The sequence below is a fragment of the Buteo buteo genome, chromosome 30 (assembly GCF_964188355.1).
Source record: "Buteo buteo chromosome 30, bButBut1.hap1.1, whole genome shotgun sequence".
Taxonomy (NCBI): Eukaryota; Metazoa; Chordata; class Aves; order Accipitriformes; family Accipitridae; genus Buteo; species Buteo buteo.
This window is the reverse complement of record NC_134200.1, coordinates 3,368,537-3,440,153: the sequence shown is the minus strand read 5'-3', so window position 1 is coordinate 3,440,153 and position 71,617 is coordinate 3,368,537. Positions and strand designations below refer to the sequence as shown.

General features: G+C 46.4%; 2 protein-coding genes across 2 annotated transcripts; one reads left to right on the top strand and one right to left on the bottom strand.

Annotated features, from left to right (window-relative positions):
• Positions 1-10,297: 10,297 nt before the first annotated feature.
• Positions 10,298-12,723, top strand: LOC142025930 (olfactory receptor 14C36-like). Its single transcript, XM_075018663.1, has 2 exons — positions 10,298-10,550; positions 11,768-12,723. The coding sequence occupies exons 1-2, from the start codon at positions 10,298-10,300 to the stop codon at positions 12,721-12,723; spliced, it is 1,209 nt and encodes a 402-aa protein (XP_074874764.1).
• A 25,095-nt stretch (positions 12,724-37,818) lies between these two features.
• LOC142025825 (poly(A) polymerase gamma-like) lies at positions 37,819-55,360 on the bottom strand. Its single transcript, XM_075018505.1, has 21 exons — positions 55,324-55,360; positions 54,591-54,822; positions 54,448-54,514; positions 53,694-53,775; positions 53,494-53,603; positions 52,206-52,259; positions 51,024-51,135; positions 50,246-50,335; positions 49,476-49,614; positions 49,247-49,319; positions 49,041-49,161; positions 48,639-48,723; positions 48,177-48,230; positions 45,658-45,777; positions 45,209-45,318; positions 42,765-42,886; positions 42,503-42,672; positions 41,484-41,590; positions 41,169-41,407; positions 40,212-40,283; positions 37,819-38,017 (listed from the first exon to the last, which is right to left on the bottom strand). The coding sequence occupies exons 1-21, from the start codon at positions 55,358-55,360 to the stop codon at positions 37,979-37,981; spliced, it is 2,235 nt and encodes a 744-aa protein (XP_074874606.1). The 3' UTR covers positions 37,819-37,978.
• Positions 55,361-71,617: the final 16,257 nt, after the last annotated feature.

The window sequence follows — 71,617 nt, the reverse complement described above, 5'->3', positions numbered from 1 at the left end:
CTGCTTCATCAGGTGTGGTGAGTCAACTCTCTGTATATAGCTAAGGAGCCAAACACTCTGTTCAAGGGAGCAAAAATAACACTACATTTATTTAGCCCTGGGTTTTGTTCTTTCAAATTAGTTACAGGGATATTTATGAGGCAGGGTTGTTGACCACACAAATATAGGTTGTTCATAGTAATACATATAGTCTGGGAGAAACTGTAATTGCCCTGCTAAGTATAATTTATTCTGTGGTTCCGTTCAGCTAAATATTTAGTTTTATTTTTCCATTCTTCTTCGAGGGGCACTAGTAAACATTTGTTGGTTTGGGTTTTTTTTTCTTTCCCCCAGCATCTTCCACGGTGATTTCTTTGCTCTGTGATCCCCATTCTTTTAGTCTCCTTTCTAGCACACCAGTGTTGAGAACACAACTTTGCTCCAGCCCTCAAGAACGTTTTCAGTTACGTCAACCTCAGCCCCCGCACCACCTCTTTGCTTGTCAGCATGGCAAGTAGTATGAGCACTGCAATCAGCCCTGGCCTCAGCGTTAGCAGCGTGTCTCTAGCAGCTGCTACCACAGGGGCAGCTCCCTTGGTGTCTTCAGGTTTGCAATATTAACTGACAGAGGAGTTCTTTTTTTCTAAAAATAGAGCAAAGTGATCAATAGAAAGGAATGGTGTTGTAGATGCTTCTTGTTAGTAAGAGTTGTTTCTGTACTTCAGGGTTTTTCATTAAAAGGTAGTAGGGTATTAGTGAAAAAATTGTCTGTAGGGGTGTGCATATATATCTACACATGCACAGACAGATATAGATATATATAAGTGTGTGTGTATATACGCACAGCCCTACAGGTGTTTTTTCCCTTTAATATCCTACTGTTGTGGTTTAACCCCAGCCAGCAACTAAGCACCACGCAGCCGCTCCCTCACTTCCCCCCCCACCTAGTGGGATGGGGGAGAAAATCGGGAAAAGAAGTAAAACTCGTGGGTTGAGATAAGATAAGAATGCTTTAATGGAACAGAAAAGAAGGAACAAATAATCATAACACTAATGAAATGACAACAGTAATAATAAAAGGATTGGAATATACAAATGATGCACAGTGCAATTGCTCACTCCCTGCCGATCGAGGCCGAGTTAGTCCCCGAGCGGTGATTCCCCCCAGCCCCACTGCCCCAGCTTCTATACTAGATGTGACGTCACCTGCTATGGAATACCCCATTGACCACTTTGGGTCAGCTGCCCTGGCTGTGTCCCCTCTCAACTTCTTGTGCCCCTCCAGCCTTCTCGCTGGCTGGGCATCAGAAGCTGAAAAATCCTTGACTTGAGACTAAATATTACTTAGCAACAACTGAAAACATCAGTGTTATCAACATTCTTCTCACACCTAGCTCAAAAACATAGCACTGTACCAGCTACTAGGAAGACAATTAACTCTTTTGGTGGGTTGACCCTGGCTGGATGCCAGGTGCCCACCAAAGCCGTTCTATCACTCCCCCTCCTCAGCTGGACAGGGGAGAGAAAATTATAACAAAGGGCTCCTGGGTTGAGATAAGGACAGGAGAGATCGTTCACTAATCACCGTCACGGGCAAAACAGACTCAACTTGGGGAAAATTAACTCAATTTATTACCAATCAACCAGAGTAGGGTAATGAGAAATAAAACCAAATGTCAAAACACCTTCCCTCCACACCTCCCTTCTTCCCGGGCACAACTTCACTCCCAGATTCTCTACCTACCTCACCCAGCGGTGCAGGGGGATGGGGAATGGGGTTTACGGTCAGTTGATCACACGTTATCTCTGCCGCTTCATCCTCTTCAGGGGCAGCACTCATCACACTCTTCTGCTCCAGCGTGGTGTCCCTCCCACAGGAGACAGTTCTCCATTAACTTCTCCAAAACAGGTCCTTCCCACAGGCTGCAGTCCTCCACGAACTCCTCCAGCATGGGTCCCTTCCACAGCGTGCAGTCCTTCAGGAGCGCAGTGCTCCAGCGTGGGTCCCCCGCGGGGTCACAAGTCCTGCCAGAAAACCTGCTCCGTGGGCTCCGGTCTCCACGGATCCACAGGTCCTGCCAGGAACCTGCTCCAGTGCGGGCTTCCCACGGGGTCACAGCCTCCTTCGGGCATCCACCTGTTCCGGCATGGGGTCCTCCATGGGCCGCAGGTGGAGATCCGCTCCACCGTAGACCTCCATGGGCTGCAGGGGGACAGCCTGCCTCACCATGGTCTTCCCCGCGGGCTGCAGGGGAATCTCTGCTCCGGCACCTGGAGCATCTCCTCCCCCTCCTTCTGCACTGACCTTGGGGGTCTGCAGGGTTGTTTCTCTTACATGGTCTCACTCTGCTCTCCAGCTGCCATTTCTGTCTGCCCTGCAACTCTTTTTCCTTCTTAAATATGTTATCCTCGAGGTGCTACCACTATCGCTGATGGGTTCGGCCTTGGCCAACGGCGGGTCCCTCTTAGAGCCGGCTGGTATTGGCTGTGTCGGACACAGGGGAAGCTTCCAGCAGCTTCTCCAGAAGCCACCCCTGTAACCCTCCTGCTACCAAAACCTTGCCACACAAACCCAATACAACGCTATCCCAGCTGAAACCAGGACAAGGAAGTTCATGGAGAACTGTCTCCTGTGGGAGAGACCCCGCGCTGGAGCAGGGGAAGAGTGTGAGAAGTCCTGCCCCTGAGGAGGACGGAACGGCAGAGACAACGTGTGGTGAACTGACACCAACCCCCATTCCCCATCCCCCTGCGCTGCTGTAGGGGTGTAGTTAGAGAATTTGGGAGTGAAGCTGTGCCCGGGAAGAAGGGAGGGTGGGGCGAAGGTGATTCAAGATTTGTTCTTATTTCTCATTATCCTACTCTGATTTGATTGGTAAGAAATCAAATTTCCCCAAGTCGAGTCTGTTTTGCCCGTGATGGTAACTATGTGAGTGATCTCTCCCTGTCCTTATCTCGACCCACGAGCCTTTCATTGTATTTTCCCTCCCCTGTCCAGCTGAGTTGTGGAGTGATAGAGTGGCTTTGGTGGGCACCTGCCAGGGTCAACCCACCACAGTGGGTCTAGGTGATGCAGAGTCTGCTTGAAGGTGCTCCTGTAATCACTGTTGGCTGGGATTTAGTGCAGTTTGGGCTATCCAAAAGAGAGCATTTCATTCACTTTTGCTTCTCTCTGTGAACCGAGGGAGTTCGCTGCTTCAGCGTGTGACTTTTTGTGTGTATAAAGAGTGAATGTGGACAAAGAGAGTCCAAGCAAGGAGGTGTCTGGGTGGGTCTTGGCATCTGTGCTTGACCCAGTAACGTGTATTCCACTGGTGCATGGTCATCCACTGTGGGAAGTGGACTTCAGTGGAGGTAACATGGACTTAATATACACCTGAGGCATGTATTTTGTTTTTTGTTGAACTATTCCCATTTGGTTTTGCTTGTTGGCAATTAAGAAGCATCCTCCTGTGTCTGGGTGCAGCTCCTTCTCCAAGAAAAGCAGGTGGGAATTGGTGCCAAGGGGTTAAGACATGCAGCTGTGGATGTGAGTGGAAAAAGCTCTGATTTCATAGAATCCTTGAATGGTTTGGGTCGGAAGGGACCTTTCAAGGTCATCGAGTCCAACCCCCCTGCAATGAGCAGGGACACCTTCAACTACATCAGGTTGCTCAGAGCCCCATCCAACCTGACCTTGAATGTTTCCAAGCATGGGGCATCGACCACCTCTCTGGGCAACCTGTTTTGGTGTTTCATCACCCTCGTCATAAAAAATTTCTTATATATCCACTCTAAATCTACCCTCTTCTAGTTTAAAACCATTCCCCCTCGTCCTATCGCCAAGAGGCCCTCCTAAAAATTCTGTCCCCATGCAAGGCTGCTGTAAATCCCAGGTGGCTGATGAGAGAAGTGGGGGGGTTGGGGGGGGGGGTAGGACAAAGCTTGCCCATAGAGTGGCCTCTGTAAAGGGTCTTGACTTCCCTCTATGTTCATACTCAACTAGTAGATGCTCAGGATCAATAGCAATCACAGATTGCTGGTATCACTGAATCTGGAAGCAGAAAAATAAGGAAAAGTGGAAAAAGAAGAAATCCTTTCTTACTGTTACTTACTGTAGAAACCTTTTTGCTTTGACTACACTCCTGAAATCTCTCTGATGAACCACATAAGAATTGCGGAATGAAGGAAAATTACGCAGAGAGACGTGGCTCGTGAGGGAGTTTTGCATGTCAATGAGCCCTCTGGTGCCGAGTTCCCGAACTGCAGCTCTCGGCAGAAGATGGAACAAGGCTGCTGAAACCCCAAAGTCAGCAGCAAGCCTCCAAGTTTCCGAGGGTGTTTGCGAGCCCCATTGAGGACCACCAGTGGAGAGACCGTGGAGGGGATGAGCAGACGAGGTGACCATCCCTGTGGGCGGGTGAAGGAGAGCTCAGAAGCACTGGATCCAGGTAGAAAAATGAAGGTGGCAGTGGCTGTGAAAGCCCTTGGTGTGTTTTATCAAGCAGGACAGCCAAGGCCTGACCCCCATCCCCTAGGAATAGGGGCCTTTCATCATGGGTGTCTCAGGGCTCTTCCTGCGGGCAGTGAGATGTGAGGGTTTGCGATGCCGAGTGCGGGTCAGTGGTAGGACACCTCCCAGGCTCTACCAAGGGTGAGGAGGCAACAAAAGGCCGGGGCTTTAAGGAACTGGTGTCCCCTCATGGGCCTCAGTGGAAGAGACAGCTGCCGTTGCTCAGAGGACATGGACCTCAGTTCTGCTGGGGGTCCCAGCCCCACCAAAGCCCTTGGCCATCCTGACCACAGGCTGTCCTACACTGTCCTATGCCTGTGCCTGTTTTCCCTGAAGATTTTAACCACCACCCCTCCTTCCGACCACACTCTGACCCCATGATGTCCCAGGCTTTACTGATGACTCTCTGTGCTCACGGAAGGAGGAAAAGAGAGCAAGATCAGCTCATGGGGCATGACTGAGCACAGCCACCCTCAGCAGCGGGCGTTCACCACCTACCGAGGCGTGCACACAACATGGAAATGTCTCTTTCGTCCCTGACTTGCACAAGAAGGGTCTTCCTTCCTGCCGTCTTCCCAGGACAAACCTCCTGCTTCTCCTCCTCAACCCATAGACAACCACTCCTTTCCATTTCTGGCCTCAGATATGGTTTAAGGATTTGCTAAAGCCATCCACCTTCCCTTTGTTTCTCACTGAAATCCCTTGACACTCTCTCCCAACCCTACACACGGCCAACCACACACATGGCCAACCACTGCTGCTCAGGGCAGAGCTTAGAACCATAGAAGCATAGAATCGTTTAGGTTGGAAAAGACCTTCAAGATCATTGAGTCCAACCATCATCCATGCCCACTAAACCATGTTCTGGAGTACCTTGTCTCCGCACTTTTTGAATACCTCCGGTGATGGCGACTCAAACACTTCCCAGGGCAGCCTATTCCAATGTCTGACAACCCTCTCAGTAAAGAAGTTTTTCCTAATAGCCAACCTAAATCTCCCTTGCCACAGCTTGAGGCCATTTCCTCTCGTCCTATCCCCAGCCACCTGACAGAAGAGACCAGCACCCACCTCACTACAACCCCCCTCCAGGTAGCTGTAGAGAGCGATACGGTCTCCCCTCAGCCTCCTTTTCTCCAGACTAAACAGCCCCAGTTCCCTCAGCTGCTCCTCATAAGACTTGTGCTCCAGGCCCCTCACCAGCTCCGTTGCCCTTCTCTGGACACGCTCCAGCAACTCAGTGTCTTTCCTGTAGTGAGGGGCCCAAAACTGAACACGGGACTCGAGGTGCAGCCTCACCAGTGCCGAATACAGGGGAACCATCACCTCCCTGCTCCTGCTGGCCACACTATTGCTGATACAGGCCAGGATGCCGTTGGCCTTCTTGGCCACCTGGGCACACTGCTGGCTCATATTCAGCCGGCTGTCGACCAGCACGCCCAGGTCTTTCTCTGCCGCGCAGTTTTCCAGCCACTCTTCCCCAAGCCTGTAGCGCTGCATGGGATTGCTGTGAGCGAAGTGCAGGACCTGGCACTTGGCCTTGTTGAACTTCATACAATTGGGCTCAGCCCATCGATCCAGCCTGCCCACATCCCTCTGTAGAGCCTTCCTACCCTCGGGCAGATCGACCCTGCCTCCCAACTTGGTGTCATCTGCAAACTTGCTGAGGGTGCACTCGATCCCCTCGTCCAGATCATTGGTAAAGATATTAAACAGAACAGGGCCCAACACCGAGCCCTGGGGAACACCGCTTGTGACCCGCCGCCAACTGGATTTCACGCCGTTCACCACAGCCCTCTGGGCTCGTCCGTCCAGCCAGTTTTCCACCCAGCAAAGAGTACACTCGTCCAAGCCATGAGACGCCAGCTTCTCAAGGAGTATGCCATGAGAGACAGTGTCAAAGGCCTTGCTGAAGTCGAGGTAGATAACACCCACAGCCTTTCCCTCATGCACTAGGTGGGTCACCTGCTCATGGAAGGAGATCGGGTTGGTCAAGCAGGACCTGCCTTTCGTAAACCCATCAGGCTGGATCAGGCTGGGCCTGATCCCCTGCTTGTCCTGGACTTGCCATGTGAGTGCTCTCAAGACAAACCGTTCCATAATCTTCCCCGGTAGCAAGGTCAGGCTGACAGGCCTGTAGTTCCCCGGATCCTCCCTCCGACCCTTCTTGTAAATGGGCGTCAGACTGGCAAGCCTCCAGTCCTCTGGGCCCTCCCCTGTTGACCAGGATTGCTGAAGGATGATGGAGAGTGGCTTGGCAAGCACCTCCGCCAGTTCCCTCAGTACTCTTGGATGGAACTTCAGGTGGGCTTTGGCTTTCCAAGCCCATTCTCTGCGTTCTCGGAAAGTTATCAGTGATGCTCTCCAGAAACCGCCTGGATCGCATGTATCCTGCTGTGTTGTCCTTCCAGCAGATATCCGGGTGGTTCGTGTCCTCACGAGGACCAGGGCCTGTGAACACCAGGTTTCTGCCTGTTGCCTGAAGAAGGGCTCACCTGGTGCTTCCTGACCAGGTGCTCTGCAGCAGGCACCCTCTACAACATCAACAGTGCTGGCCTGCCTGCTAATCCTGACCCAGAAGCTCCTCGCTGGCTCATCACCCATCCCAAGGCAGAGCTCCATGCATTCCTGCTGACCTGCCCGATAAAGGACCACTGCCCCTCCTTGCCTTCCCAGCCGGTCCTTCTAAAGAGCTTTCATCCTGCCTGCGTCTGCTTGAGTCTTTCTCCCCTTGGCCACAGCAGCTGTCTGTGCCGCTGAGGTCTACGAGGAGACAGGTTGTTCTCATGGCACTGGGGCCTTATTGTCTCCTCGCAGCCCCTGGGAAGTCTGGGCACTGTCATAGCGTTGTCCTTCACTTGGCATTGCACATCCCACACCAAACTGCCTCCAGGAAGAGCCCTGAGCTCTGTGAGGGACAGGATCTCCCTTCCCAGAGGCTGCGGCTTTCCACTCATGACAAAATCTACATTCAGGGCTTGATTCCTTTGGCCACGTAGAGAGGCTGTTGCTGTCTGAGATGTCCTGGGGTAGCTTGGAAACATGACACGGGAACTTCAGGAGCCCTTCTGGAGCATTAGCTAGTCACCACCAGAAAAGTACCCCTGCATACCTCGTTTGAGGCAACTTCTCTCTCTCCGTTAGCTAGAGGGAAGACTAGACAACTCAGTCAGTCGTAGACATCTGCACTGAGCCTAATGTTGGGTGAGACCAGTCTCATCTATTGCTTCACCTAAACCAGTGTCACACGTCACATACTCTGGAGGGGATGAAAAGGGAACGTGGTTCGATGATCTCGGCACTCCTTTAGGAAGACACTGTAACAGATAGGTAAGATTTGGTCATCCAGACCCAAGGTATTTCAATGACACTGGTCACTCTGCTGCCCTGTATCAGGGGAGAAAACTCGACAGCAGAAACCTCAGCGTGTGACTCTCTGTGTGCCAAGAGTGAGGAGGGGCATGGACAGTCCTGGGCAGGGAGGGTTCTGAGGGGGGCACTGGGCTTTTGGCAAGACAGAAGATGATCTTTTTTAAGGGATTGGCCTTTCTGCTTCATAAAACAAAGGGTTTTCTCAGCATCAGAGCCACCTGCACAGTGCCTTTGCCTACCTGTAATCACAGCTTCCCATTATCTGCTCTAACGAGTCCCTGGGGAGGCTGCATCAGGAATGGCCCTCAGTGGGACCCATTAATGCCTTGGGTGTTTCTTCTGACTTTGACTTCTTGAGAGATTTCTTCTATCTCCTCTCAGGATCTCAAGTTCATGGACTCAGAGGACCAAATACACGTCACGGCTCATTAAAATTAACAAAGCCCTCAGGAGTCATGTCTCTTCCGTCATCTTCATCAAGTCTTTGAGACTTGTACTGCTAATTAAAGAGGTTTCAGGAGCGGAGTGAAAGGGAAAGATTTCAGTGACCACTTTGAAGATGTGATAGCAGCCTTCCCCAGTTGATCCTCATCCAGGGTCTCCTAAGGAGGTCTCGACCAGTAAGGAAAGCAGTCCCTTGAGGTCCGACACTGTAGGGACAACCGAGCTCCTCACCTCCCCAGCCTTGCCATTTCTCTCACTGGCCACCTGCGTCTTACCTCACTTTTCCTGACATCAGACTTCTCCACTGAAGTCTGCAACTGGAGGTGACAGCTCCTTTGTGCCAACTTCCCCCTGCTCTCCTTAGAGAACTGGCTGCACACAGTTTTCTGATAATTATAACAAACTCCAAAAACCCCCAAAGTAAAACAGGATATATGACAAAACACAACACACTTCTCAACTGTATGGTAAGTCCAAGCTGCCTCCAATGAGGTTCATCTTCCTTAGGGGATAACCGTACAAGAGTTATTTTAGATCAACAGACAGGACATGATAAATATAAACATAATTAAAGAGACAATTAGGCAGGCTACTGAAAGACGGGAAAGTTTTTTCCCTCTCCAAAGCTCAGAGCAGCAACTGGATGGGTGAGAGGCATACGAATGGTCACAAAGTAAGAGGAAGGGAAACCTCAAGAATAATGGAAAGGGCCTATGTCCAGTTAGTCTGCTGGAAAGGTGACTTCGGACATGGTCAATTTAGACAGGACAGGTGGAAATACCAGACAGATTACTGAGATTAAATGTACAGTGTAATACACAGAGTACTGCCAAGGCAAGTACAGGAGACAATCAATGTATCTTCCCCCATGGTTAATGCACATCCTGTAAATTCACATTTTTGGCATGATGGAAATCCCACTGACACTTTATGGAAACTTCTGAACATTTCAGCTGATGAAAAGGTGCTCCTTTTTTAAAAATTAAAAAGGTTTCCTAGGTTTTCAGGCAGAGTTCCTCTGTCTGACCATAAGCCCCCAGTGCCGCCTCTAGAGCTTTACCTGAGGTACGTGCCTGGGACTGCCAGCTGTCAGAGAGGACCTGCAGGAGACCAGAGCCCTTCAGGTGCTGCAGATGGAGCCTGAGCAGAGGGTCCCAGGGCATCTAAACTGCCATCTGGTGTCTGTGTCCCTATGACGGCATCCCACCCCAGCACATGAAATCCCCCCAAAGTCGAGTATATTAGTACAAACCAAAACACAACCAGGAGGACAAGAACGTCTGTGACATCCCTGCCCTGAATGGGAATTGCTTCTCCGCAGGTGGTGTGTGGTCCCTGCCAGCCCTGGCATCTCGTGTAGCTCTGTGGGCCTGGATGTGAACATTCCATAGAGTACCTGCCCTGGATTCTGTAAGGCAACGTGCGGCTGAACATGAGACAGCTGCCAATGTAATCAGTGGAGAGGTAGGAAATACAGCTGATGGAGAAGAGAGAGACTGAGCTCTCCCTATGGCCCAGGGGACAGTTGTTCAGCTGAATCACTCTGTGAGCTGCCCTGAACACCATGAGTTCAGCTGCCCTTAATTTGGGCATCAGCTGTCACTTCAGATGGCCAAAGGAACTTCCCAACAGCCTCCACGAGGATGCCCCCAGATGTTGCCCTGTCTCTATGAACTGCTCCACTGGCATTTGCAGTTAGGACCACCTCTGGCACCTCAGATGTCACCAGGTATTTGCGTCTCCCTCCCAGCCTCCCTCTCCATTGATTAGCATGGGAGCAGAGACAAGGAGCTCACATGCCGCTGCCTATTTTGTGCACACCTGAAGTGAGGCAAGAGGAGAGGAATCCCAGCTCCTGTGGGTTTGTGGCAGTCGTCACAGGAGGGAGCGGAGTCCCCTTCCAGCACCAGGACTGCACACCCTGAAGGAGATGCCTCGATTGACTCAGCTGTATCTGTTCCCGCAGAGGGGTAAAGGGGATCCTTCCCTGTCCCTGTCCAGGTGTCCTGCCTCATGGTGGAACAAAGGAAGGTGATTCTCATGGCCAACTCTTTTTCTGATAGAAGAAAGGACAGTGCTGGCAATAAGTGTCTCTCCCCAGCTGAGGGAGAGAACAGCAGTGATTTGTTCCGTCTCTTTCACAGCAGCTTCCCCTGGAGCCCCAGGGACCCCAGGAGGGAGCCCAGAGGGGGCAGAGAAAGTGCTGCCTTGGGCTGGTCCTGTGCTGCTGAGCTGTGCCGGGCTCCTGGGGCGGAGGGAGCTCATGGTAAGTGGGCAGTGGTGCAGAGAGACAGCTCTGCCCAGGAGCGGCTCCTCTGCAAAGCGCAGCAGGGCTGAGGGCACTGCCTGCAAGGTGCCAAGAGGAGAGGAGTGAGGCAGAGAGAGGTTAAGGAGTCCGGGGTGGGAGGATGCTAGGAGCTCACTGACGGCAAAATCTTCACAGCCCTCTACATGGTAAGTCTCTGAGCTGCAGCACAATGATAGTGAGTATCCTGGAGGGAGCTCCGAAGGCTGGTTCATCCCACTGCCTGCAGAATCTTTCAGGAGGACTCTGCAGTTTCCCTAGTAGAAAGGAGAAGGATGTGCTCCAGAGCAGGGCTTCCCTGCTGCACTCTCAGTAGGACAGGGCATGGCAGCTGCCTCCTCCTGGGGATGATTGCAGGGGTGAGAAGCCAGGTGTGCAGTGAGGGGTGCCCAGGGCTGTCCTTCCGAGCAGGGTCCCTGCGCTCCTGGGGGCTGTGTGCCGGGACAGGGACTCTGCTGCCTGCCAGGGTCAGCACTCAGCCTGCCCGGGGAGCTCCTCACAGCGCTGCAAAGAGAATCTGTGGGTGGAAGCAGCAACCCCAGGCAGGGCAGGGTCCTCCTGCTGTCAGGAGGGTGCTGCGTGGGTCAGGACTGCTCAGAGCTCCAGGTCGCTCCCAGGATATCTCTAGAGCTGATTTTTAAGAGGAGGGCCAAGACAGGGGCTAGCTGAAAAGGAAGGCACTTTCCAGTCTCTGCTGTTTCCTGCCCTGGTGGGTTGGGGACACAGTGGGTTGGTAATCGAGTTTGTACAGTGTTTGACGGAGACTCCTAGAGCATTAACCTGAAAGAGATCAGACAGTTTGCGAGACACCTCACAAATTCCCTTCCCACCTTTCTGCCTACAGACAGCACCAAAATCACCTTTGTGGTTTCTTCAGGGATGATTTGACCTGCTCGTCAGGACCTGCTAATAGATAACTTCCCTTGGCCAGTGGCCATCTGATCAGTCCCGGTTTCTGTTTACCTATTCCCCTATTACCCATTACTTTCTCCTCCTAAGCCGACAGCAGAGGCAACTGTTCCCAGTGGCACCCTCAGTGGTCACCAACCAGAGCTCAAGGGACATGCCAAAAGTCTTCCCGAAAAGGAGAGAGGTAGTTTGAGGGGTTTCTAAAAGAATGAAGTAGGTGTTGCTCACAGAAGGTGACTAAATTCCCACTTTTTTACCTCCTTGAACAGATCCCCGTGCCCAGAGGGAACAAATGTCCAACAGCAGCTCCATCACCCAGTTCCTCCTCCTGGCATTCGCAGACACATGGCAGCTGCAGCTCTTGCACTTTGGGCTCTTCCTGGGCATCTACCTGGCTGCCCTCATGGGCAACGGCCTCATCATCACCACCATAGCCTGCGACCACCACCTTCACACCCCCATGTACTTCTTCCTTCTCAACCTCTCCCTCCTCGACCTTGGCTGCATTTCCACCACTCTCCCCAAAGTCATGGCCAACTCTCTCTGGGACACCAGGGCCATCTCCTACTTGGGATGTGCTGCCCAGGCCTTTCTGCTTCTCTTTTTCATTTCAGCAGAGTATTTTCTTCTCACCATCATGGCCTATGACTGCTACATTGCCATCTGCAAACCCCTGCACTACGGGACTCTCCTGGGCAGCAGAGTTTGTGTCCACATGGCAGCAGCTGCCTGGGGCAGTGGTTGTTTCTATGCTTTGCTGCACACTGCCAATACATTTTCAGTCCCTCTCTGCCAGAGTCATGCTGTAGACCAGTTCTTCTGTGAAATCCCCCAGATCCTCAAGCTCGCCTGCTCAGATGCCTACCTCAGGGAATTTCAACTTCTCGTGTTTAGTGCTTTTGTCTTTTTGGGCTGTTTTGTCTTCATCGTGCTGTCCTATGTGCAGATCTTCAGGGCGGTGCTGATGATCCCCTCTGAGCAGGGACGGCACAAAGCCTTTTCCACCTGCCTCCCTCACCTGGCCGTGGTCTCCCTGTTCCTCAGCACTGCCATATTTGCCTGCCTGAAACCCCCCTCCCTCTCCTCCCCATCCCTGAATCTCTTGGTGGCAGTGCTGTACTCAGTTCTGCCGCCAGCGGTGAACCCCCTCATCTACAGCGTGGGGAACCAGGAGCTCAAGGATGCAGTGTGGAAATGGGTGATGGAATTTTTCCAGAAGCTGTAGTGTCCGTCTTCCTCAGCATATGACTCATAATGTAACTTATTACAGGCCCAGCCTTTCTTTATTAGTTTTAGTTGTTGTCATTGTTATTGGGTGAGTTTTTTTCTTCTCTCGCTTTTTGTTCTTGGGATAATGTTGTCCACAAAGACATGTGGACACCCCACTTTTACGTCATCACCTACCTCCCTCGTGTGACCCAGCGACTGTGAGAACAAGGAGCTATACTCCTTCTTTAATTAAACAAAATAAATGTACTTGCGGTGACTCTAGCAACTCTCTAGTTAGAGAAGAGGTTATAGCAGCATTCTCCAAGTGATAATGATCCCGAGTGTCTCCTCAGGAGGTCTGGACAGGTAGAAGAAGCAGTCCCTTGAGGTCTGACTGTGTATGGACAACCTTGCTCCTCACCTCCCCAATGCCACCATTTTTCTCATCAGCCCTCTGGGACTTACCTCACTTTTCCTTGCGTCAGAACTCTCCACTGAAGTCTGCAGCTGGATGTTACAGCTCCTTTGCACCATCTTCCACCTGCACTCCCTAGAGAACTCGCTGCCCACAGGCACAGAAGGGTTTTTCCTCTTTGCAAGCAGAGAACAGTAAAGCATGGTCAAGTTTCATAAACAATAAAACACACTCCGCAAGCATATGCTAAGTACAGCCGGCTCCTAAAGAGGTTGCCTTTCTACAAGGGATAATCTTATGAGAAATATTTTAGGTCGGTAGATACAAAAAGACAGATATAAACATAATTAAAGAGTTGTCTAAGGAGGCAATTAGACTGTTGAAGGACAGGTAAGCTTTTAGTGTCTGAAGCTCAAAACAGCAGCATAGGTGAGAGGTATCTAAATGAACAAAGATTAAAGGGAGGGAAAACCTGGAGAAGAGTGGAAGGAGCCTTTGCCCAGACCATCTGCTGAAAAGATGATGTTAGAAATGGTCATTCTGTCCTGGACAGGGGAAAATGTATGAAAGATTAGAGAAATTAAGCATGTGGTATAATAGGCAGAATGGTGGTAGTGAAGTTACAGGGGAAAATGGGTTTTTCTTTGGAATATCCCTTTTGAAAGGTCATTGGATTGGCAGAGGTCACTTGCGAGAGAGGAAAAGCAAATGTCGCACCCACCTTTGAAAAAGGCCCAAAGTGCAACCCAGGGAACCCCAGGCTGTACAACCTGATGTTGGTGAAGAGTATGCAATCAGAGTCCTCTTGAGTGGCATTTCTGGGCGCCTAAAGGGGAAGAACTGTCAACAGGGACTTACCAAGGGTAAATGACGCCTCGCCAAGCTGATAGCCTGCAGTTGTGCCTGAGGAGATAAAAAGTGGATGTCATGTTCCTCAGCTTCAGCAAAACTCTTAGCATGGTCTCCCTCATATTCTTCCACCCAACTTAGGACATTACGGTCTGGGAGAGTAGACAAAGGGATAGGTAAAACACCAGTTGGATGATCAGGCTGAGATGGGGTGTACTGGAACGTTGTGGGGCAGCAGAGGGGATTCTCCTGGGCCCTGTGCAGTTTAACACCTTTAGCTGCGACCTGGAGGAGGCAGCTCTCACCATGTTTGTCGATGGCACTGGATTGGGAAATCCATTCCTGTGCCTCGGGACGCCATTCACGGGCAACCTGACAGGCAGAAGGACTGTCCTGTCAGGAACTTAATGAAATAGTAGAAGGACAAAGGCCAGGTCCTGTGCCTAGGATAGACTAACACCTTGTGGTGGCAGGGACTGGGGACTGCCTGGCTGGGGAGCAGCTCTGTGGAAATGGCCCTGCTGGTTCTGGGGGACAGAAGGCAAAACGTGATCCAGCACTGTGACCTGGTGGCAAAGGAAGCCAGCAGTGTCCTCGACTGTATAAAAGAGGAGCCTCGCCAAAAGAGTGAGGGAAATGATGGTCTCCCCCTGCTCATCACTCATTACACCACCTGTACGCTGCTGATCCGTTTCTGGGCCCCCCGTTCAAGTGTACTGAGTCTGGCTGGGATGGGGTTAACTTCCTTCGCAGCAGCCCTGTAGGGCGCTATGTTTTGCATGTCTGCCTAAAACAGTATTGACAACACACCAGTGTTTTGGCTACTGCTGAAGAGTGTTTGCACAGCGTCTAGGCCTTCTCTACTTCTCACTCTGCTCCCTCCCAGTGAGTAGGCTGGGGGTGGGCAAGAAGCTCTCGGGGCGACACAGCCAGGACAGCTGACCCCGACTGACCAAAGGCATATTCCCTAACATATGATGTCATGCTCAGCAATAAAACCAGGGGCAGGGGAAAAAGGAGGTGGATTTTTTTGTCATTCAAGGTGCCTGTTGCAGGGAGAGCGGCTGGGTGTCAGTCTGCTTGTGGGAGGTGTCGAGTGATTGTCTTTGCATTGCTTGTTGGTTTTGGTTTAGGGAGGGTTTTTTACCTCTTTCCTTCGCCTATTGAACTGTTTTTATCTCAGCCCACAAGCTGCACAATACCTCCATGTGCATGGGAAGGGACCTGACTGGCTGAGGAGTGCCCTGAGGGGAAGGGCCTGGGAACCATGACAATGCCATATGAGCCAGTGGGCTTCACGTTTCAAAAGGAAAGTGGAGAAACTGGAGAGGGTCCCAAGGAGGTCTGTCAAAATGGGGCTAGGAGCCTAAAGCATGAGGTGTGAGGAGATTCTGAGGAAACCGGGCCTCTCTAGCCTGCTAAAGGAGACATGGGGCAACCTAATAAGAGCCTAAACCTACCTGGAAAGATCACAGAGCCAAGCTGTCTTCCGCAGTGGATTATGATTATGACAGAGGCAACAGCCACAAACTGCCTCTTGGGAGGTTTAGGCTGAGCCTTAGGAAAAATAAAATGGACTAGGAGGAGTGTTGCTGTGGTCTCCACCTTTGGAGCTCTTCAGGTTTCAGCTCCACAAAATCGCAGCCAGCCTGGAGCAGTCTCTTCCCCAGCAATCCTTCCATGAGCCTTTGCCTTGCCACCCTCCGTACAAGTAGAGATTAAGCTGGAAGTGAGGGTCTCTACATGATATGCTCATAGGACAATTCAGGGTGGAAGGGAGGTCTCGAGTCCAGCCGCCAGCTCAAAGCAGGGCCAGCTCTGAGGTCAGACCAGCTTGCTCAGTAAATGTCAGCATCCACAGAGAGAATTTACACACAAACCATGCATCTAAACTGCCATTACCAGAACGGAGAGAAAGCATTTGACCAGCTCCGTGAACACAGCTATCGGTGGGCCGTGCCTCCTGAAATTCCTGGGAACATCCACCTTCTTGTGCAGAGGAGTGCCATTCTTCTGCAAGTTTCCTGGCATATCTCCAGAGCATGCGGTGCTTTAGGCTGTAAACAGAATTGAAAGAAAGCCTCTGGCTTGGGTACTATCAACTTAATTGCTAAAAGAGAGGGAGGTGAAAGGAGCTCAGCACTTCCAGGTTCCTGCTGAGGTTTTAAGGCCCCTGAGAAAGGAGGTGAAGGTAATAGTTTTGAACTAGCATAGCCTTTAGATCATTTCCTATGTGATGGCTCTGCTCCCCCTTTTCAAACACTGGCACCCAGAAACCTCACCTGCTCTTCCTTCCTCTCCTCCCAAACCCTGATGGGAAGAAAGGAAGCAGCAAGGCCCCAGCCCTCCGTGAATCAGCAGGGGTCTGGCACTTGGAGGGCCACGGTGTCATTCCATGGTACCCTCCATAAAGAATCAAGCTGGGAATTGAGTCTGCATGTCTGAATCAACAAGGTCCATGGACAGGCATAAATTACATAAATTACATGGGGGATGTTTTCATTAGTTGGTCCTCTGGGAAGTTGGGTTTCCGGGGTGTCTTGGCTCGAGCCTGCTGCATTCACGTTTCCAGCAAGGGGCAAAGCTCCAGTTCAGGGATTAAAATCTCTTGCCCATCCTGCCTGGAGAGCCAGGACAGTTGCGGCATGCAATGGAACGTCAGAGCGCAGATGGAGGTATTGGGAACTGAAATGCTTTGGGCTCAAATGGAAGGTCAAATCCTGAGCTGACAGGACAACATTGGCCTCAGTTAGACATAAATTACTTGACATGACTGTGAGTTCAGACCCAGTTGGTAGAGTTCCTCACAGCCCTCAACGAGGAGGACAGAGAGCTGGGGAGAGGGGAACGCTCTTTGGTTTCCCAAATCCAAAGAAAGTGCTCAAACCATCCCTCCCTTGGCCTCTGGTGTCCCATTTCCTGAGAATCACATCTGCTGGGGCTTTGGTCAATAATCTTTAAATAATTCTTCAGATGTTTTTATGATTTCCCCAAGAGTATCATGATCTACCAAAAATAATCAGTATGTGCCATACAAGGCATGATACCCAATCCTCAATGACCTATTCAAAGCGGCTCAGATGAAAGGGTGTCTTGCAAAAGTCACCTTTTGTGTCCCCAAGGCAACAGAGGCTGGATCCCCTTCTCAGGACAGACTCCTTACCAGGAAGGCACAGCCTTGGGTGTTGCTTAACTGATTCTTCCTACCAATTCATTCGGCGTCTCTTTTGATGCCATTGGTGATTTGCTGTGACTACTCTTTCTGCACAGAAGATCTTAAAAAGACAATGATCTCATGAAAGATGGTCCAAAAGGCCCTCTTATGGCCAAGAAAGCTCACCATGAGCTCTGGAGAGATCCAGGAAGATTCTAAGAAGCACCAAGAACCAAGGAACTCAAGGACTCTTCTGAAGAGCTAGAAGGCAAGGATGAAGAGCAGAATATACCCCCCTTAATCCAGGAGGAACTAGTTAGTGACCTACTACGCCATCTGGACACTCACAAATCTATGGGACCAGATGGCCTCCATCCAAGAGTACTGAGGGAACTGGCGGAGGTGCTTGCCAAGCCACTCTCCATCATCCTTCAACAATCCTGGTCAACAGGGGAGGGCCCAGAGGACTGGAGGCTTGCCAGTCTGACGCCCATTTACAAGAAGGGTCGGAGGGAGGATCCGGGGAACTACAGGCCTGTCAGCCTGACCTCGCTACCGGGGAAGATTATGGAACGGTTTGTCTTGAGAGCACTCACATGGCAAGTCCAGGACAAGCAGGGGATCAGGCCCAGCCTGATCCAGCCTGATGGGTTTACGAAAGGCAGGTCCTGCTTGACCAACCCGATCTCCTTCCATGAGCAGGTGACCCACCTAGTGCATGAGGGAAAGGCTGTGGGTGTTATCTACCTCGACTTCAGCAAGGCCTTTGACACTGTCTCTCATGGCATACTCCTTGAGAAGCTGGCGTCTCATGGCTTGGACGAGTGTACTCTTTGCTGGGTGGAAAACTGGCTGGACGGACGAGCCCAGAGGGCTGTGGTGAACGGCGTGAAATCCAGTTGGCGGCGGGTCACAAGCGGTGTTCCCCAGGGCTCGGTGTTGGGCCCTGTTCTGTTTAATATCTTTACCAATGATCTGGACGAGGGGATCGAGTGCACCCTCAGCAAGTTTGCAGATGACACCAAGTTGGGAGGCAGGGTCGATCTGCCCGAGGGTAGGAAGGCTCTACAGAGGGATGTGGGCAGGCTGGATCGATGGGCTGAGCCCAATTGTATGAAGTTCAACAAGGCCAAGTGCCAGGTCCTGCACTTCGCTCACAGCAATCCCATGCAGCGCTACAGGCTTGGGGAAGAGTGGCTGGAAAACTGCGCGGCAGAGAAAGACCTGGGCGTGCTGGTCGACAGCCGGCTGAATATGAGCCAGCAGTGTGCCCAGGTGGCCAAGAAGGCCAACGGCATCCTGGCCTGTATCAGCAATAGTGTGGCCAGCAGGAGCAGGGAGGTGATGGTTCCCCTGTATTCGGCACTGGTGAGGCTGCACCTCGAGTCCCGTGTTCAGTTTTGGGCCCCTCACTACAGGAAAGACACTGAGTTGCTGGAGCGTGTCCAGAGAAGGGCAACGGAGCTGGTGAGGGGCCTGGAGCACAAGTCTTATGAGGAGCAGCTGAGGGAACTGGGGCTGTTTAGTCTGGAGAAAAGGAGGCTGAGGGGAGACCGTATCGCTCTCTACAGCTACCTGGAGGGGGGTTGTAGTGAGGTGGGTGCTGGTCTCTTCTGTCAGGTGGCTGGGGATAGGACGAGAGGAAATGGCCTCAAGCTGTGGCAAGGGAGATTTAGGCTGGCTATTAGGAAAAACTTCTTTACTGAGAGGGTTGTCAGACATTGGAATAGGCTGCCCTGGGAAGTGGTTGAGTCGCCATCACCGGAGGTATTCAAAAAGTGCGGAGACAAGGTACTCCAGAACATGGTTTAGTGGGCATGGATGATGGTTGGACTCAATGACCTTGAAGGTCTTTTCCAACCTAAACGATTCTATGCTTCTATGGTTCTAAGCTCTGCCCTGAGCAGCAGTGGTTGGCCATGTGTGTGGTTGGCCGTGTGTAGGGTTGGGAGAGAGTGTCAAGGGATTTCAGTGAGAAACAAAGGGAAGGTGGATGGCTTTAGCAAATCCTTAAACCATATCTGAGGCCAGAAATGGAAAGGAGTGGTTGTCTATGGGTTGAGGAGGAGAAGCAGGAGGTTTGTCCTGGGAAGACGGCAGGAAGGAAGACCCTTCTTGTGCAAGTCAGGGACGAAAGAGACATTTCCATGTTGTGTGCACGCCTCGGTAGGTGGTGAACGCCCGCTGCTGAGGGTGGCTGTGCTCAGTCATGCCCCATGAGCTGATCTTGCTCTCTTTTCCTCCTTCCGTGAGCACAGAGAGTCATCAGTAAAGCCTGGGACATCATGGGGTCAGAGTGTGGTCGGAAGGAGGGGTGGTGGTTAAAATCTTCAGGGAAAACAGGCACAGGCATAGGACAGTGTAGGACAGCCTGTGGTCAGGATGGCCAAGGGCTTTGGTGGGGCTGGGACCCCCAGCAGAACTGAGGTCCATGTCCTCTGAGCAACGGCAGCTGTCTCTTCCACTGAGGCCCATGAGGGGACACCAGTTCCTTAAAGCCCCGGCCTTTTGTTGCCTCCTCACCCTTGGTAGAGCCTGGGAGGTGTCCTACCACTGACCCGCACTCGGCATCGCAAACCCTCACATCTCACTGCCCGCAGGAAGAGCCCTGAGACACCCATGATGAAAGGCCCCTATTCCTAGGGGATGGGGGTCAGGCCTTGGCTGTCCTGCTTGATAAAACACACCAAGGGCTTTCACAGCCACTGCCACCTTCATTTTTCTACCTGGATCCAGTGCTTCTGAGCTCTCCTTCACCCGCCCACAGGGATGGTCACCTCGTCTGCTCATCCCCTCCACGGTCTCTCCACTGGTGGTCCTCAATGGGGCTCGCAAACACCCTCGGAAACTTGGAGGCTTGCTGCTGACTTTTGGGTTTCAGCAGCCTTGTTCCATCTTCTGCCGAGAGCTGCAGTTCGGGAACTCGGCACCAGAGGGCTCATTGACATGCAAAACTCCCTCACGAGCCACGTCTCTCTGCGTAATTTTCCTTCATTCCGCAATTCTTATGTGGTTCATCAGAGAGATTTCAGGAGTGTAGTCAAAGCAAAAAGGTTTCTACAGTAAGTAACAGTAAGAAAGGATTTCTTCTTTTTCCACTTTTCCGTATTTTTCTGCTTCCAGATTCAGTGATACCAGCAATCTGTGATTGCTATTGATCCTGAGCATCTCCTAGTTGAGTATGAACATAGAGGGAAGTCAAGACCCTTTACAGAGGCCACTCTATGGGCAAGCTTTGTCCTACCCCCCCCCCAACCCCACCACTTCTCTCATCAGCCACCTGGGATTTACAGCAGCCTTGCATGGGGACAGAATTTTTAGGAGGGCCTCTTGCGATAGGACGAGGGGGAATGGTTTTAAACTAAAAGAGGGTGTGACGGTCTGACAAATTCAATGTCTCAAACATCTGCTAAAGAGCTTTGCTGGAGAAAACGGCCTCTGTAAAAATGCTGGAGTTTTGCAAACAGGACAATGTGGCCGGAGGAGAGGGCCCCACGGAGGGTGGGAACGCACTTCTCCAAAGCCCCAACTCCTTATCTTAAGTGACCAGGAGAAGGAACACAATTTATGCCTTCCTGGAGGAAGAAGTTCCCATGGAAGGTGGGACTGTGCTTCTATCTTAAGCGATCATGCCAGCAGGAAAAGAGAGGCAACTCCATAATGACACACACACCCCCCAAAAAAATAACTCACTGACCAATTCCAGTGAACCCCAGGTGTGGGAACTGCGCATGTTGAGATCATCAACCAACACACTATGAAAGAAGAGAGAACGAGTCCTCAGTGCGTGCCCTCTGGAACTGGATCTCTACGCTGGCTGGACCAACGCTGGACCCAGGACTGGTGAAACCCTTCTCTTCTCTTTTCTCTTCTCTTCTCTTCTCTTCTCTTCTCTTCTCTTCTCTTCTCTTCTCTTCTCTTCTCTTCTCTTCTCTTCTCTTCTCTTCTCTTCTCTTCTCTCCTCTTCTCTCCTCTTCTCTCCTCTTCTCTCCTCTCCTCTTCTCTCCTCTTCTCTCCTCTTCTCTCTTTCTTTCTTTCTTTCTCTCATTCTCTCTCTCCCTCTTTTCCTTCTCTCTTTTCCACAGTCCCTACACCTCATCCTTTGAAACATAAACCGTTGACCAAGTCTGAGACCAGGAGTGGATCCAGCCGCCCCTGAGCTCCTCTTTGAGAAGGAGTCCAGAAAGCAAGGGGGTCTGCTCTGAACCTCGTGACTCAACGGGAGGGCTCTCCTTCTGACACACTTTCATGTTCCTTTTTCCATTTCATTTTTCTATACTTCCCTCCTCTTCTCAAACAGCGGCTTAATGACGTGTTGCAAGGTTCATATTAACAAGTTCACGTGTACTTGGACAAAGTTAGCTAGGCTGAATAAATGTTGATTGTTGTTTGAACTCCCCTGGTGTCGTTTCGCCTTAATTCTGACAAAGGAAATCCACAAACCTGAGTCGCTCCAACTTTGGGGTGCGACATCTTAATTGGCGTCACGGACAGGATTTCCCTTGTTCGAAGGGAGTGTCGTGGTTTAACCCCAGCCAGCAACTTAAGCACCACGCAGCCGCTCACTCACTCCCCTCCACCCAGTGGGATGGGGGAGAAAATCGGGAAAAGAAGTAAAACTCATGAGTTGAGATAGGAGTGGTTTGATAGAACAGAAAAGAAGGAACTAATAACGATAATGATAACACTAATAAAATGACAACAGCAATAATGAAAGGATTGGGATGTACAAATGATGCGCAGTGCAATCGCCCACCACCCCGCCGATCGATCGACACCCAGCTAGTCCCCGAGCGGCGATCCCCCGCCCCTGCTCCCCCCAGTTCCTATACTAGATGTGACTTCACATGGTATGGGATACCCTGTTGGCCAGTTTGGGTCAGCTGCCCTGGCTCCGTCCCCTCCCAACTTCTTGTGCCCCTCCCGCTTTCTCACTGGCTGGGGATGAGAAACTGAAAAATCCTTGACTTTAGACTAAACACTACTTAGCAACAACTGAAACCATCAGTGTTATCAACATTCTTCGCATACTGAACTCAAAACACAGCACTGTACCAGCTACTAGGAAGACAGTCAACTCTATCCCAGCTGAAACCAGGACAGGGAGTTTCTAATGGAATACCAGACCTCCACCCGGAGAACAGGCAGGGAGGAACTGGGAAGGATCTCTCAACAATAAGTCAGGAGGAATCCGAGCAGTGGCAGGCATGGTGACCCAGGAAATATCTGTGTCTGACTTTTCCCCTGTTTTAGAGAAGCTAATTGCCTATGAAGCTCACCCTTCCCCACAAGGAGCAGCCTGGGCACGAGACCACTGGCATGACCCAGAAGCCATTGTAGGCAGAATTGAGAAGCTAGCAAAAGAAGGCAGGTTTCACCCGGGAAAAGGGAAGGCTGTGGGGTGTGCCATGTTAGGGGCCGCACTCGTAGCAGCTCAGGAAGACAGACAGGAAACAATGAGAGCTGAGCAGGCAGATAAGGAGAAGATTCAGTCCCTGCAGGATTTAGTTAAAGTCCTGCAAGAGCAGTTAACTGCTGAGCCTAATACAACGCAGCAGCTTCATGCCGCCTTGTCTGATGCATTAGATCGGGAAAGAATATTGCAAACCGAGGCGGTCGAACAATCCGACCTGGACTTAAACCTGGAAGGTCTAGAGGTAGTTCAGGTGAAACAGCAAAAATCTTTATACCCAAATCAAGAGTTAGAATGTACCAGAAAAGTTTTTTACCCTGAGGATGAAGGGATAGCAATGAGGCCATTAATTAAAACAGAAACCATAGACAATGGCCAAATTGGCAGAGCACCACATGTGACCATTAAGATGATACCATATTCCGCCACTGAATTATCTGAAATTCAGGAAAAGTATAGCCAACTAGCAAAGGAGACCGAAACAGAATATGTGTGGAGGGTGTCATTAACCGGTGGCGACCAGATTTTATTGTCAGAAGATGAAGCCCAAGGATATTGGGGGCCTGGAGTGTTCCTAACTACCGATGATCCTAGGGAACCATGGTCTCTGATGCAGCGGGCAGCTTACTGGGCAGGGGGAATAGACCAAATGGAACGGGGAGAACCAACACGGATAGACACCCCTTCTATAAGTCAGTTAACCGAGAGCTTACAGAAAACTGCTTGTCTCCAATTAATGCATGATAGGCGATTAGTGCCACAACAGCCTTCTCCGATGTTGTTAAATGCCAATCCCGATAGAATGACTCTTCTAATCCGAGGTTTACCAGATTCTTTGAAATTATATGCTGTCCAGCTGCAGGATAGATTATGTGATGTGATAGCACCTAGAGGAGGCAGGCAGAATGCAGGAGGGGCTCTGACCTGGGGAGAAGTGGCACAGGAATTGATTAACTACGGCCGGAGAATGGGTCTCACAAGGGAAGAAAGCAGGGCTCAGCCTGCTCTCCGCCGAATAGAAGGACCTGGCCGACCTCCCCCATCTAAGACCGTAAACACCAAAAAGCTGTATGGGGGTCAGTGGAACTTGTTGTGGGCAGAAGGGATAGAAAAGGGAATTCCCTGGGATGTGATGGATTAGAATGTACAAACGGCTTGCCCACCTCTCTCCTGGAAAAGTTGGTCCTAGGGTAGAAAGACAAGAACAAGGAGCCTCCACATACTGAGTTAAACATTCGAGACTATAAGGGGGTGAATCCGCAGCTGCTGGCAGCTCCCACTCCCCAAACACCTACTGCCCCAGAGGAAGGTATGACTGTCCGCAGGATGGGAAACTAGACACACCGTCCCCAGTAAGTGAGCCGGGGGACGGCCAGTGGTTTTATTTAAGGAGGCTCACTGAAAATAAGACAGGAGACCTGTTGATTACTTTTCCCCTTGGTCCCTTTAAGACCCCAGTAACTTTTTTAGTTGATACGGGTGCTCAGATGTCAGCACTCCGGGTGGATGTTGCTAACCGCAATGGAATAATTGCAGATAAGAAGCAGATATGGGTCACAGACGTTTTCGGAAGCTCCCAACCACAGCCGACAGCTAAAGTTAAATGCTGGCTGCCAGGGCATTTGTCCCCTGTCAAGGTTACTATGATACTAGGTCCTCTACCCACCAATATTCTAGGACTCGACCTCTTAAAGTACCCATCATGGGTAGACTCTAAGGGAGGAGAATGGAATTTGGGTGTCCCGCAATCTCTGTGAGGCTTTTGCAGTCTGCACCAACTCTTCCCCCTTCAAAGATAGTCAATGTCAAACCTTATGCTTTGCCTTTGGGAGCAAGGGAAGGGATCACTTCAGTGATAACTGAGTTATGGGAACAGGGGATAGTTATTCCTATGCACTCACCCTATAATTCCCCAGTATGGCCAGTCCGCAAGGCAAATGGGAAGTGGCGATTGACAGTTGACTATCGACACCTGAACACCAATACTGGCCCATTAACAGCTGCAGTTCCCAATATAGCAGAATTAATTGCAACCATATAAGAACAGGGTCACCAGATTTTAGCAACCATTGACGTGAAAGACATGTTCTTTATGGTTCCCTTGCAAGAAGCAGATAGGGACCGCTTTGCCTTTACCTGGGAAGGTGTACAATATACATTTACATGGCTTCCCCAAGGCTATTGCCACTCGCCAACCATTGCTCACTATGTATTGGCCCAGGAACTCAATCAGATCACTCCTAAAGATGGAGTAAAAGTATATCAATATATTGATGATGTGCTAATTGGAGGACCAGACACCACTGCGGTGGGGCAAACCCAGAGAGAAATCGCTAGCCACTTAGAGAATTTAGGGCTCCAAATGCCTGCTGAAACAGTGCAACTCCCATCACCTGAAGTAAAATTTTTAGGTATCTGGTGGAAAGGAGGGACTGTGTGTATACCTCCCGAAACCTTGTCCACCCTCGAACAAGTGCAAATGCCTGAAAATAAGAAAGAATTACAGCATGCCCTAGGCTTGCTAGTGTTTTGGAGAAAACACATTGCCAATTTTTCTATCATAGCTCGCCCTTTATATGATTTAACCCGTAAAAGAACTGCTTGGGACAGTTGGACACCTGTCCATGAAGAGGCTCTGAAATTATTAATTCTTGAAGCAGAGATTTACCAGGCCTTAGGGCCGATACATCCAACAGACCCACTCCACATAGAATGGGGTTTTGCAATTCATGGGTTATCTATACGTACATGGCAGCATGGACCTGAAGGTCGTACTCGTCCTATAGGATTTTTCTCGCGTAGCTTTAAGGATGCTGAAAAATGGTATTCAGTTTGGGAGAAAGGAGTCTCTTTGTGGTTAACCTAGCCTTACAGGAAGCTGAGAGAATTATATGGCAGCAGCCCATTATCTTGTGAGGACCTTTTAAGATCCTGAAACCAATATTGGCTGGAACTCCTCCCCCCGCAGGAGTAGCTCAACGAGAAACAGTAAGGAAGTGGTATGCCCAGTTAGACCACTACTGTCACACTAGACAGATAGAGGAGGGAACACCCAAAACGCTCCAAATACAGGATCCCCCTTCTGATCACCCAGATACAGAACCCCCTCCATCGTACATCAAAGTGGCTCCTGATTTCAAACCCCATTTAAAAAACGTATGGTTCACTGATGCTTCCGCAAAAAGGGAAGGAAAGATGTGGAAGTATCGAGCAGTAGCATTACATATTGATTTAGGGGAGCGTATGATAACTGAGGGAGAGGGTAGCGCCCAAGTAGGGGAGTTAGTTGCTGTGTGGAGCGTAGTCGTTAAGGAAGCTGAGGCAACAGAACCAGTACACATTTATACTGACTCCTATGCAGTGTTTAAAGGATGCACTGAATGGTTACCATTTGGGGAACAAAACCAGTGGAAAGTAAACCAAGTGCCAGTGTGGCAACACGACAAATGGGAAGAAATACTGAATATCACCAAGCAGAGATCTTTCTTGGTAGGCTGGGTTGCTGCACACCAGACAGGAGATAACCCGGCTCACCTCCTAAATAACCAAGTAGATTCCTTAACACGTCTGGCCAGTCTTGCCATCTATAGTGAAGCAGAGAAATGGGAACACCTTCTGGAGTGGCTGCACGTGAAGCGTGGCCATTCAGGGAGTAAAGACCAGTACAAAGAGGCTGTTAGCAGAGGATGGGCCATTACACGAGAATTATGTAACTCTGTTTGTTATTTCTGCATGCGGTCAATGTCGAGTTCATTTGGAAAAATATAACCCTTTAAAAGAGCAACCCCTACATTTAAGGACAAACAAAGGTTTATGGCAAACATGGCAAATTGACTATATTGGCCCCTTTCAGGTATCAGAAGGAAAACGATATGTGTTAGTAGGAGTAGAGGTGGTGTCAGGACTAACACAAGCTGAAGCTGTATCCAGAGCAACAGGAGAAAATACAGTGAAAAGTCTTAAAGTATGGTTTAGCTGCTTACCTAAGCCTCAATCAATTCAATCTGATAATGGGAGCCATTTCACTGCTGGAGTGGTGCAAGAATGGGCTAAGGGTGAGGAAATCCAGTGGGTTTTTCACACCCCTTACTACCCTCAAGCTAATGGTATGGTGGAGAGAACGAACGGACTTCTAAAACGAGCTCTGAGGCCCCACGACCCAGGGTGGGCCTCGTGAGTACCAGAAGCAGTATACCGAATTAATAGCTGGTGGGGGGCAAATGGCTGCCCCCAACTCCTAGCGTTCTGTCCCACGCCTCCTTCTATTGTTCCAGGGGCAAAAGGTGGCAAAGACCCTGCACACTTGCTCCACTATGCTGGACAACCAGTATTAGTGGAACTACCCACTGTGGGGCAAGTGCCCTTAACCCTAAAGACACCTCTTAACCTCTATTACTGGGTGGCAACAGATGCTCATGGGAAAGAGCATCGTATCAATACCCGATGGATCGTCCCATCCTTCTAAGTGGACCTTCATGTTCTGAATTAAAGTTGCTCCGATGTTAAATGGCTGATAAGAATATGTTTTTCCTGTATCCCACTAACTGGATTCTAATAAGCGTATCAGTTAAGATGCACAATATAAACGTAACCCTCTGTTATAGTACTAAAACCATAGCTGCTTGATTGCTTGCTTATGTTTTTGTTACTCTGACTAGTGATGCTGTGTTGACTTCTCAGAATTCCTGAGTTGGGGGGAGGACACAGAGAGCTTGACAACAGATCGCATTGGAGTTCTTTCAGCGGCCCCTACGCCACGTAAGAGCAAGAGGTCACTATGAACTTATTAGCCTTTTTACACACAATGAGCACATTCTGCTGATCTACGGATGCTTTAATCAGAGCAATTCCAGTCAAGAGAGCTTGAAGTTTAAGGCTAGTTTATATGCATCTATAATAAGTAACACATCCTACACATGGCCTGTATGAGGTTGCTTTACAGAAGCTGCATGAGCGCCTTGGAGAGTGCACCTCAGCCTCTCAGATGGATCCCAACCACTAGCAGCACTGCTTGACATCTCCTCCAATCCTATCTCTCTAATGATTGTTTATTTTTTTATATATTTTGCAGGTTATCAGAAGCCCATGGCTAGGACTTATGTTTTCACTTGATGAGTGGGCCATTCCCTGTATTGTTTGTTTGATTTTGGTTGTGATATTCATATGGTATAACAGGGAAAGATGGTTTGGAACTCCTTCCTCCTTGCCTTTCTTAGCTTTGGTGCATCTGGACAAGGAGAAAGCACCTCCAGTTTAGCTTGGGAAGTGATACAAGGATTCATATGTGTCTGGAATAGAACGGATCAGGGGATCTGTATTCAGATTCCTACTTCTGCTGAGCAGGGGATTAGATTCAGTTTGATACCCATGAAGCTCAATATTGGAAAACATAATATGAGCAATGGCATTATAGGGTTAGTAGATGCTCCTTTTGAGTATCAATATCAGAGTGATTATACCTCCTCTGGCAGATGGTGGTGAGATGAAGCAGCCTTCTATGAGATCCCTTGGGACACGGGGTGGCCTGACTTAATAAACAGAACTTGTAAGCGATGGAGCTTGGAGGTCAGTCGCGAAATTGGTATTAGTCATAGCCCGCCATGTCCTCCAGGATTCGAGGAAGCCTATTCCAGACGATTCCCACCTTCTCCATCCTGGTGGAGAATAACAGGCTGCCCTTCCTATCACAATATACCTGGTAATCTAGTGCCCTCTTGGCCTGCTTCCCCGGAAACTACCCCTTTTGTATTACAATATAATGTGAGATGGGATTCAGCTTGGTGTGTTCACATACCTGACAGGAAGGGACAATATCCTTCAACGAATAGCGCCCACACTGCTTGGGGATGGTCAGTGAAACACATGTTAAAAAACCAACCTCTTCACTTACTAAAGAAAGAATTTGTGGGCACACCCAACCCCAATGATGCCCATTTGTTAAACTGTACCCACATTATAGATTGTACCAGAGGTGCTGGCAATCCCAGCGAAACGTGGATCAGTTTGGAAGTTAGAACCTTAATTCGAGATATGTGCACCTGTTGGGGATATCCTAATTTTGGATACCGAAACCAGGATAACCAATGTAATCAGATCACCAATAATGTTAATATCTGGCTAAAATGTGGAATTCCCATTAACCAAGACAGAAGGTGGGGGAGGATATCAAATACCCCGGGGAGACGCAGCTACTTGTCAAAAGGCTTTGTATGCTGCCCCTGAGGGGACCACCTGGGGGTGCTCAGATGGGAAAATGTACTCGCACTTGAATGTTATCAAACAGGCTGGATTGCGGTGTGGTTTGGGAATTCCTACTATGTGTCCCAGGCAAATCTTTGAATATACCACACCACCTATTCACAGGAAAAAATGAGAACTTGATGACCCAAGTAGCACCCAGAAGTGGATTCAAGGCATTTTAAAACCCAATTATTATACTTGGGGACAGAAGGTATCGTTAGAGCTAGAAGCATTCTTTGCACCATCTGGGTATTTTGTTCAGCACCAATGGGTGCTAGAAAACCTAACTTGGCAAGTACATGTGTTAAGTAATTGGACTTGATATGCCTTTGGGGAACGAAATCTCCAAGTGCAACAGGTATCAAAAATGACATTACAGAATCGTTTAGCCTTAGAAATGTTATTGTTAAAAGAACAAGGTGTGTGTGGTATGTCGAACTTGACTGAATCTGAATGTTGTATTACCATTCATAATGCCACGACCTCCATTGAAGAAGCCCGGGCAAAGAAGAAGGAGATTGCCGACCAGAAGAGATAACTCTTCCACGCAATGCAACCAGCTGACTGGTTTGATGGCTGGAATCCAAACTCATGGCTACATTCCATTTTAGGGTCCTTGGGACTGACAGGATGGGGAAAATGGCTTGTAAATATTGGACCTACGATATTAATTGGATTTATATGTTTAATAAAAGGCCTTGCCATAGTAAGATGTATGATTAGCCACTTACTATCCTCAGATGTCTCTCCCTCTTCTCCTACTGTCCGCTATATCAAAATCACCACAGACAAAGATGATATGAACGAGAATCAAAGTCCAGCGACTGTTTGAGCCACGGGGTGGTGTGACGGTCTGACAAATTCAATGTCTCAAACATCTGCTAAAGAGCTTTGCTGGAGAAAACGGCCTCTGTAAAAATGCTGGAGTTTTGCAAACAGGACAATGTGGCCGGAGGAGAGGGCCCCACGGAGGGTAGGAACGCACTTCTCCAAAGCCCCAACTCCTTGTCTTAAGTGACCAGGAGAAGGAACACAATTTATGCCTTCCTGGAGGAAGAAGTTCCCACGGAAGTTGGGACTGTGCTTCTGTGTTAAGTGGTCACGCCAGCAGGAAAAGAGAGGCAACTCCACAATGACACACCCCCCCCCCCCAAATAAAAAAAAGCTCACTGACCGATTCCAGTGAACCCCAGGTGTGGGAACTGCGCATGTTGAGATCATCAACCAACACACTATGAAAGAAGAGAGAACAAGTCCTCAGTGCGTGCCCTCTGGAACTGGATCTCTACGCTGGCTGGACCAACGCTGGACCCAGGACTGGTAAAACCCTTCTCTTCTCTTCTCTCTTTCTTTCTTTCTCTCATTCTCTCTCTCCCTCTTTTCCTTCTCTCTTTTCCACAGTCCCTACACCTCATCCTTTGAAACATAAACCGTTGACCAAGTCTGAGACCAGGAGTGGATCCAGCCGCCCCTGAGCTCCTCTTTGAGAAGGAGTCCAGAAAGCAAGGGGGTCTGCTCTGAACCTCGTGACTCAACGGGAGGGCTCTCCTTCTGACACACTTTCATGTTCCTTTTTCCATTTCATTTTTCTATACTTCCCTCCTCTTCTCAAACAGCGGCTTAATGACGTGTTGCAAGGTTCATATTAACAAGTTCACGTGTACTTGGACAAAGTTAGCTAGGCTGAATAAATGTTGATTGTTGTTTGAACTCCCCTGGTGTCGTTTTGCCTTAATTCTGACAAAGGAAATCCACAAACCTGAGTCGCTCCAACTTTGGGACACAACAGAGGGTAGATTTAGAGTGGATATATAAGAAATTTTTTATGACGAGGGTGATGAAACACCAAAACAGGTTGCCCAGAGAGGTGGTCGATGCCCCATGCTTGGAAACATTCAAGGTCAGGTTGGATGGGGCTCTGAGCAACCTGATGTAGTTGAAGGTGTCCCTGCTCATTGCAGGGGGGTTGGACTCGATGACCTTGAAAGGTCCCTTCCGACCCAAACCATTCAAGGATTCTATGAAATCAGAGCTTTTTCCACTCACATCCACAGCTGCATGTCTTAACCCCTCGGCACCAATTCCCACCTGCTTTTCTTGGAGAAGGAGCTGCACCCAGACACAGGAGGATGCTTCTTAATTGCCAACAAGCAAAACCAAATGGGAATAGTTCAACAAAAAACAAAATACATGCCTCAGGTGTATATTAAGTCCATGTTACCTCCACTGAAGTCCACTTCCCACAGTGGATGACCATGCACCAGTGGAATACACGTTACTGGGTCAAGCACAGATGCCAAGACCCACCCAGACACCTCCTTGCTTGGACTCTCTTTGTCCACATTCACTCTTTATACACACAAAAAGTCACACGCTGAAGCAGCGAACTCCCTCGGTTCACAGAGAGAAGCAAAAGTGAATGAAATGCTCTCTTTTGGATAGCCCAAACTGCACTAAATCCCAGCCAACAGTGATTACAGGAGCACCTTCAAGCAGACTCTGCATCACCTAGACCCACTGTGGTGGGTTGACCCTGGCAGGTGCCCACCAAAGCCGCTCTATCACTCCACAACTCAGCTGGACAGGGGAGGGAAAATACAATGAAAGGCTCGTGGGTCGAGATAAGGACAGGGAGAGATCACTCACATAGTTACCATCACGGGCAAAACAGACTCGACTTGGGGAAATTTGATTTCTTACCAATCAAATCAGAGTAGGATAATGAGAAATAAGAACAAATCTTGAATCACCTTCGCCCCACCCTCCCTTCTTCCCGGGCACAGCTTCACTCCCAAATTCTCTAACTACACCCCTACAGCAGCGCAGGGGGATGGGGAATGGGGGTTGGTGTCAGTTCACCACACGTTGTCTCTGCCGTTCCGTCCTCCTCAGGGGCAGGACTTCTCACACTCTTCCCCTGCTCCAGCGCGGGGTCTCTCCCACAGGAGACAGTTCTCCATGAACTTCCTTGTCCTGGTTTCAGCTGGGATAGCGTTGTATTGGGTTTGTGTGGCAAGGTTTTGGTAGCAGGAGGGTTACAGGGGTGGCTTCTGGAGAAGCTGCTGGAAGCTTCCCCTGTGTCCGACACAGCCAATACCAGCCGGCTCTAAGACGGACCCGCCGTTGGCCAAGGCCGAACCCATCAGCGATAGTGGTAGCACCTCGAGGATAACATATTTAAGAAGGAAAAAGAGTTGCAGGGCAGACAGAAATGGCAGCTGGAGAGCAGAGTGAGACCATGTAAGAGAAACAACCCTGCAGACCCCCAAGGTCAGTGCAGAAGGAGGGGGAGGAGATGCTCCAGGTGCCGGAGCAGAGATTCCCCTGCAGCCCGCGGGGAAGACCATGGTGAGGCAGGCTGTCCCCCTGCAGCCCATGGAGGTCTACGGTGGAGCGGATCTCCACCTGCGGCCCATGGAGGACCCCATGCCGGAACAGGTGGATGCCCGAAGGAGGCTGTGACCCCGTGGGAAGCCCGCACTGGAGCAGGTTCCTGGCAGGACCTGTGGATCCGTGGAGACCGGAGCCCACGGAGCAGGTTTTCTGGCAGGACTTGTGACCCCGCGGGGGACCCACGCTGGAGCACTGCGCTCCTGAAGGACTGCACGCTGTGGAAGGGACCCATGCTGGAGGAGTTCGTGGAGGACTGCAGCCTGTGGGAAGGACCTGTTTTGGAGAAGTTAATGGAGAACTGTCTCCTGTGGGAGGGACACCACGCTGGAGCAGAAGAGTGTGATGAGTGCTGCCCCTGAAGAGGATGAAGCGGCAGAGATAACGTGTGATCAACTGACCGTAAACCCCATTCCCCATCCCCCTGCACCGCTGGGTGAGGTAGGTAGAGAATCTGGGAGTGAAGTTGTGCCCGGGAAGAAGGGAGGTGTGGAGGGAAGGTGTTTTGACATTTGGTTTTATTTCTCATTACCCTACTCTGGTTGATTGGTAATAAATTGAGTTAATTTTCCCCAAGTTGAGTCTGTTTTGCCCGTGACGGTGATTAGTGAACGATCTCTCCTGTCCTTATCTCAACCCAGGAGCCCTTTGTTATAATTTTCTCTCCCCTGTCCAGCTGAGGAGGGGGAGTGATAGAACGGCTTTGGTGGGCACCTGGCATCCAGCCAGGGTCAACCCACCAAAAGAGTTAATTGTCTTCCTAGTAGCTGGTACAGTGCTATGTTTTTGAGCTAGGTGTGAGAAGAATGTTGATAACACTGATGTTTTCAGTTGTTGCTAAGTAATATTTAGTCTCAAGTCAAGGATTTTTCAGCTTCTGATGCCCAGCCAGCGAGAAGGCTGGAGGGGCACAAGAAGTTGAGAGGGGACACAGCCAGGGCAGCTGACCCAAAGTGGTCAATGGGGTATTCCATAGCAGGTGACGTCACATCTAGTATAGAAGCTGGGGCAGTGGGGCTGGGGGGAATCACCGCTCGGGGACTAACTCGGCCTCGATCGGCAGGGAGTGAGCAATTGCACTGTGCATCATTTGTATATTCCAATCCTTTTATTATTACTGTTGTCATTTCATTAGTGTTATGATTATTTGTTCCTTCTTTTCTGTTCCATTAAAGCATTCTTATCTTATCTCAACCCACGAGTTTTACTTCTTTTCCCGATTTTCTCCCCCATCCCACTAGGTGGGGGGGGAAGTGAGGGAGCGGCTGCGTGGTGCTTAGTTGCTGGCTGGGGTTAAACCACAACAGTAGGATATTAAAGGGAAAAAACACCTGTAGGGCTGTACGTATATACACACACACTTATATATATATCTGTCTGTGCATGTGTAGATATATATGCACACCCCTACAGACAATTTTTTCACTAATACCCTACTACCTTTTAATGAAAAACCCTGAAGTACAGAAACAACTCTTACTAACAAGAAGCATCTACAACACCATTCCTTTCTATTGATCACTTTGCTCTATTTTTAGAAAAAAAGAACTCCTCTGTCAGTTAATATTGCAAACCTGAAGACACCAAGGGAGCTGCCCCTGTGGTAGCAGCTGCTAGAGACACGCTGCTAACACTGAGGCCAGGGCTGATTGCAGCGCTCATACTACTTGCCATGCTGACAAGCAAAGAGGTGGTGCGGGGGCTGAGGTTGACGTAACTGAAAACGTTCTTGAGGGCTGGAGCAAAGTTGTGTTCTCAACACTGGTGTGCTAGAAAGGAGACTAAAAGAATGGGGATCCCAGAGCAAAGAAATCACCGTGGAAGATGCTGGGGGAAAGAAAAAAAACCCCAAACCAACAAATGTTTACTAGTGCCCCTCGAAGAAGAATGGAAAAATAAAACTAAATATTTAGCTGAACGGAACCACAGAATAAATTATACTTAGCAGGGCAATTACAGTTTCTCCCAGACTATATGTATTACTATGAACAACCTATATTTGTGTGGTCAACAACCCTGCCTCATAAACATCCCTGTAACTAATTTGAAAGAACAAAACCCAGGGCTAAATAAATGTAGTGTTATTTTTGCTCCCTTGAACAGAGTGTTTGGCTCCTTAGCTATATACAGAGAGTTGACTCACCACACCTGATGAAGCAGGAATCTCCAGCTAGGGATGAAGATACTGGCTGTCTTCCAACCCAGAGCTTTCTAATGCAGTGTGCACAGCAGTGCTTTATGAACACAAGTTTGGGATCTTCATAAATTCCTCTTCGGGCTCAGTAAGACGGAGGGGAGCCAGAATTCTCTGTGGCTCCCTTTACAAGAGGGTCTCCATCTTTGCTCACAATACGCTCAAGCAGCAGAGACTGATCAACAGCTTTATTCCAGAAATCGAGGAAGATTCGCACTCCTAAAGCTGGAGAGAAGGGGTATGACACCTTCCCTCAACTGAGTGTTTCGTCCACTTGTATTTGAGGGGCTTTAAGCAACTCATTAAGCAATAGCTCATTCTTAGGCCCTGGAAGCACGCTCATTGTGCTTGTTCACTGCACTGAACAAGCTCTGATTACAAGAATACCGTTATGAAATTTGGGGACATGCAATAATACATTCATAGCAACACAGTTAAGAGTCAAAAACCCAACCACACACCTCTCTTACAGGCAAAGCTTCCACTTGGTTTATTTTATTTTTTAGTACATTATAAATGTATTGAACAAAACCTACGCTGGGTTGCTGTACAGACTGCACCAACAGCTGTTATCCTACAGAGCGGAAAAGGTACAGTCGTGGTAAAGACCTGCAAAAACACTCAAAATGAGTGGGGAAAATTAACCTATGCTATACCATCTAGACAAAACCAGAAGTGAATGTAATGACCACTTACAACTCTTGCCAGAAATACTCAGACTTTTGGTTTCGTATCTACTAACCCGAAGCAGGACCAACTTTCCGTTTCCTGACAGTCTAATGCGTGCCTCATTTGGGAGAGCAGAAAATACGTAACTTAAAATAGCTGTTACTTCTTTAGCTTAGTAATCAGAAATCTCTGTTGCATTGCTCACAATGACAGGTTTACGCCCTTCTGCTCAAGTAGTAGCAAAGGCTGTGCATAATAAGATGCACATTCAATATCAAAGCAAGACAGGAAAGACAGCCTGACAAAAATCGGAACAAAGACACTAAAGCAGTGCTGAAAGCATACAGCCAAGCACTGCTACGTCAAGTGATTCACAAAACCTCAGCTTTTCTTCCTTGTGTGCATGCACTTGGCTACGGCGTTTATGACCACGTTCTGTTCTTGCCAAGGGAGCGCACAGGAAAAATGGAGCAGAACTACAACTGCCGGGACAAAATAAATTACAGCATTTTCTAGCTTTAGTTAATGCTGTAGCAAGTAGGTACTTTGTAGGTTATGGCTAGTCAACACGTCCTATTTTAAGGCCACATGTTCAGTTACTCCAAGTTTGCCAGAAACTTTTCTTTGGTGTAAGATTACATATAGTGGGCCTCCAGCTGATTTTCAGGAAAAACACAACAGAAACGACTCAGTCCTTGGTGAGCATGATCATGAGGAACACAGGCTGCTTCAATTAGATTCAAAGAATCTTCAAAACTTTCGTTTAGAAAGTCTTAACTTCTCCATATTTCAGAAACAGGGACATTAAATTTAGCACAGAGGCTATGCTGGTGTCACTCTTGGACTTCCTGCTCGTCCTTTGGAAACATGCACGTATCTGGGCACGTCTTGAACCTTGGAAAAGACTGAACTTACCCATGCTTGCCAGACTTGCTTAGTAGCCAAATTTTGCAGCTTTCTCTCCATTGCACGTACTGCAGAGAGTGAGCTGGATGGTCCCCGCAGCAGGTGGCTGATTGCCAGGCTGCCACACACTAAAACCAAAGCAGGGTAGGTTAGCTCTCCTCTGGTTTCAGGATTCCTGGGATTTTCACTCCATCAGCACAGAATAAAGTAGCACCCGGTTCAAATGCAGAGGAAGCAAAGACGGACTGGGGTGAGAAAGGAAGACGGGCAAGAGTCTGAGGTCAGCCGAACCGAGGAGAGATGAGGTGTGAGTAAGAAACAAGGTTGGGTGAAGACAGCAGGTCATTCAGACAGGGTCTTCCCAGCAAAGAGGAACTGCCCAAGGACAAGCAGTCCCAGTCTGATTTTCTTGATTTCTAGCCCTTTCCTGAAGGTCAGACAGCCGAGAGCTCAACAGGCTGCATCTTCTGCAACAAGGTAAGCATCAGCCCCCAGGCTACCGTTTTGCCAAGAGCCCCCCCAGAAACTACACAAGGTCCAGCAGCCTGGAGCCCCGAGCCCGCGGGCCACGCTCGGAGCTGGGCACCCCAGGGGTAGATGGTGGCTGAAGAAACCCTTAGGCGCAGGGAAGGGGAGGGAGTCCATGCTGACCAGCATGCTAGGAGGCAGCAGGCAGTGCTCAACAGCCCACCCCTCGCCTCCTTCTCGGAAAACACCCCACTGGACTCTGCTTAGTCCAACCTGGCCCCGCAGCACTCGACGAAAGGCAGAGCAACAGCAGAGCCGGCCAGGAAGCAGGGGGCTGTGGCTGGTCCCCCCAACCCCTCTATCACTTGCTCTCTCTAGTTTCTACAGGGACATCCATTGCAACAGCAGAAGTGGAGGCGCCTTCACACGAACCACTTCTTTGCTTAGACCTAACAAGTAAAACCACAGGAGATGAGAATTCCTGCAATGGAACGTCTTGCTCAAAGTTACTAACCGTACACCATTTCAATGCAGAGCTGCTCCTCTTTAAGGAGATTGATCATGCATCCCTCACCCCCTCCAGCTGGACCTCCAAGCCACACACACAGAGCACCCAGCTAAGAAAGCAGACAGAAAACAGCAAAGTTTGCAGGAAGTCTGGTATCAAGGAGCCTCCCTCACCTTCAAGTCCAAGATATTTTCTGGCTCTGGTCATCTTGTGTTCAGCACGATCACAATTAAATACATTCAGTATTGGGTTTAGGGTCTTAGGGGGATGTATTGTGGTAGAAGCAAGAGAAAACAATGCGTTTGTTACTGGGTTTTGTTTTAGCTTAGGCATTTACTTACTTGGGGTTTGTCGATAACCCTGAGGATCTTGCAAAGCTAGCACTGATTGCTTTGCTTTTCAGTAAAAACAAAAATGAGGAAGAAGGCCACATACAGCTTTTCTCTCCTTCAGGTATTCCAGAAAGAACTTGCCCTACTACCAGCTCCATCTGGCAAATGACTAAAAACCTCTGTCCCCAGATGATCAGTGATAAGACACTATGCCAGGAAGTGATGTGATGATGCAATTGGTAACAGCTAAGAAGTGCTTCTTCTAGCACTGACTCTTGCTGACCTACGCTGGACCAGATTCAGACAGGACTGCTAGAGTCAACAGCAGCTGCAAAGTTATAACCGCCTATGTTTCCCAGAGCATATAAAAGCCTGCTGGAAGGATTCACCCTAAAGGACAGGAACCACGCTTGGCAATATTGTCTCTAGCTTGGGTTGTTTCCTTCTGTGCATTGTAGGGAGAGGAGTCTTTATGCACGAGGAACTTGCCTTTCAATCACTTTGACAGAAGACTTGCTCCATAAACAAAGGAGAACATTTCAGTTGAATTGGTGCAGTGTGAACTTTATTTAAAACAGCTGTAATCTAATCTGCATAGTGCTGGGGCAGCATCCAACCTCTGCACTAGCCAGGGAAACTCCAGAACAGCAACATCACTCTGCACGGGGCCAAGCGTTGAGTCAGGGTAGATTAAAGCGTGTCATCTGACCTATGCTGGATCAAGTCCAGGAAACTAGTAACCTGACTTCTTCCTAAACTTCTTCTTAACAGCCTAAGAGTGAGGGGGGATAAAAACAACAACAACAACAACAAAGCACAATTAGAAGATAATTCTGCAAAGCAAGAGTTAAAAAAAAAAATCCATGTAAAGGCATATACTTTGATATCAATTAGCTAGGTTAGTTTGAGACCAGTTGCAGAAATGCATGTGCTGACTAGAGGTTAAGGGCACAACGGCCTTTAACAGTCTTGGAATATTCAAGTGGAAGAATTTGTTTAAAAGCATGGTAATATTACAGGCTTGTAGACCATTACAAAACACTTTTCATAGTTGCTTTGCTGTTTATCTTATCACCTACTCCAGCTTTAATTCCCTCAAATTCAGGATGGAGTTTTATTTACACAGGTGCTGACGTTGTATACCTACTGTAACTAGTACACAGACTTGACAGTATTGAAAGACCATGGTTTTAACACAGGTCACAAAACCAAGGTAACCATTTTATAAACTCAAGGTGTAGCTCTGCTAAAAGCCACTTAAGTAGCATGGGTTCTCTTTCTTCATTTCAACCTGTGAGTAAACCTAAGCCTTGCACTCTTAAGTTTTGGTTTTTTTCGAGGGGAGAAGGAGGAATAAGACCTCTCAAACCCACTAAGGCACATTTTCTAAGAGATGAATTGCACTTGAAGCAAGCTGGAAACCAGAGGTAATAAGGAAAAAAGGTAAGTATACGGTCATGGTCATGCTTCCTCCACAAGTTTGGAACACCAGCAGTAGGGGGAATGCTGGAGAATGAAGACCGTGCAAGATAGCTACATGCCCCTTCGGTCTTGTCACTAGGGTTTGAGGTGGATGCTTAAGATGATCAGAGCTCAGAATTGCTCTTTAAGCCAAGCAACTAATTTTAAAAGAAGTCAGGGGTATCTGTTGTCCGCACAGCAAACTGGGACTTCAGCTGTCAACGCAGTTTGCAAGCTGCACTATTCAGAGGGTGTGAATTCAAAACCTGGAAATACTAGAAGCAGGAAAGCAGTGTTCCTAGTCTCCTCAAATTTACTCTACCATGACATCATCATTTTGTAGAACATACTTGTTGTGGCACTGCCCTGCCCGCCTTACATTTGGTTTACTTGTTTGGGGTTTTTAAGCAGATCCCACGTGCATTAAAAAAAAAAAAAAAGAAAAAAATTATTTTTGGAAGACAGTATTTTACAGTACATATGAAAATACTCTGGAAAAACATACAACTTCATTTACAAAAACACCAAGTTATAAAGAAATTACAATAAAGAGATAGCACAAGAGATTTCTTTCATAGGATCAGAATTTCTCCCCACCCCTCAAAAAACCCTCCTGCACTTAACTGGGTAAGCAGTGTTACCGGTTTACAGAACTGGAACTTCAGACTACTACAAGTTGTCATGTAACCACGCAGAACAGCTTTCAGGGATTATCTGAAAACACTCTCTGCATGCCAATTCCTTTCAAGACTCTACCTTGCAGGTGGGTAGCAGTGTCACAACAGCCTTGGCTATTGCAATGTTTAAGTACATCTTCAGCTGTGTGTTCTGAGTTTAGCTTTCCTACCCAGCGACAACAAAAAAGCCCTCAAGTCTCATGCTGGAGCAGTCTCAAGACAAAAATCAGATACAACGGCATGGGACACGTCTATCATCTCCATACCTTGGTAGCATCCTCTGCTGCATTGTCTTCAATACTTCAATTATTTATGGGCCTCCACGGGAGGCAATACTTGTGTAGCACGTGGCCGTGTTAGGCAGGGGACAGCTGCTAGCTGAGGAAGCTGAGCCCCGTTGTGATAGCTGCACAGGAGTGTATGTGCCAAACGGGAAAATAGCTTACGAGGAGAACAATAGATGCACATGCACTAGGAAAGCACAAATGAATACAAGCACGTTCATACACACTTGAAACCACAACGTGGTTGCAGTAACTACTTAACCTGTTGACATACATTCTGAATCCAAGTCACAGGGCAGCTTGGTTTTTGTGGCCTTTTCCAAAGCTGTTTCAGCTAGTGACGGTCAAGACTTTTGAAAAGACTAATAGGGATAACTCTGACAAGAATGTATTTGGGAAATGAAGACTGAAAAAAGTTAAGCTAAAAAGCATATTTTTGTTTACATCAATAAACGTGTAGAGTATTGATGTGAGGTAGTCTAGGCACTAGAAGAGTCCATTCAGCTTTTCAGTTAGCTACTGAGTAAAACCCCTTCCCAATTACATTGTCTGTAGATCTGCTGCTGACATCTTCTGGATTGCCACCGCCTTTGAATGCTGAATCCTGGCCAGTTAACTAGAAGAACAGAACACACAGACTCAAAATAATTGCTATACTGAAGTTACCTTCATATTTGAGTACAGCTTCCAGTCAACACATTAAACATATTAGCGGCCATTCTTAAAACAACATTTAGACAACACTACCCTTACCACACAGGAATCTCAAGCCTCGCAAGAAGTCGTACTACCCAAACCTTGAAATCTGTACCTGAAGTATTCATTAGTAGGTAACAGTTCTGCAAGCTGATTCTTTACAAGTGTCAAAATTGAGTTTTTTCTAGTTGTTCTGTGCCTCAAATCAGAGGTCAAGCCACACAAACAGCTGTTTAAGGCGAGTTATGTAGAGCAGGAAAACAAATCAAGCATTAATCAAAAGCTTCCACAAAAACAAGATTTAACAAGCAACTCCACACGCTCATTTCAGCAGTGGACAACCTGTTGAGTAGGCTGCTGACTTCTAAAGCAGCAAAACTATCAAGAGGCATTCAAAAATCATCTGCCAGAACAAGATTAGCTCATACGTCTACATTTATAAGATTCATATCCTCTTCCTTTTGAGATTTGGGGTTTTTTTCTGAATTAAAAACTGCTTCCAGTTCATTGAGCAATCGGTCAGTGCAGTAATATACAAGTACAGTAGTATTTAGAGAGCCTGCCACCAGACCAAAACCAGTCACTAGTGCCAGATCTTGGGGAAAAAAAATTGTTTAATAGCTATACAGTACGTTCAAGACAATTTCTCACACCTACATCCTAGTAAAACTAGCATTATGCTTAAATTTAGATTCCTGAATCCACTGGGGATGCATATATGCATTTCTGCTCAGTTATGTCATTCATTGTACATCAAGAATTAATTCTACTTCAAACCCTCCCTGGCCTAGCCCCCCTTCCTTACCTTTTCTCCGTCTGCTAGTGTTTTGGGCCGTTCTTCTGATGGAGGTGAATGAGGTCCCTCAGTGGTCAGTGAATAAGGTCGTTTAGGTGCAGTGTTCTTAGGATCTGTAATTCGAGTCCCACTTAATTCATGCTGTCCTTGGACAAAACGTGCTCCTGGTTGAGAAACTGTGTTACGTCCTGGAATGGTGCCACCAACTGGAGGTCCCAATGTTCTCATTGCAACTGTAGCCTCCGCTTCTGTAAGAGACACCGCGCTTCTAGAGTTCAGCCATGAAATTAAAGACTGCATTCCACCCACTACGTCAATACATACTTGAATCAGTAACAGGAATGGAGAGTCCCTTAGTGACTGATGGCACAGCTACACGAGGTAGCTTCTCTCTCTTGTTAGCACCGTTAGGTTTCTGGTACACAGCATTTCTGTAAGAGTCAGATGCTAGAGTTATAAAATGCTCGTTTGTAAAATACTATACATTTCCTTTCCAGAAAGCCCATGCAAGACACATGTCTGTCTTCTTAGCTCATTGTCACAGCTCTACCAAACAACAGGCCATCTAGCACGAGATCTTCATTTTGCTGAACTTCAGACCGCAAATTTAAACTTCAGCGTTTTCTTTAGTCAGTCTCTATGTACTTGTACTGTCTTCCAGCTTAGTATATCCAGCACTCTGTACTGCTTTTCATGAATGTATCTGCTCTACCCATACAGGCATCCCATTTTATTTTATTTTTAATGCTACTCCTACAGTACCAAACGGTCTGAACACAGCAGGCATTACACATTTGGTACTCTTGGGCTATTACTCTCAAGATTACATATTCCTCCTGGGCTGAAGTAGCTCATGAACAAGCAGACCTCCCAGGAAGTGACACCCACTTTTACTGCCCGAGTTCTCATACTGCTGCACCAAGGCAGCAGCAGCTCTAGTGTTGCTGTGATCAAGATCAGCACTTCAGTAGAACATCATACTGCTTGGCATTAACCAGACTTTTTGTTAGAAAGAACAAAATTACCTACATAGAAAACACTCCGGCTTCAACTTACACACTAACCCAAGGGGATCTACATTCAAGACCAAATAATTCCTCCGGTATCCACTTCTCCTTTCCTCCTACATGTCTTCATGGATATTAAATTCATTTTTTCAAGGATTTCTTTAACCTGCCTCTCCCCATGTGCCCAAAAGAGATGACAGCTTTGTTCCTGAAGCCATTAGAGCCCTCCACATGCTTATGAACAACACAGATTCAAACAAGAAATCCTAGACCTCATTCACATCGCGAGTCAGTTAAAAAGCAGCTTCTTCACAGCTTTAAGGTTACGGTGCTAACCTTTCTCTCTCGGCTGTAGAGGTGTCCACTTTAGAAATCTTATGTAACAAAGAGGAATTATCTGGTGTTCTGGAGCCCGTGTCTCTGGAACTGTCCAAACAGCTTCCATCTGAAGAAGTCCTTTTGCGCTGAAGCCCACCAGCATTTTGACTAGTACCTGGCATGCTTTGCTGAAACAACACCATCAAAATAATGAAGTCTTCAAGTAATTATTAAAGCAAAAAAAAAAAAAATTGCCAGAAGAGCCCGATTTTTATTATACCTTCTTTCTTTTCTGTAAGGTTTCTGCAGGCAAAAAATGGTGGAGGTGCTTTCTCTTCACGTGAGCTGCCTCGATCTTCATACCTTCCTTTAGCACATTGAGGTAGTTAGCCTGGCTGTAAACTAACAGGAAATGTAGTGTTGTAGCTTAGTGGGAATGTTTGCATTGGGTATTTGTCAAAGTTACACATGGTTTCGTTAGAAACAGCAAGCCTTGAAGTCTGCCCAGCCCAAACAAAGAACAAGAAGTTGTCTCAAGATGAAAGTGACCCCAGATGCCCATTTCACATCCAGTACAGACCAGACACGTAACAGCTATTTTAAGTTCAAACATGCATTTATGTGCTCAGTTACAGCTGTGGTTTGCTAGTCATGCAGCTCACCTCTGAGCTGATTTTAACCTGAAGGAGATCATACTCCTTAACCCTTAGTTGTCTGGTTGAAGATAGATCTAGATGACTTTCTGAATCAACCCAATTGTGCTCAGCTGATGAGAGAACAGACACCTTACTCAAGATTCAGACTAATTTTTTTTATTTGATATTTACAGTGGCGATTGTGCGGTTTTTTCCTAACAGTTCTGTAACATCATACAACTTTTCAGTAATTTAGGTGTTAAAACTCTACCTGTCCAAGACAGACGGGATTTGAAGGACATCTGACTTATCAGAACCACTACAATTTAAACCAGTTCTTCTTACGTGCCAGCAAGCAACCTTTCATGCAACTAAAAAACGCTATACTAGCACAGCAGTTTTTACAGAATTAAGGCACATTTAGAGAAGTTTAACAAGCCTGTCGTGAGCATAGCTGGAAAGTCAGCTTACTAGCATACAGAGTGGGAATCAAAGGAAGGACATGCAACCAAAACAAAAAGGCTTACAACAAGTCTTTCTGCAGGAGATCTAGAAGTGAAATAAAAGCACAAATGTGAACATTCACACCAGCAGGAACAGTTGCTTCAGAGTAAATCCAATAATGTTGTTATGGAAAAGTGAGATAAAGTTCATTTAACAAAAGCCTTCCAAACTGTGAGCCTTATACTCTTGAGCCCATCAACTTTGCCCTCTCAAAATATTCTCTCAAAGTCAAGGCACATGATAAAAGCTTTCTTGCACGTAACTACTGGTCACTCCCACATTTGCCAAAGGATATCACACCTCTCAAGAAATACCTTTTCTGGTCAATCTCTCTGCGTTCAAACCCTGTATCTGAAACATACGATAGGCTGTGCTTCACTAAACTGAGAGCACACAGCTATGCTAATCAAGTCTGTGCACAGAAATACAGGATTCAACATTAGTTCTAGCCTCTCAGCAGTACACAAACCTTGTTGACATGATTTACATTTGCCACAACATTCAAACACAGTGCCACTGGATGTCACGTACAAGACAAGCATCAGTTCGGGTAACAGTGCAAGTCCGAGGAAGTCACCCCACCTGGCCTGAAACTCAGACAAGCGTTTTGATGCCTTTTTTCTGTGCTTTTCTCATATCCCAAAGCATGAGCTAAAAAGAAGGTCCGCTTTTACTGCATTTACTCATGTTGTCTGAGCAACACAACACACAGCTCACGCTGGTACCATGGAGAAATGTTTGTTTGCACTGATGAAGAGTTTAAAGGAGTCCACTGTTTAGAACTTTTTGTCCAAACGCACCTGTCACTTCAGAAGAGTAACCCGATTTCCTTAGTTTGGCATTATGATAGCAAGGCATGAGCCTCACAGCACACGTGCGCTTCTGAAAGGCACAAGAGCAGTCAGCTTGGGAAGAAGTAAACAGACTGTGGAAAAGACCTATACTTTCAGACGACTGCTCACCCCCAAACCCCTTTATTCTAGCATTATCTAACAACGCTTGCGATATTACTTTATTTCTGCATCTATCAAAAGGAATAAAGTAAGATGAACACGGAGCTTGACGTGCAAGACTGCATGTCGTTACGATGTGACCACTCACTGCCTTTCAAAGTTCTGGGATGGTATCCTACACAAACTGTTATTTTGGAAACAATACTGTCAACAGGCATTCACAACTTAATTTTAGAGCCCGATACAGTTAATTCCCACTTCCAAAGTTCAGCAACTGACAACTGCTTTTGACAAGTGTAGCTACACCCAGTAAAGGGACATCTCTCTCCTGGCTTCACATCTGACTGTCCATTTCAGGAATCGCAGTTCCTTTCTGATCGTTTACTATGATCTGCAGAACTGTTATTTCACATAGGGGATATGGTATATAGGACTGTAGTACACACTTTTGTTTCAAGGTGGACTTACATTGCCAAAGTGTCAAAATAGTATGTTTCTAAGGCTAATCTTCTATGTGTCACGCTCTACAGAAATAGCTAATACCAGAAGGAAGCACAATTCACTTTGCGAAGCAACTTGCACTAGAATAAAAAAATGAAACCCTACGAGACTAGAGCAAAATAGAGGCTTACCTGTATCCTTGAATGACTGTGTAACGCACGTTAAATCAACGTTAACACTTGCTGCATTTTCCACTTTCCTAAACATGATTCCAAGAAACCACATTGACACATATCCACTCCTAAAAAGACACAGTCACAAATCTATCATTTATGCACAGATGCCAGTTATTTGGGTGCTAGTATCTACTCTCAAGAAGGGATTAAGCAAAACAGTTTAGTTGTACGCAGCAGCTAAAGATGGGAGTCAGCCCATTCTCAAGTTCTCCGAGAACTCCTCCCTCAAGTTCTCCCTTCTTTAAAAAGATCCTACATGCTCAGAAACTTGCCCGTCAGACCTCGTACCTACAAAACAGTAGGTACGTAACTGAGCATCTCTCACAGGTAAGCTGAGGTGAAGGAATATAAACAAGGTACAATACATCGGCCAAACTCCAGTTCAGAAAAGTAATGGAACTCACTGTTTACAAAGTTCTCGGCTGCCAGGGAAAGACTGTGGCTTTACATGTGCAATAGATATAAATTCATTCCTCTCCAAGTTTCCAACCAGCACACGAATTTTAGATTCCACAAGGCCAATCCTGACAAGAACAAGAGACATTTACTCATTTTTGACTGTATCCAGCACAGTAGTTATACGCTTTCTTATAATACAATGCTAATACAAAAATGCTAACCAGTCAGTAAGTAGTAAGATTCATTCAGCTGAGCAGATACTAGATATTTATATCACACACACTGGAGCTGGAGATGTTTCCAGGCACATTGGAGCTTCAAAGTTTCCAAAGACAGAGGCAGTAAGTAAGTTCAACTTGTACTCTTAACAGGTCAGACACAACACTTCAACATATAACCTATGATGAAAATATCAACAAGAAGCAGATTCCCAGCACCTCTGGCTGCATTTTGAAGTGCAGCAAAACTTCTTTTTTACCCCAAAGATCAAGGAGAACAACCCTTTAGAAAAGGCTCAAGCACAACTCTTCCATTACACCTGAGTAAAGATGCTATTCTTCCTGCAGATTGACCTGTGAAAAGAGTTTACCCTCTTCCAGCCAAACTGAAAAATATAGTTCCTTTACTAAACAAACGATCCAGTCAACACAGTCTCATCAGAGACTTACCCAAGAAATGTATCATGACCACAAAGGCTATTCTTTTAAATGAAGTACTGGCATTTTACCCTTCTACCTGAAACACTGCTACCCTTGAAAGCAGCCAGAACTCTCTACGTTCTTCACAAGTATCGTATGTTGATGAACAACAGAGATGTGCCATCTATTCCCAAATCCATTCAAGAGTTGGTGAACTAAACTTGTTCTTATAGCAAACGGAAGCAAGTTTGTCTTCTGCTTTTCATTTTCCCAGATGCAAAACTAAGCCCTGTTTGCTGCCATTTCTGTCACTGCAAAAACGTCAGCTTTTACTGCAGCCAGGACTTTCCTCATCTTTATTGTGAGATACAATAAGCCTTCTTCACTTAAAACATTTCACATTAAAAACTATTTGGCTCTAAGCCCTCTGCCCATAACTCCTTGTTGTATACCTAACTGCGACTGACATCAAGCTGTAGCTGACACGATTTTTAAGTGAACAAATTAACAAGTTCAGGTAAGAGGTATTACCTACTAGAGCTATCTTTAAACAGGAAATAAGATGTCTTTCAGAGGTAGCGCAAGAATTAAATCATTTGCCTTAAAGCGCAAGCCAAACCCTGAAGTATAACCAAGGTGTCCTCAGAACAGGGGTCTGGTACACACAGCGATTTTCCTTGCTTACTTGAGCAAGGCAGGCAAAGCACTCATTTCTTCAGAATAAGAACACCACACACATTACAGTACCTTAATTCCTCACCGTTTCCCCTTATTTCAAGACTCACAATTAGTCAGCCCATTCACACAGGTTCAACAAGTTATTATTGGCATGTCTCCCTTGAGACAGTGACAAATACCATGTCAGAAGCAGTCATGTTCTCTAACCACAGTTGAAGTGGTTCTCACATTACCTTTCACAAAGTAGATCAGCACTCCTGCAATTTACCTATCCACTACCAAGCATGCTGAGATGATCATTTCCAGCACTAAACACAAGATGCCTGAGCACACTACTAGATTAAAACTTAGTAAACACTATTTATCAGCATTCAGGTACTCTGTGCAGACGGTCAGGTTTCACCCCGATTAAACAGCCTTGTTTCACTTCACTGGAGAAAAGTAGGCTCTGGAACAGGCGGACTACATAACCAGAGCAACTTAGCATTGAGTGCAATCTAGTCCTAAATTAAATATTACATCCAGTAAAAAAGCTATGAAACCAAGTCTTCTAAGGCTCTACAACAGTTGTCCTCAAAGTGTCGGGGGGGGATGTACCCCAGGGGGTGCACAAGACAATCCACTGGGTCCAGGAAGAAAAGTTGAGAACTTCAGTAATGTGTACGTAACTTGTAAAGAAGTAGATCTAGACCGCAACTATGTGTTCAAAAATTACTATTTTTTTTTTGTTTTGCTCACAGGAGTGCACAAAAGTTTGGAGACCACTGGTCTATAAGTCAGTAAAAGATCAAGCTCTCCGGTGTCCACTACACATCTGATGACATCAAGTAATCCCCATTTACTTCAGTCTCTGCAACAAGGAACATCTTCCTAACTGAAGTAGCCTTGGGTAAGTAGTCTCCTTAGACTCCTGGCATCTGCTTCTCGAGATGACACAGAGCATACGCACACTAACCCTCTTTGCTCCTTCTCATCATGACTTAGGTCTTTAGGTTAACTTCTTAAACAGCAAGATAACTTATGCTAACTTCCCTTCACAAGAAAGCTTTTAGTTTTGCTGAGGAACTGTCTACTTAACTCCGTACTGTATTCCATGCCTAGCTGCACAGTCGAGTACTTTATTTTTGTGAACTGTATTAACCAAATGAAGGGCAACACTGAACTGAGCGTCAATGATGTATTGAACCCACACTCAAAGCAAGACTTACCACTCTAAGTGATGCTCTTTAGTAGAGGCACTAGCGGTCAGCACAATATAATGTCTAGAAGAAAAGAAAAAGTAACATCCTAGCTCAGGACTTGATATTCCTTCAAATGAATCCAAAACTGCCTTAAATGTATAGAAAATGACTTCCAGACAAGACACATTATATCCTGCAGGCAGCACAGTATTAACTGAAGAAAAACTGATTACATCCTTCAGAATTGCGTTCTGCTGCCTTCTGAGTATCAGAGCTGATTTTTTTTTAATAAAAACAGTGTCAGTGGCAAAACACAAACAGTTTTTCTATCTTCCCTATACTTATCCTTACCAAAATTCCTATGACTACCTCCAGCTTCTGAAGAACAAACATATCAATGCCATCTCGTATTTCGACTGCAAGCTAAAACTCACTATGCTAACCAGTACGGCAATCATTTCAAGTTCAGGTAACAGACTTCATACATACTTGTATTTCTGAAAGAAGTCCAGTGGTTCAAAGAGCTTTGACCAGTCTGATTTTCCTTGGAGAATCTCATTCGTAACTGCAAGACCTACAATTAAGGTTGAAAACCTTACTACCATTTTGTTTTTAAGACTAGCAGAGCGTGACAGAAACTTTATAAGAGAGAGGTTTTGAACAGTAATCGACAGATCAAAAAGCAGGAATTCCCTTGACACAATACACGCCTACTACAACAGTTCATTGTAAAACTGGTCCCTTGTTGCCTGCAACAGGTATACTTCCCAGAGAACTCTTCTGCCTAAAAGGGCACAACACCGCACGGAATATAACCAAGTCAGGTAATGTGGTTTCGTATTGCAAGAATTACACCTGTTAAGCAGTTAATAAGCATGGAAAGAGCTTTACCATGTCTGAACTCCTCCACCATTACCGCTCGCGTTGATGTAGATACGTTGTATGTAGAGTTCTGCTGCGGATAGGCTGGGGTGATGATAGGCATTACGTGGTATCGGTCTGATGGGTTCACCTGTGATGTTAAAACAATTGCGCTCGGCACCAGCAGCTTAGCTTAGAAGAAAGTTTAAAGGCTTCCAAATTCCATGTCTACATACCCTAGGGTCCCATACTGGTAAATTAAGACTGCTCTCTTCCTGTTGTTTCAGCAATACAGGTCTTGGCCACTCCCTAAACAAGAAAAGCCAGGAACTGACTGCCCATTTAAAACTCTGCCATGTAATTCAGGGTAGGACTGAACGGTGTTGGTCTAAATCTTATATAAAGAACCAGCTCAGAAAGTGTTACTGCTTTACGCAACTCAAAATAGTCATAAGTAGCTCTTACCATTCTGAAAAAACCAAGAAGAACTTGTTCACCAGAGTAGAAGCCAAAGCGTTTGGGTAGAGTTGACACGTTCTCGCTACTAGCACAGCACAGGAAACCCCACCAAGAAATCCCAGCACGTTGGAGTAAATGCCACGTCCTACAATGCAGACATTGTCGTTAGCCTGTAGTCTTCCCATGCCCAAGTATAGTCCTTCAAATTGACAGCACCACCTTCACAATCTATAGAATACCTAGCACCCTTCAGCCTCCAAGTCAGTTATTTTTGCAGTGCAACGAGGCCAAAACTGTTGGTCCTTACAGCGATGAGAAAAAGAATCGGTACCACACCACTTCCCAAAATACTGCTACTCTGAAATTTGCCTGCACTGCTACAGCTACTGCTTCACTCCAACTTCCCTTAAGAAGAAGGTTCTGCCATTCTTCTAGCACTTGCTCTAGTCACATGCGCAAACGGTATTTTCTTAGTCCTTATCTATCAAGCTTTTATACCTCACTGGGCTTTTTTATCCTTTCTAGTCAGGTTCCTGGTAAGCAATGCAGCACCTTGTCTTGTAGGCACTCCCCTCATCTCCCCACTCTACCCCCATTAAAAAAACCACAGAATCTACCTCACGGACAGTCCTTGAATCTAAACTAAAACACAGGTTTTGAACTAAAACCTGTTATTTAAACAGCTATCCAAAGATGAAGGACTTCTAACGCTATTGTTTTTTCAGCACGAGGTGCCTCTGAAAAGTTTAAAGATCACAAACAATCACATTACTCACGTTTTGCCCACAGTTTAATTGCGCGGAGCGTGAGCCGGAAGTTCTCTTTATTTGGCACTAGGTGCAGTATTTCATCAGTAACTCTGCAGCCTGTAAGAAAAAACAGTTGAAGTACAGCACTTCCTGGTAACAGGTACAAGTCAGTTCTGTGCTATACTGGATCAATAGCTTACAGTTTAGCCTGCAAGTCTATGAAAACAAGTTTGCGTTACTTGCTTTGTATTACCTTAAAAATCAGAGGTTACACATAACCTTACAGACACATAACATAACAAATTAGAGGTTACACATTCAGTAGCACCTCAGGTAACTGGTGCCCTCAACAGCTTTTTCATACTTTAGACTACAGCCAACATTTTTCAATAAGGCCCTTCTACAGGATTCCGAAAGCTAGGTTTCTTTCGACAGCCAGGAACAATTAAACCAGTCAGTGTTAAACAGTGAGCAACTTCGGCTTCAGGTATTTTAAATATCCTTTTTTTTTTTTTAATCAACTACCACACATTCTTCTCTATCAAGTGCTCTACCTATTCATCTGAAGCAGTTTCTGTGGCAAACTGGAACACCACACACACCCCAATCAAAGAAACATGCAACACAGGTCTATCTAAACACACAACTTGAAACAGCTAAATTTAAGCCCACTCGCCACCTCCTCAGACCTCAAGTATACAGGGGATCAGTTTCTGCACCCTGTACAGAAACTTGGGGTGTGTAACGTGCATTCCATACCAACTTTAGTAACATTTTCTTGTTAAAGATGTGCAAATATGCTTACCATTTAAGCTCCGTATACATCTTATATCCAGGCTTCTGAGACACGAGTTGTCTCTGAGATCAAGATTCTCAGCAACAGTTGGCACAGACAGTCTTGCAAACACGAGATCAATCTTAAGAGGAAAAAAGTGCCAACCGTTAGAATGCCCCGCAGTCTGCAAACAGCACACTGGTGGGGGACAGTTACTCAAGTCTAAAAAGAGTGGTTAACAGCTGTATTTAGAATTATGTGACTATAGATACATCTCCCAAGAGGTTTACTTCCCAGAAGACTCAACGCAATTTCTAGAAGTTCCCAATTTTATTTACAAAGCCTTCACTGCATCACCCCTTTCTTTTTAAGCTAGGGAAAGGAAGAGGGCATTTTAAGTTGGAAAAGATTACTCTAGACTTAGAGTTCCAATTAAAAGGGAACTTAAAATTATTCACAGAATTAAGACTTAAGTTCAGTCACCTCAACTATACTTCAGCAAAGGAGAGAGCATTTCCTTTATGCAGTAAGCCCTTTTAATTCTGAAGTATCTGGATTTTAGTACAGTCTGAGGCAAGAAGATTATCCTGTGAAAGTCTGTACCAGATAAAGGCCACAAAAAGGTCATTGAATAAATCTCTTTGTGATAGTGATACCAAGCAGTAACTCGCTTAGGTACTACAGCAGGCAGGTCTTGATTCATTGCCTAGGATGTATTCAAGATAGCTGGATTCCTGCAACTGACAAACCTAGGCGGGAGTCAAATGAGTACTTTCACTTTCCATTTTCCAGATTGTTTGTCCCACGACCACTTCATTTTGGATTTGCAGCAAAACATTTAGTCTGCTCACATGATTCGTACAGTGAACTACACTGTACACATCCCTCTGTAGATACCTAGCTTGGCAGAGCTAAGAAGACTTAGCAAGGACACCGCCTCTGCTCCCACTCTGCACGATCCTAGGGATAAATGCTATTCAAGCAGGCTACCCTGGTCTACAGCACAGGTCTAGAAAAAGATGTCCCTGATGCTCCCATGCCTGCTAGGCTCCCTAGGGGCTTCTTTTCCTATAAGCTCCCGTTCTACTGCAATGTCTTCTCCTGGGATACGTTGCGGTCCAAAATAGCACAGTCACAGCTCCCTGGAAAAGTTATCCTATTCCAAAGCAAGAAAAAATTTATTCACTTAAAAAAAAATAAACAAATGCTTACCTCAATGCCATCAAACTCAAACTTGACAACTGGTACATATGCATCTTCAACTGCCTGGAAAGGAGAGGATAACTGCGTAAGAAAACATGGTTTGCTACTTTAATGTTTCTCCTGAACTACGATCAAATGCAGAATTTACACTGCTAACTACTCAGTATAAAGACTGAGCTGCTTCCAAACCAAAAGAATTGTTCCTAAGCTGCAAGCAGTACAGCAAGCACTAAGATGGTATAATACTAGCTTTAACAAGTTATTTAGCCAAGAGATTCGGAGGCTGATCACATATTGTAATGAACAAACAGGGCACAATGAGCCATCAGTATCAGAGGTTGTAAGGTACTTAACCTTGGTGGTGAGGAAGAAAAGCAAGAGATTTCTGTAGCTATCTTACTACTGGTTAACATCCAGAGAAATCGAGGAAATTCTGTCCGCATTTGACAGCACGCACTAGCCTCCTGTATTTTTATTTTCTACCATGCCTGAGATGCTGTCAGCTACCTTATGGGACAGTTTTCAATTTTGTAGACCACTCGTCAGAACTGTGCCACAGCCCACTGAGTCTGTCTTCGGTCATCTAAACAAAGGCTCATTAGCTATGCATATGAAGTCTTTCAAAATGTCTGCACAAGGAAGACCAGGCTGAGAGAAACACTTCTCAGGAGTTCGGTTCTATACGCAAGGTACACAACATGTGCACCGGCGGGTCATTTTACAAGGCAGTTTTGTATAGTCACAGCACAGCTCCTATTGACTTTATGCAAAGCTGCCTGTGCGTCTCTTCTACAACGTCTCAGGCTGAGTAGCCAGAGAAGAACAGGACCAGAGGAGAATGAATTAGAGGTCCTAAAGTACACCCAGAGGAACACCATGGCAAAGGTACTGACAGAAACCTTTCCACATCACATTCAACTTCCTCAGCTCTCAGGCTGCCCCTTCCTCTACCTGCACGCAGTTACCTTCTTGCCAAGCCCCTTGCTACAGCTAAGATGAAAGCAAGGCTCCTAGGGACAACCTTGCTTTTTGATACTATAGCCCACTCATTCCCAAACCATGGGTAGGGGAGAAGTGAACCACAGAGATTCTGATCGGACGTACAGTCATTGGGGAAGGGAACCAAAAGCTTGACTTCCAACACTTTCCTGCTGCGTAGACAGTATTTTACAAGGGACTCAGAAACAAGTCCCTTTTTAATTTTGGTTTGTAAGACAATCACTACCAATAGGAGTCTTTAACAGGAATATTCTTATTGTCGGAGTTGCACAATCTATCAAGGAGAGAGCTTGCTTACTCTCAGCTTTTTTATTTCCTCCTGACGTTGTAGTTTTTCAAAGAACGACTGAAAGAAATCCGATCTTTCTACATGTCTAGGAGCAACACAAGCCACATCTATGTCAGCACCTGCAAAGAGATGCCATTTCTTCTGTTACTCTTGGAAGACACTTTCAAACATTACAACTATGACCAGACAGCAAAAGAGCAAAAGTTTACCTTTAGTGTGTACTCCAAGCCTGTAAGAACCAAACGTAAATATTTTGCCACCAACATTTGCTACTACTGAAGGGGGAAGATTCTGTGGGTAGAAGAGAAAGAGTTTTCTGGAGAACAGAAAGATACACGTTGACCTACATGCAAGTTTAACTAGCATATAAGTTACTTAGAAAGACTACAACAGCCTCCATAAACAATGTCTTCTCCCTCCCATACTGAGCTGTTAGTCTAATAGACTGATACTGTTTTTCTGAAGGGAGTGCTTGCGACTCACAAACAGCAGCAACAAAAAAGGTGAGTAATGTAGCAGTCGCTTCATCAATTTAAACAAATTAAGACCTATTATCAGTCTTCCCTGCAGCAGAGCCGCATACATTAACACCATCTAAGAGCCATTCCAAAGGCAAGTCTAGAGTAGTAATTTCAAACTAGATTGAGTGCTGTAGGCTGTCTGGGGCAAGTTTACTGCCCAGTTACCGTCTATCTCCCCCCACAATGTCTTGTTTCAGCTTTGTTAACCGCTACAAGTCAACTGATCGAGCCACTTCACAAATTTATTCAGTGCCCCAAGGACTTGAAGGTCTTCATCTGAAGTATCTTTTATACATTATTTCAATGGCTCTTACTACAGATCTCCTTGATACTTAAGAAGGAAGTTAAATGTTGAACTTTAGCATAAATCCTAGTAGTATCGCCTTTGGAAGAAACAAAAAGGCTTCAGCTGTTTTGATAAGAACCTATCAAAAAACCTTACCTTGCTCTCACCGAGTTCTGAAATCCATTCTTTGACCAAGTTATTCAGTCTACCAAGAACGACCAGCCTGTAAAGAAAACTCATGTTAAGTTTGCCCTAAAAAAAACCCCAGGACATTAACAAATTTTACAGTCTTGTTATACCTGTGATTCAGTTCTTCCTCCTCTTCAAATACCCCCAATGCTTTCATCGCTTCAAGCAGCTTCTGAGTATGAATGGAATCTATATCCGTAGGAGGAGCCAAGCTAATTGCAGAAGTAATTCCATAGTGCCTCGGAGGCTGGTTCTGCAGCCTAGGAGTACTGGGGGAGAAAATAAAATACCAAAGACCCCACAAAAGAAAAAAACAAAACCCAACAAAACAACAACCACCACCTTACTGCAAAACACCCTTCCACTTACAGGTTTCCAAATCAGCTTCTGCCCTTTTGCCCAGCATTAACATAAATGAGGGAAAAAAGATCCTGCTTATGGTTTTTAGATAACTTGACCTAACTTAGAAGCCACAACTACTTCTTTAAAAAACACTTGTGGATATAAGAAAAGATCCAAGTTGCTACCATCTGAAGACAGCTTATTTGCATTGCGCTAGACAGTTAGAACTGATCGCCAGGAAATGAAAAGGTTTGAAATCCACGAAGGGTGACACTACGTACAGCACAAGTTTTGGACACATTTCAGTTTCACAGCACTTTCGAGTTAAGGTTATTCCCATCAGCTTCCTGATCACATTAAACAAGACAATTTAACACTGGCTTCTTTTAGTTCAATGTATTTGCTGTGCTTCTACTGATTCTGAAAGGACATTATAGTTGATTGCAGAGCAAGGACAAAGTGGTCTGTTAAACAGAGTTGTTGCAGTAAATTCAGCATTACCTTGGTTTTGTCCATGGAAGAGGATGAAGGAAAACATCAACCAATCTGCAGCTAATGTTGCTAGCAGAGCCTTGTGCTCTTAACACAGCGTTCCATTTTTATAGCTCAGATGCTTAGCTCTACATACATCTGGTTTAATCTAAATCCAAGAGATGTACGTCAGCATGCAGAGCAGCACAAGTTAAGCTCTGTTTGTAGAAGGTGCTCAAATCTGCTTTAGCTAGCTCACTGCCCAGTTAGGCTGAGCATTACCAGCTGAAACCAGGAGAGAGAAAGGAGTGGCACAGGAGGTAAGAACTGTACTTAATGGATCAAGGGTCTCTACAGAAACACTAGTAGCAAAAGGGGGACACACATTGAAAAGGTCTACAACTCATCATGCTTGTCAAAGAGTCCATATCCAGACCCTAAGGCTACAGGGATTACTGATGGCATTATTCAAACCGGCTATTTTCCTACTTCACAAATGGACAGCTCCAAATATTAGCTGGGTTAGTCAAGAGACGCTTAGAACTATTGAAGGTATCTGACCCACTTTGGCTAGAATGGGATGAGGCTCAAAGGACAGCCTCAACACTTGATTTTAAAAAGATAGCTTATTACAACTCCTTATTTCTAGTTGTTGCCTTTACTCTGCCACTGAGGGAAGATGGATTTCTCTCTCGCAGAGTAGCTTTGTCCAACTACAGACATAGCTTTTAGTCACCTAGTGGGCTCCCCCACCCCCCTTCTCTATGAGCTCATTTTTCAAACTTTTTTCTAGGCGTTTTCCAAAAAGCTCGAGGGGGTGGGGGGTGGTATTAGGACTGTAGCCCTATTAACTAGTCTCCCCAGTCAGAACGGCTGTTTACTTTCAAGTGTAACTAGGCCCTGACCTAATTTGCCTTGCCTTGTTTATAGGCATTGTCAACTTCCACTTCATAAGTAAAAATACTCCTAATGCGTATTTTCCTCCTTATGATACCATTTTCATAACAAATACAGAAGGAAAGCTCTATGTTTAATTGCTGTGCATTACATCTAAATTAAAACGCCTACAGCAGCAACTTCCTACATGCTTTACGTATTACTTGCAGTGTACAACTTGCACTTCAGAAAGCTTGCACAGCACAAGAATGGCTTTTAGACTTTGCTAGCATCCAAGATCTTTCCAGTGTACAGAAGGCCACCATCTAGCTGCCTTTCATTGCTCCATTCTTCCTACAGAGGCTATAATTAGAGACTGACATAAAGGCCAATATCAATGAGATATATCTGATATTATGAAGAGCAAATTCTTTTAGTCAATAGTAGCTATTTTACAGTTGCTTGCATGTATTACTGAAAATTTGATCTCACACCTTAAAAGTTGAGGAAAATGGCACTTGGAAAGTTTTACTGAGAGAGTGACTTATGCCCAATAGAATTCGTTCCCCTTTTAGAATTAAATAAATAAATAATTCAATGCATAAAATCTTCCTTCTCTCTCTCTCAACTGTACCAGGCTGCCAGGCATATACAAAGAAGAGGTCTTATGAGACAAAGTAGCATACGTGGCATACTACCTATTCCTCCACCAGCCTTCTGTTTAAATGAGAAGTCTGTGGCAGTTTAATATTTTGCCAACTCTTGCTATGATTTGTCCACCATAGGGAACACCTCCAACGTACTTCTGTTGCGAGAGATCCCAATTTTATACAAGAAGTTCAACTGATTTGTTCCAAGTGGTGTCGCTCCTTTATAGCTTCACAAAGCCGCGAGCCATTTCTCCTGCATGCTCCGAGAGACAACGGATAAGTTTATACTATTACAGTTCAGGGAGTTGCCTTCAGCCTTCAGGGCGGTGTATGAGCCTTCACTGTGAACGCGTCTCTCCCACTCATGAGGTTGGCTTGCCTCCAGCCAGGTAGAAATGTATCACGCCAGCCTTTTCCACCCTCACCACTTGGGAGGACGAATGACTGGAAATCAGCTCCTGAACCCCCAAAATCGATAGCACAAACCAAACCAAACCAAAACAAAAAAACCCAAACAACAAACCAACCAAACCCAACCAACCAAGAAAACCCCCAAACCCCATGACCTTCACTGAAGTAAAACCACCTACACCTTCCATTCCTACCAGACAAACTCATGCTAAAAATAGCCTGCAGACACCTGCTGGCAAGCTAAAGCACCTTGCTCCTGACGACAGCATTCAGAGAAAGCCACTTTTTTTCCTGCCTTGAAGCTGGGTCGGTAGCCCGAGAGCAGCACCCAGCCGCAGGCCGTTACAAGCTTATGGTGACAACGCAATGCCGAGACACGCACAGAGAACCTTACGCACAACTACGTTAAAACCAGGGGCTCTGACAAATTTTTCTAACCTAAATGATTCTATGACTGTAGGGTTCAATTATATGGAACTTAGTTACTGGGCCTGAAAGTAGCTCATGGTCGCAAGAGCATTCCAGACACCTTTAGAAGGCCTTGAACAGAATAAACCAGAAGACAGAAGAAGAAAGATCCCAATTAGAAAAACACAGGTGCACATTCCACGATAAAGGGAACTTGGCACAAACAACCTCAATTCAGGGGCTTATCTTGGCCAATTGGACTGAGACAAGTTTCGCATGCTCTAGTTAATATAGCCAATTATGTCCTGTGTTTATGCGTGTGTAGAGAGCGAGTATAACTAACTGTATCTGACGTTTATACGCGTGGACAGTATCGATATAACCAATCACATTTTATGTTTGCGCACGTGGACACCAAATGCTTGCATGCAGCAGCCAATCAAAGCTTCTAAACAACTTAGAGAATTGTATAAGAATGATCAGCTAGGCTCAATAAACTGGCGACTTTAATCATCGTATTGGTGTTCTATCGTCCGGGCCCCGCATGGAATAACCCTAAACCCTACATATGACTCTATAAAGGAGGTGCTTGTCTCGTGGGGTTGGTATTTGAATGAGCCGTTGGTACTGCTGTTGGTACCCAAGCTGATGACAGGTTTGCAGGAGATGGGGGATATCCTGGAGGGGGAACAGTGTACCCAGCAGACGGAGGCTGACCAGGTGGAAACTAAGGAGGAAACGGTCTTGGTAGTAGCCCCGGTGGAAGAGGAAGCGCATGGGGTGCTGGAGGATACACGGAAGGTGGAGGCACAGGCACAAAGACTGGTGTTGATGCTGGCAGTGTTGGGGCCCGAGTCCTTTGGGTACGTTCACTGTTCGGGCGGCCTCAATTTGAGCTTCTAAAGAAACCCCCACACATGTGTCACGGCTTGTTACTCTCTCTCCCCTCATTTTAAAGAGGAAAGCCAATGAAGCGGGAGCGTGGTGGCAAGCACTTCTTGTTCTCAACCGAAGCCTTTTTCTCCCTGCTCTCTGTTCATTTGAGACTACACTCATTTCTTGACCCTCCTACTAGCCTTCCACATCCTCACCCCCAACACTTCCCTCAGTCTGCTCTCCTCAGACTCAGCTTTGCGACTGTGGATGGAGGCTGCCCAGGCTTAAAAGAGACTCCCGTCTCGCACGTGCCAATACTTCACACTTCTGATCTGCAAAGTACTGCACGGATAGTAACTCATCTTCTCCCAAACTTCTTTTATCTTCTTCCACGTACGCTTCCTACGCTGTTGCCTCACCATGCTGTATTTGGCCTGCTCTTGTCCCCGACTTGTTATTCTCCTGCTTACTCAATTGGAGATTTTAGACAATCTGTGGGATGGATCCTGGGGTTTGTTTTGATTTATCTTAAGATTTTATAAACGCAGGGCACCCTTACAATCTATCTAGCTATAACACATATATGCCAAAAGGAAGGAGTGACCTGACCTGACCCTGCAATCACAGATAAAACAGACTCCTCTCTCGCCAACTGAGAGAAAGCAGCTTGGCTATTTGGGCTGACTACATTGAAGACATTCAAAATGGTCATAACAGAACAGTGTTGACTTTTCCAAGAATTTGCTCAATCAGCATCAACTAAGTTGTTAGAAAAAAAGAACGTTGGAGGCTGACTCCTACTGGGAAATCAATTTCTACAGCCCTGTTCAGCCAGTAACCACAAGGGTGGCTTTCCACCTGATCCTTTAATTGTATTTAATTTTGATAGGTAATTCTGGTTTCCTCAAAAAGACTTCCTTTGTCAGAGTCCTCTTCTCAATCAGGTACTGGAGGTTTATTTTAAATAATTTCACTGCAAGCACAGGTCCCCTTTGTTAAAGCCAGTTCAAATTAGGCCATTGAAAAATTAATGACCACTTGTATTCTCCACAACTATCTGTGCATACTTACTTCATTATGAATCAGCCGTTGCAGAAGTTAAGTGCTACGGCCTCGTTTAACAGCTTACAAGTAGTAATACGTTGAATTTCTGTAGCATACTTACAGTTCCCAGCCTGCTCTGCCACCCGCTGAGCCAATTGTACTGCCTCTCCCCGGATGACCTTTTGGAGTGGAGAGAGGAAAAAGCAAAAAATCCCATTCAGTTTATCTGAAGATAATTTTTTGAAAGGAATTCTGAAGTTACAGTTCCTTACCAGTGGTGGGTATTGACTGTCCTTGGGGGCCCAGACGACTTGCTAACGCTGCTTGTCTTCGCACAGGAACCCGACAGCCCTTGTGAATAAACGCAGACAGTTGGAAAAGAAGCCCTACTACAATACAAGAATCACTGCATACGTTGAAATAAAGCTTACCTTCTCTTCCAACAAACTGCTGATTGACAGAGAGGAAGATGTAGATGGTTCAGCGGCACTCACCAGAACAGCGGGAGGTGTAACAGTCATGAGGGGTGGTGGAGGCGGTGGCGGCTGCTGCTGCTGCTGTTGCTGTTGCCGAATCTGCTGATGGAGCCTTTTTGTGTAGCCAGTTCCACTTTTGAAGTTGTTCACAGCCTAGAGGCAGAAAAGCATTTACAAGAAGGTACGATGAAACTTCAGCAGATATACAAACAAAAGCCTTCACAGGGGAAAATTACTCGTGTATTCCTGTAAATGCCATCAATCCTAAAAGAAACCAACATACAGATGTATGAACACGTCACATTGAACACTGATACTAATGACTGGTAGCTCAGAGGACCTGAATTTAAAGTACTTCAGCGTTAACGCCAAATGTGAAAGCGAGGCAATCGTGTTCAGTAAGAGCGGGACCTGAACTTGCCAGATCGTCTCTAAAGAGTCGTAAGCTTCTGTGACAGCAACAAATAGTGTATTTGAAAAGTCAATTTAGCCTTATTCAATTACGCCTTGCTTAAGGAGATGTAAATTAATATTTTCTTCCCGTTCCGCTTTTTACAAATAGCCTTTTCTGACAAGCACTTTATGTAAAACTCGTTACCTGGCGTAGGCACTTGTTGGGAATTAAAGCATCAGGCGAAATATCTGTCTCCTGACACGTTGGGCATATATGGTCCTCAGATTCCACTAATGCTGTTCTGATACCTGTGTAGAATTAGAATAATCAAAATAGTATTTAGCCAAACTAAGGAAGTTTTGGGGGTTCTCACCAATCATAAAGACATGTATATGATTAATGGGTGAATATGGTCTTGAACTGAGAGCATGAAGCTATAAATGTTCAATAGTGTAAAAAATTTCTAGTATGCAGCAAATAACTATACAGTTTTGTATTTCACCATTGGAACATCTGAAGATGTAGCGTAGGCTGTGTCTTGATGTTGCAGCTGGTCTTTTCCCCCACTATCTAGTACAGCGACAAGTCCCCAACCTCAAGGTTAATGAACAAAACGCATTTCAAAAAAAAACATTAGCAGGTTCAAAAAACCACTAGGAGGTTCGAGTTCTGAAGGTTTTAACCAACTCTCCCGTGGAGAAGAATGTGGATTAAATGCCCAACTATCCGTTTGTTGCAGACCACTGTAAGTCACCAGAGTTGGCTATATAATCTTGTATGAGACAAAGGGCTGTGGACAAACTAAAAGCATTCAGGATCTAATACTGTAATCCCCTGCACAATTAGCCACTCTCCTCATACTCGTCCTTCCGCTTGTAAAGAAGACTTAACTAGGTACCTAAAAAGGGGAAAAGGCTTCCTGGCTTTTTTCACCCTTGATACCAGAAGAGCCCTTTCCTGTTCAGGGTATACTTCAGCATAAAATAGAACTGGTAACCAAGTAATTTTGTTCCCTCCTCTTTCTGCTTTCAGAAAATCAGGTGTGATGTTTAGAATTAACAAACATGGGAGTAACACTTACATTTGTCACAATAACTGTTGCCACAGCAGGGAATAACAGCTGCATCAGTCATTATGTCCTTACAGATGAGACATGACAACTCGTCTGGAAGAGGAGCATCTGAGGTGGAGGAAGAGGAGGAGGAGGAGGAGGAGGAGGAAGAAGAGGATGGCTCCTCTGGTAAGAAGGGAGGCTTCTCCATCCTTCCTCTAGCATAAGCTTCCCTGGAGGAGGGGTGGGGAAGGAAAAAGAAACGAGTTAAAGATGGGTAGAGGACAACTTTTCCAAGCTTTGCATTTTCTCAAAGCAAGAGAAGAGATGGAATTCTTCTCGCTCCACATTAGCCTCCTAAAAGGCAGGCGCTTAGTTTAAACTACTTTTCTATAGCCACAACACTAGAAGAGGGAGGGAGGAACAATCTTTCTTCTGCAGGACTCTCCCATTCATTGGATCAACTAAGAAAGAAGCTCAGACTAGAAAAATAATCTTTTCACAGCTAGAAAGCAGGTGAAATGAATCCCACCTCTCCTTTGCCAGAGGATGCATGTAAATTGCAGGCTCAGGATAACGTTAGTCTCCGAGCAATTACATTTTATAAAAGCAAGAAGTCTATGTTACAGCTTCTACAAAAGGAGATCCATGACGGAAAACCAGAAGTGCTACCATGGTCATTTTAAAACAGCCACTCCTGTCAGCACACGGCAGTATTTTCTCACTGTATAGCAACAGGAAAACGTCAGTCTGTTTCACACATGGGATTTCAGAAAAGTCAGAGGGGGAGGAAATCTCACTCCAACAGCCATCTGTTAAACTTGGCAAGGAGCCTTTGAAACAGAAAACAGAAGCAAAATGAGCTTTCAAAGAGAGCAAATCCACTGTAAACGCTACTGAAATGTTTTGCAGAAACACAGGTTCTTGGCATACCACAACTTGAACCAAATTCCAGGGACACGAACAGTAGGACCACCCTCTTCTAACATTAGAAAGCACCACAGATTTTCAGGTTAAGATACAATGACAGTGCTTCCTCCCCTGTAACAACAGATGCTGGCCAACTCGGTTGCATTGCCACTCAGATATTTATGTGTGGTTTCTCTCGTTCACCTTTTGGTCAGTCCACTTAATTCCACACCTATGCTTTCATAGTTGGTATTGCATAGTTTCCAGTCTTTGTCAGCATAGCACCCTTTGTATCGGGTACCTCCAGCACAGAACTCCTTGGAATTCCTGTGCTCTTTTTCATTCTGGCAACAGACTCAAAATTGGTGTCCTCTTCAGAAAAGAAATGCAGACGTACCTCAAGACCCACACTTAAAATGACTTTCTAGTGATTATTTTAAGCAGCAAAAGCCTTTAACCCTCTCCTTTTACCTAGCGTAAGGGATGCTCAACTGAAATACTTATTCTCCTAAACAAATATAGCCAGGATGTTCCAAAGGCTTGAGCCGGGTTTTTCAACTCAAGCGACATTCTTTGGCTTAACTTCAGGTTCCTTAAGGGTGACATATCCCTTAGCTCACCATCCACTCAGAGAAGAGACACAAACCAGCTGCTCCTCCTCCACAGCACGGTTCAGAGACACTAATTCGGTGCTCTGAATCACTCACTGCAGATACCTACGTTCACTGTCTATACACGTGAAGGTTGAACTCGGACCTCACGCATATACCTTCAGTGACTACGGTTAAATGGCATCAATACTCAACCAGGGACTTAGTGCAATTAAAACACGCAAATATTCAATAGATGGGGCAGAGAGAAATGTCTTGCGTTTGTACAAAATAATAAAAACTGTGAACTGCCATTAAAAAGAGTGGAAAACAGAAACATTCCCACTAATACTGAAAGATATAAAAACATGCATGAAAGTTCACCCAGAAAGACCTATGGATGTACTGAATGTCTACGACCTAGGAAAAAGAAAAGTTCACACTTATAATTCCAGCTTCCCCTGGAATTTTGAAGGCCTCCGCAACATTGCCATACAACCTCTGCATTTCACCCCAACAGAAACAATTCTTAATATGAGTATTCATGTATTTGTTACGTAACTGCCAAGGTAAAACAATTAAAAACTAAGTAACACCACAAGTCCCCCACAATCGTACCCCATTTGTCGGGCGGTTCTTTGTAAAGTGGCCACGTTTTCCGCAACGAAAGCAAGTAGATGATGGCGGAGGCGGACCCAAGGGTTTCTTCAGGTAACTAAATGGTCTGGGGGAAAAAACCAAAAAGGTAGGCATGTGTCTCTCTTGTTAAAACAAACATCTCTGCAATTTTTCCACAATCTGCAAAGATCAGATTGGACACAATCAACACTTACTTGACTGGATCGTATTCACAGCAGGACCCTATCTTCAAAGCTTCTATTTCACCTTCTTCGGAAGCACTGGCTTCAGCCACACTGCCAGTCTGTTTAACAGGCAATTATTTGACACGCACATTAGAAACACATTTAAGCCCACACAGCCAAAGACAACACCGCTCACCCGATCCTGCAAAGAGCAGCACAACGCTAGCTGAGGTCGCATGAAAACAGTGGCTTACATAAAATACAGCTGTCCTGAAGATGTTCTGGGGAGTCCTTACGTCACTACAGGGTGTATATGTGCCTGCTAACCTACTTGCAAAGAGCATTCTAGGGCACTCAAAACCTTAGGCTCTCTTTGGGCCTCACATAAAGACTTGTGTAACCAATCCAATTTTCTTCCAAGCAGGCTCAGGCCATGTCCACCAAAAATTACCCTGTCCAGTATTTTTAAGCTGCTTTTTAAGCTCCAGACTAGCTGAACGAGAAGGCATCCACTGTACATTTAATTGAGACAGATGTACGCAAGGATCATTATTTACATTTTGCAGCATTAAAAGGAGACACACTTAAAGAGTTGGGGAAGCTGCTTCTGCTTGCGGAAATTCAGCTTCTGACACAGAAGCATCATTCAACCTTCAGGCGCACAATCTCTCTTAAATCCTTCACAGAGCTGATGGGGATAGGCACACCTTGCATCCCTGAATACCTGGGTCTGGGAAAAGGCCTTGTCAGAGCATGCCTTCACAGCCTTAAAAAGGATGAGACATCCAGCAACCATCCTTACCACGTGTATTCTAAGATACAAAGAAATACTGGCAACACTCTTTATCATGGGGACGAGGAATACAGCTGGAAAACTACTGTAAAAAGAAGCATGGAACAGCAACACACGATTCTGGCTGCTATGTGTGTTACTTCATGAAAAATGACATGAAATAAAAACTGATGGCTGGTGGGAGTTGTGCATTGTAACATGTAGCTGGGGTAGGTTCAGAATACTTTAACCAGGGAATCCGAAAGCTATTTGAAACGTTGGCATAAATAATTCAGAACGTAATTCAAGAGCAGAGCACAAAAAAAAATCTCCTAAGGGAAGACGCATAACGGCCTCTTCCATACGCACGGTATCTCTTTCTGTGGAGGTGAAGCAGGCTGAAAACCACAGAAGACGGCCAGGAAGAGCAGAAAATTTGCTGCAGTAAATACACCAATTGCAAAGCATGTTCTAGCTTGACCTCACACCTATTTTAAAACAAATACTTAAGTGTGTCCAGCGTGTACAGCGTCGGTTTCTCTTTATTGGCTCATATTCCACACTGGAGTAGCAGAGGAGAGAAAAACACCTGCTTGAATATACAAAAATAAATTTTTTGCACGACAGATCACAGCTATTGCCATCTTCCATACCTGCCTCAACTCTGACCTCTAAACCCCAGTGCCCTTCTTACACCAGGAACTCAGCCATCTTTTCCAGATGCAGGAGCACGTCCCCACAATCCCCAGGAGACCTGCATCTCTATCAAAAGGCACTTGGAGCTAAAAGATGAATTGGCTGGCACAGGTCTCACCCTGCCCAGCAGCCCAGCAGCTTGGAGATTTGGGTTCACAAATACAACACACTTTAAAGCCAAAACACTCTCTCTAGCTGCTACTTTGCTTATTCTTCTTTGAAAGACATACTTGGCAATTTGAACATCTTTTCCACATCAATTCAACCAGATTTGTTTACATTCAAACTTTAAATCAAAAATATATAAAAATCCAAACTAAAAAAATTGCACCGTGCTCATAGTTTTTACCTAACTTTTTAAGCATCTTTTGCTCAAAATACTTCTATTTTGATTACAATCCAGTATTATTTCTCGGGAGTTACAGAGCACTTTTTTCACTTGAGTGCACTTTAGTTAGCTTATCTCCTAAAAGTACTTCATTCCTGATGACTAACAAAACTCACAGTGCAAAATGAGATGCAGCATCTCCCTGTGCAATGCTAGGCGCCTTGGGCAGTGGTCCTCAGAAACAGGACAAACAGAGAGTGCCTAAGCTTATCAGGGATGAAGCAAAGAGGAAAAGGCATCTAATTAGACCTACTCGAACATCCAAGCACGATCTTCAGACACAAACTTTCTTCCGCAACCAAATGTCTAAGACTGACTTTCCTTTCTGTTAAAATCAATCAATCAATCAATCAATGAGACAGAGACTGTACTTGGCTTCAATAAGGGCTAACAGCAGAGTTGCCAGAGACCTGATGACGAACACAGGAGACTGGGGTGTGATTCATCTGACTAAACGTGGATGTCTCTAATGTAGACGCTCATGGCCGAGCCAAACTTGGTCCCATTTTTAGGCAACACAGAGTTAAGTCCGTATAACCAGTGAGTTCAAGGGACCGTTTATCTTATCCTAAATAAATACGTATATATTTGGTCAGAAAGACCGCCCATTAGATTCACTGATTTTATTCACTATATCTCCTTTAAAATAAAAGAGGACCTCATGCCAGTTGTGCAGGCAGAGACAACTACAACTGCATTACAGATACACAGTTGAGGTCAGACAAATCACAGTCCACCTCTGCTCCATCCAGGTTGGCTCAAGACTGGGAATTTACATCGCCCTCACCTCCAAAACAGCTCCCGTAACCCCCAGAAGAAGGGAAATGGCAAATTCGCCTGGTAAAGCTCTTCCTATGAGCAACGACACCAGTCACTGGACCAGAGACAGAGAGCCAGTCCCCACCCACAGCCCACAGCTCCTGAAGGTCACCTAAGGAGATCTGCAGGTTCCAACTTTACCTCTTCTCAAGCCCAAATGCCGAGGGATTTATGCCAGAGAGAGCAGCTCCAACGGAATCTTCTGGCTGCGCTGGGTCTGTTGACCCAACTGGAAGGGACCATTCAAAAACTGCCACAGGGACCCCAACATTCCAAAGCATGCGGGGGGGGGGGGCGGGGCTATGCAAATGACGGAGCCCCCAGCAGCTGCTTCCACCCCACTGCCACCCACCAGACCTCACAGCACCGACTGCTACAACACACCAAACCTTCGCGGGGTGATGCCCCTCCACGCTCAACTCGAGGACGCAAGCTTTGAGGGTGGCATGGGCTTGAACCCGGACATGGCATCCTTGCTCCTGGAGGGCGAGATGGGCATGTTCACCTCCCTCCGAAAGAGGGAAAAATAACATCAGAAACTCTCAACCGGACACAACAAGAGCTTGAACTCATTGAAACCCGACACAGAAGATGTCTCTATGAACTACTTTTTAAACCTACTTTTTAACAACCAAAACACTTTAGTACGCTTTAGTGGTACGCTTCAGACAACCATGATTAATTGCAAGAAATCACACGAGATCATCTGAACGCCACTTTGAAGGCTGTTTAATGTTTAAGCAAGTTGGGAAGAGATTTTGTCAGCCAGGAGTCCATCAGTTAGCACTTGCATCTTCAAGGGAACCAAGTTTTGTAACACAAGACGGGTATTTTTATCCCTAAACCCATTTACTCTCAGCAGGGGAAGGTAATTCACTGTATACTAGCACTCAGCCGTTCACACACACTTCCCCACTTTTACAAAAAAAAAACCCCAACATGTTGCACTAAGCAGTATTTCAGATGGAAGGCAAATGTAGGTAATCCCTCCCGAAATAGAGGCAGCTCAAAGCAATTGCCCTCCTGTCCCACAGGGAGCATCCCAACAGAAGACTGAGCTCCCCAACAGGTCTTGCGTGACTGCAATCCCTCCCCAGGAAGCCCAAAGAGAAATAGGATGCTCTTGAAAGATCCCAGCCCTCAGCACTTGAATGGTTTCAGAGCAAAAATCTGGACGAGAACAGCAGCCCCATTTGAGGCTCAGCAAAGCACAGCCTGGGAAAACCAAAGCCAGGAGATGAACTCGCAGCTTTTACAGAAGGCCTCTGCACAGCAGAAGCATCCTCACTTCCAACACCCTGGATTTTTCCCCTCCATCTCCAGCACTGCCTCCCATCTCCCCGTGCTCTCCTCTCGCCCAGGCACCTTTCCCACCCATTCCGTGACCTCCCAACGCCTCTGTCTTTCTCTGTGTTTGTGTGGCAGATGGTACCTCGGAAACATCGTCCCAGACGCGTCACCTGCATCTCCTGCTCTTCTTCCTCTGCTGTCACATGACTGCTCCAGCTGCCTGAGGCACTTTTGGACCTCCAAAGCCCTTTCAGCCTGCCTCCCTTCTGCTGTTAAATCCTGCTCCTGCAAGAGAATTGACAGCCACTTGCTCTCCCCTCTCTGGCATCTTACCTGCATCTTCCTGAGCTGGTGGGAACTGTCGCCATCAGCCCCGGCTGCACTCCACTCCAAGTCTTCTCCTGGCACGGGCGCAGCTCTGGGTGTGCTTGGTGCGTACCGTGCTTCCTGAAGGAGAACAGCAACAATCAAAGCGACTCCTGGGCAGTGTCCTGCTGGGAGAGCCGATCTGAAGGCAAGTTTGCTGCAGGTCCTGAGGCTGGCTGGTCCAGGGCTGCTCCCTGTCCCCCAGCTCGGCCACAGGTCCCACGTCTGGCTCCTTCCATTCCAACAGGATTTTGGAAAGCCCGCTCCCAGCTGTGAGCGCCAGCCCACGGGCACGGGGCACAAACAGCCCCCTCCCCCGAGGGCCCCAGCCCCCAACTGGCCTCTGTCCCCAAACCGCTAAAACTTCCAAACAGGCTCTCCCTCCAACTACCTGCCGTTTTAAGAAAACAAACTGTATGCTCCCAGACTCAGTAGGCTGACTAAGACTCTCAGAGGGTGATTTGGGATTCAATTCCAGAACAAAACAATATCCATTACAGAATCTCAGCCACCACCTCCATCATCGTCATCGCTGACCCACAAAAGCTGCCTTGTAAAAAATCTTACAGCTGATTAAAATTACCCTCTCCTCCCCAAATCTTTGTCCTTCTCATACCCTCAGCCTACTGCAGTAATAATCACATCACTATTCTGTAATTACCACCAATCTGAAACCCCTCCGACACATCATTCCCTGATGTGACTGACAGTACTGTTGAAAAGGGAGAACCATCACTAACCACGCACCCACCTGTTAGGCGTCCTGTCTCTGTGACCGACCACATCTACATGGCTATCTCTGCCTGACAGGAGGTGACCGGCCTGAGAAAAAAGAGAAAAAAAACCAAAAACCTTACATTGTCTTGGCTCTAGCGTAAGCAAGGAATTTATGATAGTGATACAAACAAGTTTAAGAGAAAGCAGGATAGCGGAAGAAGCAGAAAATATGATATGTCTCACCCACCTCTAATTTCAGAGGAAGTTCCAGGGGAGGGTTTTTTTCTCTGTCTGTGGCGTCTTCTTACCACTGCACAGCCCAAGTGAGAAAACACACACCTGTGTTTTATGTAGAACTGTAAACTACAAGAGTAGAACTAGCCAGTCTACGTAATTGGACTTCTTTCCAGGACACATCGGTCACTCCTTTTACATTTCAGTGGAGAGCTTTGCGTTAAAAATCCCTAAATTCTGATACGAAAATAGCAAAACGTCACCTGTAAATCTTTGAAAGGAACAAAGCATTGAAGGAAAACTGTTCATATAAACTGTAAATGACACTTTTTTTCCCTAGCTGACCAGGCCTGTCAACTATTGGCAGGAACACGAGCACCCTCACACCCATCCGTAATCCAAAGATCCTCACATGTCTCCCTGAAAGGGGACTGAAACTGCTTCTTCTACATTTACACTGATGAAAGTTATACCTTACGGTCGAGGCCGACAACATAACTGACAGTACAGCACGGAACCAACAGAATGAACATTGAACAAAGGCAAACAAAACAAAGCCATAAAAAACGGGGATGCTTTGGTGCTCAAAAAGCCCCTCCTCGTGCAAAATCAGAAGCAAGAGAGAGCCTAACCCTATCAAGTATTTTACTATTCTCTATAGAAATAGCCACCAGAAAATACAGCCGTTTTCATAACAAAGCTGCCAGCTAAATTAGATGCCCTCATTTAAGGGCAACCACTTCTGGCAGCTCTTGGAGGGGTGGGACCAGAAGAAATCCGGGCAGTTTCACGGATTAATTTTACTTCTCCATTCTTCAAAACTGTTCCCCATCTGCAGGAATGACCGGGACACCACTTCAGGGAGCAAGGCAAGAAATACTTCACTCCAACATACAGTTTTAAACCACGCCCTCGCCCACTCTCCCCAGCTCTTCTAAGAAGCCCGAATTCACCATCTGACCTAGGGCAGAGACACACACAAGAGCCACCAGCACAACCAAGTCAGACGTGCTTGGAATTCAGGCATCCTCTTTTCATGGCGCTTGCTACCCGCCCAACAGCAGCAACCCTCCAACCAAAATTTCGAACCACGTACACAGCTTTCCAACAAACAAATGTGGGGAGAGGATGTTTCTAACGTGAATGGAGTAATTCCTGTTATTTGACACAGTCACCTTTTTATTCAACAGAAAACACTAGGGTATTAAAAGAGAATCAACCACGTCCTAGCTGTGAAACAGGAAAAAAACCCCAAACACCTGATATCCCATCCAATTAGTTTCTCACTTCAACAAGTACAGTACAAAGGAGAGTATGAAAATAGAACTCAACCCGTACAGCCTCAGGACGTCGCTCAACTAACAGGCACTGAGACAATCAGACACATAGCGCAAATGAGTTAAGCTGTGCTGAGTGCACTTCCAGGAACACCAGTCCGATATCTCAAAGCATCTTAAGGAGCAGACTCTGAGAATTCGGTCCCTTAGAAAAAGAAAAAACACACACTTGCCCTGTGCAGTTACTTCTCGTTTTTAACTTTAGGAAATACATGCACAAATGAAACTACAGTATTTCAAAATTAGCCAGGAAGCAAACTGTTAGGGAATGGCACTAAACAAACAGCAGGCACTCTGGACAAAGCAGGAAAAACAAACGGGGGGGAATCAATTGGGCTAATTGAGCTGGCATGATTGAAGCAAGAGCCCCCTGACACACAAAGGTCTTTATATACCACAAAAACTTGAGGGCAGCAGCTGCTCTATCATGAAGAGGCAGCCCAGAGCTCATCCTGTGCAACCAGAAACATCCTGTTCTCTTCTGAATCTCTCTCCTCGTTCTAGTTTGGGTCAGAAAAGGGGACCCTAAGGTCTGACAGCCCCCAGACACAATCACCCTCACGGTTGCCCTTTCCCCCAAATGGAACCCCTTTCAGTTTATCACAACTCCTACCGTACCTGCTTCACTGGCAAAGGCACCTGCTGGCCAAATCACCGGACTGAGGCAAGCTGGGCAACGTTGCCGCGTGCCGCGATGGCTGAAGGCAGAAGCGAAGCCGTGGGGGATACCACGCTAGGCAGAGAGCCAGCGGAAGGCAGTGAGCAAAAAGGCTCTGCCTTCAATGCTGGAACTGAGGAAGTAGCTGCAGCAAGTTAAAAAGTGGCATTCAAAGACAAATCCCAGCACACCTGACATTCCAGCCTGCATTCAGGAACACAGTAGCATTCTCCCCTTGGTTTACAAGAACCACACCGTTAAGGACCAGTAGCATAGGTTCTTCAGCACTTGGAACAAGAATTCCACATGCAACACGTGCCAACAGAAATGCCTTGGCATAGACAGCAGCAGCTCGCGAGGGCCCATTTGCACCAAGGGGTAAGCAACCCAGGACAGCAACAATTAAACTGCTTACTGGGTAGGCAGGCAGAAGTCCTCCAGGTCCCACAAGATACTGGTTAGACAACAAGGGCGGTACACCTCGGGGCATCTTTGGAGGAGCTTGGCCTGGACAATCAAAACACAGACACATTAACAAGCCATTACAGAAGAAAAGCCT

Excerpts from the sequence above, each read along its gene's own strand:
- LOC142025930 (XM_075018663.1), top strand. The coding sequence starts at position 10,298 with ATGGTGGAACAAAGGAAGGTGATTCTCATGGCCAACTCTTTTTCTGAT. Across the intron at positions 10,551-11,767 it reads TGGGGCGGAGGGAGCTCATG|ATCCCCGTGCCCAGAGGGAA; the intron begins GTAAGTGGGCAG and ends CTCCTTGAACAG.
- LOC142025825 (XM_075018505.1), bottom strand. The coding sequence starts at position 55,360 with ATGTTTTCCTTCATCCTCTTCCATGGACAAAACCAAG. Across the intron at positions 50,336-51,023 it reads ATGTATACGGAGCTTAAATG|GCTGCAGAGTTACTGATGAA; the intron begins GTAAGCATATTT and ends TTTTTCTTACAG. Across the intron at positions 45,319-45,657 it reads AGCCGAGAACTTTGTAAACA|GAGTGGATATGTGTCAATGT; the intron begins GTGAGTTCCATT and ends GTGTCTTTTTAG.